We start from the raw sequence: 72,089 nt of genomic DNA, 5'->3' as shown, positions 1-72,089 counted from the left end.
TTTAACATATATATTGTGTTAAAAATGATAAATAAATAAACACTACACAAACAATTCAAAACGAAAAATAGGGGTCCAAGTGACATCGGAGAAGAGAAATAAATTTGCTGGAAAGTTGTCTTGTGTTATCAATTGTACACACACACACACACACACACACACACGCACACACACGCACACACACACACACACACACACACACACACACACACACACACACACACACACACACACACACAGTACAGAAGTGCAACAGATTAAGGACGAAGGCATTTATTATTTTTCAAATACTTTTCAATACTTTTTCAAATCGTGGCAAAATGCTCTCAGTAGTACAAATTGGCAGCCTTATTGTTGTTGATGTGAAGGAATACTTTTAAAATGATTCTCTAAACTTCACACCTTGTATTCTTAATGTGTTTCCGCCAACTGTTTGACTTACTTTGGTATTTTCAATCATAAGCCAGTCTGAGACATCTTTGTCACCGGAGGCCTGCTCGCTGCAGTGGCTCCATAATTACCATAAAAACAGTGATAGTCAAGTGTTTTCCAACTGCTGCATGTAATTTCAATCAGCAATAACAGATTATTGTTAATCCATCTGAAATTAATAAGTAAATAACTCCATCTTGACTAAATCCAGGCCTCATATCCTTATATTTATCATTTACTTCAGATCTTGCAGAGCTGTCTTCACTAGTTACAACCTCAGCAGCCTCAAACTCAATGATAATGATTTTTAATATATAGTGCATAGTTTGCTTTTATAACTCATAACTTTTCAATTTTATGAGTTTTCAGGGTCTGAGGGTGAAATATGATCTGTGATATTAAAGTCTCTAGAAACATTTAAAAATAAAAGGAACTACTTTATGACAGAGGATAGTTCTGGCCACAGAAGTGAAACTGTAAAAATATATATTATAATATATATAAACACAATTTACTACAACCAACTCATGAGAAGGGACTCAATGGTATACAACCAACAATAAAGGAAATTAGTTATTGCAGTTTGGCACTGATTTGATTTGTTTCTCAGCATATTCAGCAGAAGCACTGCTCTGAAAAATGCTAAAGATTATTTAAAACACTTCCAGAAAAAACTCTCAACACAGAGACACAATGCATGTACAGTGAGATTAGATGGGATTGCATTTCCTGATATCATCATCACCAATGTCCATCGCAAATTTACATCCATATAACTCTGACTAAACTAACTGAGAATTATCTCTTTTTTTGTTTTTTAACTAGTGATGGTTGTCTGCACATCCATGGCTACATGGCAAAGCGGAACTGTTAATAGCTAATATGACATACTTATGCTACCAAGTTGTCAAACTAAAAACAAATATCTACGAAAACTAGAATTGTTGCCTTGCGGTTGTATACCTCCACCAACTAGTCATGTTGCAGTTTACATCCATGTCTGTCCAAAATGGCATCACTTCATCATTTAATCCTTCTAAAACATTTGTATGAATTGTCATCATTAGCATATCAATTCTTGATTCATGGTCATGAATTATGTAATTGTGTGTTGGGAGGTCACAGCAACCTTTGGCCTCCAAAATCTAATCAGTTCATCCTTGAATCCAGGTGGTCTTTGTGCCAAATTCAAAGACATTTTCTCCAGGTGTTCTTGAGTTATTGCGTTCACGAGAATGGAAAAGTAAAACTAAGAATAATACCATGACTGACAACATCCAGGTGTGTAGATTGAGGGGGGGTTCCCATGTCAGACTTTGAAAATGTTGCTCTGCTGCCTTGGAACAAAGACAAAATACACAAAAATGCGAAACAAAATTGTTAATATAGAATTATTGGGAAGGAGAATGTATCTGTATTCGTACCTTTTGACAATATTTAGTTACATGGACATGTTGATTCCAGATCTGAAAACGTTAACGCACCAGTTTACTCAGTTCATGTGTACTAATAAAAATGAAATACATCAGCACGATGTGCATGTCTTCAGCCACTCGGTTGGTGAGCAGCAAATATGCCTCAACAAGAGAAGAAAGATGGCACTGCTTGATGACTGAGTGGGTGTATGAAGTGTTTAGCGAACATCCTGCTCCAACTAATTTGTGCTGCAGAAAGCCAAATGAAGCCAAATAATTCAGTCCTCGCCCAGAGTCACGGCATGGCAACAAACACAGCAACAGCTTGTGAAAAAAAGAGAGGTTTTAATGCCAGCGAGTCATATAGTCGGGAGACTATTGCGAGGCTCCTATTGCAACATGGGGGTCTGGCAGTTCACATTCATTGGTTTTAACATGACTCACTGCCTCCTTGCTAAGAGTGAGCACCAACAGGAGATTGACTCTAAAAATAAAGACCAGCCACCATCAGCATTTCCTCACATACTATACATCTTGCCCTGGCACTGACGCAGGCGCCAGGCACAAAGAACCAGTCAGAAAACTCCCTCAATCTGGAAAGAAAGGCAAAGCTTTGTATGAGCTGCATCCTGGATGATTTGGGTGTAACTTTGGCGATGCGAACGAGGATCTCTGGAGTGCATGTCAGGATTTAATATGTTAAGAGCAAAGGCTTACAGCAGCATCTACTGGCACATGAAAATATCAACACGATGGGAGACGATCTGAAAGGTCAAGACAGGGAAATAATCGAACATCTGAATCTCTGTGCTTTAGAGCAGGTCTACTCCACGGCGCTTGGATCTTTAGGAAAGAAGCCCAAAGTAAAACTGATAGCTTAAACTCACTACCTTCGGATCACTGACCTGCTGCCCTATGCCGAAAAGGGGGGTTTAACATGAAGAAACACTGTCTAACGGGGCAAAGACTTCTGCAGTCTTCACACAGCATTTCACTGACTATTGGATTGGTCTGCATAGCAATAAGTTTGAACTCTTAACACTGCAGTTTCCATAGGAACTAAGTACGGGGGCTATCAGCTCACAAGACAGATTGATGAGATGCAAGTGCAGCAGCAAGACTATTTTTGTCCAAAACACAGCCACAAGGCACTGAAATGATTTGGGCATTAATTAAGAAGGATTACAACCAAGCTTTATGAAACATATTGAAATAACTTGAGATTTTTCATCATTTAAGCTACAGCATAAAAATAAACATTGCCTTAGGCAAGGTACCTAATCTAAGATGGGAAGTCTTTGCCATCAGAAACTAGCAAAATGGAAAGAAGCCAAAGAACATGGCTGTTGTATTTGCTGTCCACAACAGCGAGTTCATCTACTTGACTTTTGTTTATGAAGATTCATTTAAGTCAAGTGATTCTAGAGTCAAAATCTATCCTTCGAACCATCACCCATGTTAGCCCAGACTGACATAATTCTCATGTAATATTCTCCAATTAGTTTGACTTGAATTAATTTAGTCTTTTTCGTTGTGTTCACTTGCATTTACGCAACAGCATCAAGACTCAGTGTTTTAATAAAACAAAAAATGATCTGCGTGAATGCACAAAAACAACGTATTGTGTAATAGTACATAATGTAATGCATTAACAACAATTCATTTACAATTTTCCAGGTGACAGATTTGATGCTGTAAAACTGATTAACCAACTAATATAACATAGAGTAGATAAGATAGTAGCAGTTAGCAACGACAACGCAAATTACGACACTTAACAAATAATGTAAAAAAGAAAAGCCATTAATTAAGAAAAGACCACAAAACATCCACCCTACTTCCAGGCGGATTGCATTAGAGGGTCTTACCCCTGAGCAGAGTGTGCTACTCTTCCCTAAATCAGCTAGCCTACTTCTTGCTTTAGACCTAAGGCACGTATTTGTGGGGCAGTATTAAAAGGTGACAACTAGAGGTAACCAAAGGCTAAATGGCTACAAATCAACTGGGTGAAACAAATCCACCCAGGGCAAAATAGACACATTCATTGTAGCTGGCATGTTAGCATCGTTATTGTGAGCGTGTCAGCATGCAGACAATAGCACCAAAACTACAGGTGTGAAACCAAGGTCCAGACCAAACAGCCGAACTTTGGTCCGACAAAACAAGGATGTTTTTTTTGGATGGTTCAGAGAAATTACAGCAAGTTCTGGCAGGCTATGATCATAACCAGAAGTAGTAAGGGGTGATGTACAGCGAGGTCATTATTGCGAAATGAGCCCCCTACAGGATGGACAGGACTTAAATCACTCTGAAGGGGTAAATTTAGTTATAATGACCCGCTCACTGGACATTATTTTGCTTATTGCATGACTACTTGCTAAAGAAATCAATTAATTGACATAAAATATTGATTTAAGAAAGATTTATTGATTTAAAAATAATTGTATTGCCTCTGGGAAAAAAAATATAATCGTCTGATCGCTTTGTATGGAGATCAGAACTGTGTCCCCAAGCAATGGTCTATTATCAACAACGGTCTGCTATAAAGAAAAAACAGACAAAGCCATGAAATAAAACAAATTGAGCCGCAATAGCACAGGGGGGGGGGAGGACCAATTCTTTAATTAACATTTTAGCAACTTTATAAAGAATCAGGTGGAAAAAAACTCAACAGAATATTAAATTATTATCAGACAGAATGAAAGAGAGGACACAAGCGGATGAAAGAGTCAGTTCACAAACCAATTAATGTCAAGTACCGGGAGACACAGCTCATGCATGTGATGACGACAGAACGGAGATATTTGATCTATATTTAAAAAGTATCTCTCACACGGATCAACAAAATTACCCAACATTGCCTGAAACAACTTAACATTAAACAGTGTCTGATATAGAACTGTGCTTTTTCACATAAATACCACCTCCTATTGTGCTCCCATCCTGAAGACATCCCATGCGATGGCATGCATCAGTAATGGAGTGAGCACCCTGAGCAGCACCAAATAAAAGCAGACAGAATTAATTTCAGCCTGCTGGAGTGACCTTTTCTGTTTGATAAATCATAAAGCCTAAGAGACTGCCATTTGCCTCGTAGATGGGAAAAACGCAGCTTTGAGAAATGATCTCGGATCTCAAGCAGCATCGACCCGGCCAGTGTGTGCTTTCAGCACACACCCACACATGCATGCACATTTTTTTAATTATTATTCCCCTTTTCCGCTCAAAACAGGACAGAGACGCCCGGCACTTTATTGTCTGAGGAGAAATCAAACTCCTATTTCATCATTCAGTGGTGAGGCATTTCCTCAGTGCTCAATTAAGCTTTAACAGGATGAGCCAAGCTCGCCTCTGGACTGTGAATAATGTCATTAGGTGCTCTATGACTGTATTTCAATGGAAAACCACATTTCATTGGCTTTGTGAGACAATTTATCAGGAGTAATACATTGGTGAAGAGTAATTATTATCACGGTGGCATACAAGGGTGGAGAGTAAAGTGTGATTTCATCACCATTTCATCACGATAAAGCCGTCATACTTCATTATACGGTACATGAACTCAGCACACCTGTTTGAAGCAGCTCTGATTCATACCAAACAACTCAGCTCAAATTAATTCATGACTTTCATTGTAATAACACATACATATGACATGTTTTCTTTTAAAAACAGACACATACAGCCACACTAATCCAAAGGGAAGAGCATTTAGTTACAGCTGAGTTGATCCATTGTTCTGTGTTGTTTTAGGAATATGATTAACTATTTCAGCAATGTGATGAAGTAAACATAGGCTCTATTGTTAAAATGTGATAATCACTATAAAAAGACAGAGTATACAGCACAGAAAGACTACAGCCCAGTGAGATGAAACTGAAAAAGACTACAAAGGATCAAAATCTAAAACAATTTACTTCTGAGGTCACTTGTACAAATAGATCCAACTTTTTAATTTATTATAAAGTATCTAAAACTATACTGAACTTATTGTATTTTCCATTAGGGTTCAGCAAAGTTCAAATTGGGTTATATTTTCTGATCCTCATCCTTATGCCCATATTAAATACAGTTTGTTGTTCGCTATGATAAAAAAACACAACTTAAATACAACCCTAACGGCAAAGGTTAAAGGTGAACGGGCTTGAAACAGTGAGTGTTAGGTTCCTCGTTAATAAAGCTTTAAAAACAATATCATCACAACTTGTAGAGCTCCAAAAGAAAGCTGGTGTTTATTCTGTTACAATATGTGATGTGTGCTGACTTGAAACACTCATGGGAACTATGCCAATTACACACACACGCTGAAAAACAGAACTTAGTCAATATACTGGATCAGCAATCATTTCATCACGAGACGCTGTGTACGATCCAAATCCTGGTAAACTTATATTTAATGGTTGATAATCCAAATTATCATTATTACGAAGACGTTTACAAGTCATTTCACTTTGATGGCCTCATATATTTATGTGAAATTGAATGCAGACAAAGAGACAACATCCAGTGCTGAGAACAGAAATTGAGGCAGAAGGGCAACGTGTAGAATAGATCATCACACATTCTACTTGTAGGAGATTTCTGGGGCTACTGTGTGCTGTGAGGAATGGAAAACAAACCCCGGTCAGCACAATAGAAAGACCATATGAATCATTGCGCACACACACACACACACACACACACAGAGAATGTATTTGTTGTTGAACTGACAGGGTTAAAGCGCATGTTGGTTGCACTAATGGCAACCGTTCTGAAACTGTAATTGGTAGAGCCGTCTCTGCCATATGTGCAAATTTGCAGGTTAATAAAATGTTATTATAGCCCCAAAACTGTGAAAATAACACCCAGGGGGAAACCGAGGAGAGGGCAAAAGCCAATGTAGACTTGCAAGCGTCCTTCAACCAGGAAACAAAAACAAAATTGAGTGTGTATATATTTGTCACAATGTTCCACTTATGCGGATTATGATCATATTTATACATTTAACTCCTTCAACCATGCAGACTATGACATGAATAATTATCTATCAGAGAACAATACATAGAAAATGTTTAATTCAAAGACGGATACAACAACTGCTTTGAGGACTTGCCAGAAAACAGTCGAGCAGTTTTCTTCCTTCTTAGCCTGAAGGCTAAGGGGAAGATCGAGAGTGATTTTGAATGAGTTCATCATCTTGTATATGGCAGAGGGGGAATTCAAATTGCCATAAATACTCCATTATGTCTCTAAAATGACTTGAAACCAGGTGAGTCATAGCAATTATCCAAATAAGTCCATCCCATTTCCTGAATCTGAAAAATAAGAGATAAAAGAAGAAACAAGCCCCGTCTGAGGTGTGAGCCAGAGACACAAACAACACACATCTGCTGCATAATGTCAACAACCTGCTCCATGAATTTTAAGAAGCCAGCCAAGATAAAAAACAAAGATGGAGTTGAGTGACCGAGCAGGGGAGGACACACCCGAGGTCACACTGCCAGAAACGACACGGCGATGATCAGAACATCAGAACGTGTCGGCTTTACTCGGAGCGCATCTAGCACATGTGCTGAAGATGAAGTGTGACCAGAGCAGAGCCGACGCCGCATTACTCTAACCAGACCTGATACGCAGGAGCTATCTGTTCACTTCATAAATACGATTCAGTGGAAACAGTACAGCAGCACTTATGTTCCCCAACACAGTTTGCAAAAGACGTTCCAACCAGGGGAAACAAACTCAGCAGCAGCCACAAGACGTATGTTGAACTCAGTGCAGGAGCCATTAGCTCCAATTAGAGTGGAGCGGCTGCAGAGGACTGCTGATGTAATGTTATTGAGCAGAGTGTCTTCTACCGGCTTAAGATCCATCCAGAGAAGTTGTGTGTACACCGTATTTATAACTATATATATGTATGAGAGTCCATTTAAAGAGATTAGATGCTTCCCCTTATATGATGCACTTTTTTCCTCAAGCATTGCAGTGATGGAGGATTTTGTAAACAATGGATTTTAATTTTTAAAAGAAGCCATGAATCAATTGTCACTGACTAATTGCCACATGTTAAATCATTCATTTGCTGTGACGTGCTGCTGTCAGAAGGGGAAATTGAGTGTTATTCAGCGCAAAAGCAGAAATGTAACACAGTCATTACAGCTGAAGATGATGGGAATGTCATTGGTTTATGATCAAATATTTGCTGAACTAAAGTATTGGACACGTTTTAGGCCAGAGGATTGTGCAGGATGAAAAATGAAGGGATCACCAAAGTTATCATGATTCATCCTGAGGAAAACGTGAATATCTGTGCTAAAGTTCATTAGAATTCACGGAATAGTTGTAGAGAGATTTCTCTTAAAACCACAAATATCAGCCTTAAAGTTGCACAAGAGGAAAAGTACAGGGATCATCAAAGTCAATGTGATCCATTTCCTGGAAACCAGAAGACCATCTGTACAACCCAAACAATAGTCAGTGAAATATTCCAAAAGTGGTGACAAGACCAAATGATCGACGTTGCGAACCTTAAATCCATTCTGCAAGCGCGGCCAAACACACAAGCTGACACACAAACAAGAGGATGGAGAGAGAAAACTGGCACTTCCCTCTACTCTTAGTTACAAATTGTAAACTAAGCAACTGGTCACCTCTCCTCTCCTCTCCTCTTCTCTTCTCCACCCAAGCGGCCATATTAAGGATGACTATGCCACACTGTGAGAGGTCCTCGGAGCAGCTCCGAGAGCAAGGCCTGCGGTGCCGGGCAGTAAATAACCAGCATAAATGTGTCGCGGGAGACAACCGGCAGACACCAACCCATTTAATGTTAATAGGAAAGCATCGGTTACCAGATTCTAAATAATAGCTTGCAGTCGCGATGGCCAAGGATAGGTACCTCAGGCGCAGGAATTTATGGAGTTAGTAAATTGCTTTTCTATCCCCATTCTTCCCCCATTTGTCCATTTTGCAATCTCTCAGCTCAGGGAGGGGATGATTGAGAGGTGCAAGGAGATGATGGGACTGTTGCAGCCTGCCTGACTGAGCACACCTACCCCACGGCCACAAAGCTCTGGATGATGATGCTCCAAGGTGTACAACAACTATCCACCCATCTGGGTCTCAGGAGGGACAGCCACCTGACAGGGCACGGATATAGTTTTATTCCCACAGCGCCTGGGGTGTTAGGTTGGGCCCAGTGGCTCTTTTGTCAGACTGTACTGTTCTCATCTGATATTGAAGGCATTTAGTCCAAAGTGATTACTATTCAAATTAGAATAGTATTCTCATTTTGCAATTTCCAATCTAGAAACAATTTCTAACATGTATTAATTTATTATTTTGAAAAATAAAGGATAAGCCTGGCAATATTTGTAAGTTTGTCAATGTCACAAAAATGAAAAGGAAAAGATAAACAAAAAAAAGTGTTAATCTGTCTCTTTTAACACCATCTCCCAACTCTTTATGCCACTCAGCTCCAAGCCCATTGGTATCTATGGACATCTTTAAAGTGCCACTCACCCGCTGAAAATCTTGTTTTGCCCCAGAGGTTTAACTGCTCTCCTCGCTGCAGTGATGTGCAAGTGTACTTCAGGACCCTGTGACATTGTTGTAAGGTTAAAGGTACTGAGTCACTCTTTAAAAACAAGTCACAAATATATACTTCCATCAGCTGGGCTATGTTTTCATGAATACACAAACACGAACAAATACATTTGTTGTGGACAATTTTCAACGGTGGCTTTCGATATTTACGGCACCACGACAGAGAATGTGGAATTAACACAAAATAAATGAGGTAAGAGGCTCAGGGGAATATGAAAATCAAGCTTTGGGTACACAAACAACACTTGGATCAATTAATTCATGGATTTGGTCTTTTCATGGGATTTGTTAACACTAATCAATTATTCTTTAACTGAGAAGACATGGATGTGACAATTGAGTTTGTAATGTGAAGTGATTGCCAGTAAGCTCAGTCTTCGTATAACTCAACCACAACATATGTATTATATGTTCTAAGCATGCATGGGTAGAAATCAAAACATCAAACAAGGAAAGTAAAAAAAGAAACAGGGAAACTTTGACTAAACTCAAGCGTTTTTAAGTTTGGTAGAAAATGTTTTTCAAATGAGCTCTGATATCTCCAGCTATGCGGCCTGCGTGCAGACATTATTGCGCTGCAATTATACTCATGTAAAGAAGAGCCACCATGCTTTAAATGTTGAGGAAAACAGAGTCATGAAAGCTTTTTCACTGCAAAAAAGCAGCCTCGCAAAACAAGGCAATATGGAAATGCAAAATCATTGAGGGTTATATCGCACCCCTTGAGAGCAAGGTGACAACAGTGAGGTCAAAGCTAGGGGTCATATGTAATTAAATCACTGCGACAGTTTGACTCCACCGGGTGTCACTGAGGTCAGGACTCGTAAACTCAGCGCTGCTTTCCTCTGTGGAGCAAGAAAATATGACACCAGACTAATTATTCATGATCACGGTGCTTTACAAGAAATCACAGCATCTGACCTACAGTCACCTTTTCATTGTAAATAAGGAAAAATCTTCTCGGTGAGAATATGTAATGTCACTACAGCAGTTGGTAGGTTGCTAATTCTTAACGCTCTGCTAGAGTTGCTGAAGACCCGGGGCAGACTTAACAGAGGATGACATTTTCAGATCACTCTCCTGAATTAAAAAAAAGGGGGGAAAAGAAAAACATGCCCGAGACAATCTTAAACACAGCTTGCTCCCCCACATAAAAGTATAAATAATGCAATACCAAAATACATGTTTAGGATTCATCAGAGGAGATGAAAACAAACCATGAAAGAAACAAGCTCCTCGCCTTAAACTATTGAGTATTTGAGATTAACCTTTCACACTCCCAAAACTATTAAAAAAAACTCCAGAGAAGGTCAAGGAAGTGTAGGAAAATACAAATGCCCTCACACAGTGATTCTACTCATGGTATTCGTAGCCCACCGGAAAATGTTATATTGTTTGTGTCTTTTGTGAAATGTTTTATTTGATTTTTTCCATTTGTGAGTTGCTTCCTGGAGCTATGTCCAAAACAGATGTATTGCACGTTATATTGTGTATGAAGCTAAAAGTCATGAATAAAAGGTTTCAAATAGCTAGCTGAATATAATTGATAGATAATTAGCTCAAATTAGATATAGTAGAAGTCATTAGATAAGGATAAACGGCTGAATATGATAGCTAAATGTAGCTGAGAATGGTTTAAATGCCCATCATCTGCTAAATGGACCAAACCAACCGGAACATTTCAGATTCAGATTCAACTTTATTGTCATTGCACATAGTACTATGACAACGAAATGGAGTTTGTATCTGTCCAGAGTGCAAAAGAGAAGCAGTCAAGGTGCAGCGCAATGTCGTGGATAATATAATGAAGACAGTATAAACATGTATACATTCTATCCATGTATACACACACATACACATATATACATATACACACACACACACACACACACACACACACACACACACACACACACACACACACACACACACACACACACACACACGATGGTGTCTGGTGTTAGTGTGGGACAGGGGTTGGTAGTGGTGATGGGATAAACCAACCGGAACATTTACAATCGATTGAACAAAAATCATAACAACCATCTTGTGGGTGGTGGTTTGGTTGCTTGACCACACCCCTCTTTCAAATTCTGCCCTATTTTGATCTCAACTACACACCTGTAACATTTCAGGACTGCATCTTGCACGGTTGTCACACTACCGCAGAGACAAAGTCTGTCCACAGAGATAACAAAATAAAAAACACACCTGGCAAAGTAGTCAAAACCTCCTCTGTGGTAGTTCCTGCTCGGTGTCTCCAAGACCACATTTTGACATGACACACTCACACAGACTCACAAGGTGATACCAGCGTCGCTGTCACGGCATCCAGTTTGAGCTACATTCAAATGAACACGTTTGAAACCGGGCTGGTGTCAATGAAGAGGTAATCTTATTTTTCCATCTGATGACTGCGGGGGTTCACCAGACAAAAGGAGTTGAGAACCGCTGCTTTCTCATTAACTTATACAATTGAATCTATATTCTTCAACACACAGCTGGAGGGAGAGTGTTGAAAATGTATAACATAGAACATGACCAGGAGGCATGTAGATGGAGAGAGGCAGTGACAATAGAGAACATCCTCGTAATCCTTTTAGCGTCGTTCACAATTATAGCTCACTACTGTGTGAAGCCTTAAGAAACACTCTGCCAAATCTAGTTACAGAGAGCAACACGTTGGCCTAATATGCAAGCTGCTACGGCCATCACAACGTATGCCACTCATTACTAACCATTATAAAAACCTAGTCTGCAGGGAATTCTCTCTTTTTACTTACATTTGCATATGTTTTGCAGCAGTCTTTGAGATCAAAAGACTTGCAATTCAATCATCATGTCAAATTGGATCGCCCAAAGAAAAGTCTGATGTGCTCCTGTTCCGAAGAAAATGAGCTTTCAGAGAACAAACTGGAGGATTTCTGTCCACGAAAATGACTGGAAGCTATTTTAAATGAATGCAGATTGATAACACTGAAATGTCCTGCATAATGACACACATGAAAGTCCTTTCCAGAGGAATTCTCTGAGTCAGGATGCCACTTTGTGCACCCTTTCAGGAAAGGAACCGTTATTAAGCCATTTCTTCTTACCGAAATAAACCCTTTAAAGCTTCCAGAGGCCTTCAATTCCATCTTGAAATGAGCCATGAACACCAAGAGTTACCGAGCTTTACGATCACAGATGAAAGAATACAAAACCAATCTGGTGAGGAAAAATACTTTTTGATGCTAAAACCGAGATGATTGCATTCTTTTTTTTTATTAAGGGAATTTCTGCCCGTGTGTTTGAATGCTTATTGAAAATGAATATAAAAGTAAATATTTGGACACAACAGCACTGATACATGTACAACTCAAAAGATGACCTGATTAGTCACAGGTCAACTGGCTACAACAACCTGAGTGACATCCACATATTTTAAGTTTGAAATGAAAAGAGAGCAGAATTGCTTTGAATATTGGTCTGTATAACTAAACTGTCAAGCATATGACGCAAACAAACTTTGATTTAGTTGTTAGCATTTGTCAATCACATCAGGATTGAGAGTAGGGTCAGGCCATGTGTATTTTTTGTATTTCAAATATAACCTACTGCTGCTGTCACATCCACAGGCAGGATTACTCCTCCCTACAAATATTTCCCGAAATTACCCACGCTGTGCTGCGTCCTCCCGAGGCCTTCAAAAAAACTGTCTTGAGGCTTAAGACGCAAACCGTGTAATTGTAACAATAATTACTCGCGACATGCAGAGTTCAAATCCGGCTCAACACCTCAGTCTGCCATCACACGTCAGTCTCCACCCACACAAACGGATGAGGCAGAAAAGACCTAAAAATGCTCATTTTTCTGCAGGAAGCGAGAGTTGCGAGGAAACTCACAGAAAAAGCTCCAGCAGGCTCGTTCTTTTTTTTCTTCCTCCTCTGTGCTCCAGAAAACAAGCGCACACTTAAAATCAGTGTCGGTAAATGTACTTCCTCTCATCCGCAATTAGTGCATGGAGAAACTGTGCGTCTTGTCCGGCCAGTCTGTGAGCTGCGTGTTGTTCAGAATAAGGAACAGAAAGAAATAAGAGGAGCTCTTACTTGCTGCCAAAACGTCCAGTTGCGCACCTTTTGTCCTGGAGGTCCACCACCCAGAACAGACACAGGCTTTTAGTTATCCTGAAGCGCATCCGGCAAAACATCATCCATCACACGGATGTCGCCTTGTTGGGAAAAATATAAAAAAATAAATCCAGCTGCCAAACTGCGAGCAGGACGAAGCGCAGTGCCCTAACTGCAGCACAACAGCCAATCTGTACCTCTCCATGCACAGGAGTGACCCAAAGGCGCTTAAAGCAGCCCGACACAGTCACAGCATGAGCCCGTTTGCCCGGAATGTGAGGCGAACCGGCTTCTACCACAACACTATTTTTTTTTCTTGGGAAAACACCACACACAAAAAACGCAGGCTTGAACAATCTTACCTTTCTGTCCCCGAGGCAAGGATTTGGCTTCAGGTAGGACTGGCGCGGCTCGGTCTGGAATGAGCTACTCCTCCGTGAATGAAGCTGAAGAAAGTGAGAGCGGAGCGGCGCGGATCCGGACCGGCGGCGGGGTCCGCGTCTCTGACGCCGACATCAGCGGTGAGCTGCAGTCTTGGAGGCTTGAAGGTGGCTCCGCTCCTCACACCAGCGCGGCGACACACGCAGACGGTCTCCTCCGCTGGGTTTAAGTCTCCAGACACACAATGGCAGCGCCTCACAAAGCCGGAGCAGGGATGAAATGAAATACTAACCAGAAAACTTCCGTGGCTCTGGTGCGTTATGAGCTGCAGGAGGGAGGCTCTGAAGTCACAGCTCGGAGGAGGAGAGGGGGGGACGTCCACAAAAAATAATCTGCCAGGGTGAGGTTGAGTCAAGGTTGAGAGAGCACATCTTCTCTACAACTCTTCATCTTCCGACAGGGGCTTGACAACTTGGAAAATACAAATTATAAATATTAATCCTAAAAAAAACAACTAAACTAATTGTATTTACTTGCCCTCATCCCAGGTTTGCATTTAGTGTAGGATTGAATCAACTATTGGATGACAAGAAATTAATAATGTTGATAATTGTTGACCTGCTTAAATGAAGCTGGTTTCATCTTTTAACAGGTTTCATACAATTAAAGTTGAAATAAATAACGGACTGATGACAATAACAGTGAGTTGCAGCCCTTACATGGTGACATTGGATTATGGAATTTGTGGGTATCTGGAGAGGTTACTGATCTTCCCCTTTGTGTTACAAATTACAATGATATGAAGAAGGGTGAATATTTAAGCACAAAACAAGTATTTGACATGTTCGGGTCAATATGTTTTGCCACTGGCAGCTGATCACTGTTTGTACCTTGCGTGCAATGAATCCATTGTTTTCAGAAGACGATGCGCCAGTGGCTTTTTAACATCCAGATGGGTCCCTCAATTAAAACAAAATGTGGCTTTCCAGATGGCACAGCGACTGACTGAAGAATACACAAGAATACTTATCCATATAGCACAGTCTCAAATAGTTGACATCATTTGAAAGAGGCAAAATTCACATGAGAACCCCAGACGAAGACAGTGGCAAACCGTGACATAATGCAGAATAACGTTACACACAGATTGACGTTACTACAGATTGATTTTATTTGCTTCAAAAGTAAAACACTTATTCATCAAGAGTCACTTTTTGCAGGTGGCAAGCTGTACAAGAATATAACACGTTTACAATGTAGGAGCGGTTTTAATGTCAGTGTGTGGATGTAAAAACAAAGTTTCTTGCGAATAATATATTAAAATACTGAAAGTAAATTATAAAAAGTTTCCTTACTATCTTGTCAACTTTTATGTGGATCAGAAGTTCTTTCTGTGCTGTAATTTTGTGAACATTTTCTAACGAACCAATGATCTGCTATTTTAAACCAACTCCTGACGATGCTTCTGACAAATGGCCGCCAGGGGTGTTATGGTCTATAATCATTGAATAAACAGTAATAAAAGCACAAAAGCACAAGTACAAATACATAATAAACACAGATACATCTATGTACACAAGAGGAAATATGTACAAGTCTATTAAAAAGAAGGGGGGGGGGGGGGATGCAAGTGGTGGTCTTCCTCTCCACTAAGTTGAGCATCTACCTCTGCTTTGTGGACAGGCTGTCTCCCTGCCCACCGCCTGCCGTCAGCGGCCGGCTGATGTTGCTCTGAACAAACTGTTTAAGGCCGTCATAACCTTGACTGAATAAATACTCCAGGTACCAGCTCCACGGCTTGGAATGCTGAAACACAGACAGAAACATGCCCAATGACATTCAAGACATCAGACGGTTTCTATGATCAAAGCAATCACTCTAGATCTCTGAAATATGAGTGACGCACATCAAACTGCATGTGAAGATCATTAATAAATGCAAAAATAAAATGTAGAGCCCTCATACCTTTAAGGAATTGAGGTCCATGTCCTTTCTCTCCGGCCAACACTGAAAGAGAGAACATTATTATTCGCCGTCAGTCCGCTCTGCTAAATCTCATAAGATCGCTGCTGGATGTTGCAACTGGACCGAACAAAAAAAAGGCATGTGTATTATTAAACATGATGAAAACCAAGTCTCATGCTGTACTCATTAATAATAAAATGTCCTTCTGTATTAATGTATCTTCTATGAAGGATACATTAATACCACATCTGTCTCCTTGTCTTGCCTGTAAGTCCATTAACCAAACTGTACAGACTGTCTGCATGCGGATCCATCATGCGCCTCTTACGGTTGAACATAAGCAACAGCTACACAGAAAACACTGTAGCACAGACTGTACATAAGAGGTGGACTAAGCCATCGTGACGTCACCCATTGGTTTGTGGAATGTTGTTTGGAAGCCTCGAGTTAAGCAATTTGGCCGTCGCCATTTTGTTTTTTCATCCGTCACCACCTTGACTTGCTTTTGTAAAATCAAGTGACACAGTAGGGTGAAGCTAAGAAGCCAAACACTGAATAAGACATTTATAGCCAACCCAAAAGGTTACAATTAACTTTAATGAACTGAAAGGGTTTAAGCTGTTAGACAAAAACACAGCGTGAAATATGGTGTGGTAGCGAATAGTCAATCACAAGGATGCCACGCCCTAAAGCATACCCTGATTTATAGTCTATTTTACTAAATGAACATTAGGCTATATTAAAGAATACTTGAAACTAACATTTGAGATCATAAACTCATGTTTACAATGTTGACTGAGGTAATAAATCAAGTGATACGTTTTTTTCTCATAGACTGATTTTTTGGTAACTAGAGGAGACGATGGTTGTTACAAAGCATGCAAGCGTCTACATTAGCTTCACTTTACAGACCTAAAGGAAACTGCCTGGTACATATAATTGTGTGGTGTGCAGCAGGTAGGATCCAACTCAAAGATCTTGAGAAAATACAAAACATCCCAAAGGCTCCACACTTACCCTCTGGTGAAAGTCAAAAGCGTAGCTCATGAAGGCCGGGTGGTGGATGAGATCAAAGCTCGTCCAGTATTGTGGCACGTTGCTCTTGAGCAGCAGCTCCTCTCCCAGCTGTACACCCATGTCTGGTTGAAACATGTTGGAGTTCCACAGGCAGTTGACCATGACGACTGCGTAATGGTTGAACTCACGGAACGTCTGACGGCTGATGTGAAAGGCCTGCTGTAAAACAGGATCAAGAGGGAGCGACAAAATGAGAGGAAAGAAGCAAAAGAAAGAGGAAAAAACAAATCACTCTCCATATGTGAACAATGTCACATCTGATGTCTGTTGTGCCGATTTGCATGCCATTTACCAAGTCCATTTCCTTAATAAAAAGTGCCTCTGACATTTCCAGGGGAGCATGGTGGCTACCTGTTATGTCCTTGTAAATTCACAGCTCGCAGTGGCAGATGTATTAAAATCAACAACTTTTAAAGTCCTCATCTGAGAGGGTATTAAAAGGTTAGCAATTGTAGATAAATGCATGTGAATTCCTTAAGAGCTAGACAGAGAGGTGGAATATCTATAAAAGCTACCACAGTGAATTAAAATAAAACACTTCGGAAGTGCGCACCAGCTACATGCCTGAAATGTAAATGCAATCATAAGAAATGCATTCAAAATCCATGGGTTGAGAAAAAAAGTTATATTTGCTCTTCTAATCAAATCACTTCTCATAGAAAACTATTTGTTTTCCATTGTATGTCAAGTACTTGGTGCATTGGAACAAAATATGCTCTTTACAGGATTACTGTAAAGCAAATAACAGCAATTCTGTATTTATTCTTACCTCTGTGAGTCTTTCCTGACTCTTGGCTGATGTCAAGTTCACCTTGTACCTGAACAAAGAAGAAACAAGAAAGAACAGTGAACCACTTATGGCAAAACAGAATGTTTTCTATGGCCTGTCAAAAGATTTAATGCAATTACATTCCAATTTTCTTTTGCCATGACATTTTTACGCTCAGATTTGGCAGAATTACTTCAGAACCCTGGGGTGTAGTCAATTAGCCGACACTAAGGATTTGTGTTATGAAAGCTTGCCCTAGAGTTATGAATGATGCTTGAATTCCAGATAAAACGGAGAAGAGTGCTTAAGTGCATTGCCTCTTAGACTCTCATTTTCATAATTCATGCATTCAAATATACATATAATTTATCTATTTGATTCCTGTTCTGTTCCTTCATCAAATATGCATTGACATATGACCTACTACATTAAGGGTGCTACTGTATGCATCGGGGCAGAAGCATGAGCTCAAGTCCCCACCTGTACATGATGTAGGCTAGTCGGTCCACGCTAACAGGGTCAGCGGCAAACAGGGCTGGATAAAACACTCCAGGTGGGGGCATCACCACAAGAGGGAGCCCATACTTCAGAAACGTGTCGCACACCTGGGGGAGGAGAGAAATATGAAATAAAACACCCACAGATAGTTAACAATGAAAAGGTAGACAATCAAAAATTCAGAACAAGCTTTTATCGGGACTCTGCTTCGTTAGAAGCTGGTACACACCGATGTTGAGGCCGTTCTTGGCGGCCAATCTTCGTATTTATTGTAACACGTTTCGATCAATTCATCTCATTGAATGCTTTTAAAAACTTCCTCTCTGAATTGAAGGCAAGCCAAACCTCCTTCCAGTGTTTATTTGGTTGGGAGGTAAGGATATTTTCTTTCTTGGATTTGATTTATTTATTGTATGGATTAATTCTCAAGAATGTCTAAACTACCTCTTTATACATTCCTTTTCATATTCATTGCCGTTTATTTCATGAATCTTACAACATCCTTCTGATCTGATCGTTTTTTTGTGAATTGTTCTATCCATATTTTAATCTAACGTATTTCAACTGTCTTGTATGTATTGTAACATTTATTTATTACATTCTACAGATATGTTCACAAGTTTCATTTAAAGAAATAAAAACAATCTACTTTAAATTATATTTTGTTCAGTTTCAAGTTTTCCACATCACACAGTTACATGTCGGACCATGAATGGCTTCCAAACTAGTTACAATGTCACAAATGCATGCCATCATGTTCACATAATAAACTCCTTGAACGATGAATGTAAAACCAGGCGTAAAGAGTCAAACTCAGCACATACATTATTCTGCACAGTGAAGTAGCAATAGGCAAAACCAATTTGTAAATGGAGAGGATCTGTAAATAGCACCAGTACAGCCCAGGCTCAGATTGCATCATGCCTAAAACAAGCCACAAGAGTAGATTTAATCATTAGTATTATTAGCTTATTTACTGTCTCGTAGAAGTCCAGGATGAAGCTGAGGAGGAGAGAGTGGCAACCTTCAAACTGAAGGCTCAGAGAGGCCAGCTGACCCACAAAGTCAACCAGTTCCATCACCGAATCCTTGAACCCCGACAGAGTCATGTTTCTGGGACAGAGGAAAGAGCAGTGAATCAGACACACAGAATGATGTTGAGTGAAAGTTGCAACACCAAGCAGCATATTTTTCTATTTGACTGGAGCAGTGCCTCAAAGTCTCTGATAGGACACAAGAAATGCGCCCAAATCAGCCACATGACATTTCATTATAATACAAAAAGGACAAACTGAATCAAGAGTGATGTTGAGAAAGTGTACTCAAATACACAATCAATGATCTAATCTCAGAGTTGTACTTGGGCTAAATACCAGAGGTGAGTTTGAAAGTGGCAGAGAATAAGAAAATGGATCCCTACACTTATTGGATCATTTGTTGTGGTATTAGACATGGGAGGACTCGATATTAATGAAGCCCAGGTATTTAAACATAACTGACACTTACTACACCCCTTAAATTTGGAAGCTGGAAAATCATTTGCCTGGAGATTAGATGTTTTTGTCTGCAAACGTATTTCAATTAAAGGATTTGATGAATAAATGGGCTCAAAACCAAACGGAAAACATGTCAATACACACTTCTGCCTATGTTGCTTTGGTTAGTGGGTGATAGATGGCTTGAATTCAAGCTAAAGATTTCTGTAAAGACCGGTCTATGGATTTGGTCATGATTTTATCAGAGTAAGTTTTGTTTTAAAATGTCAAATTTAGAAGATAACACAAATTAATAGCCTCGCATTTAGAACAAAAATGGGTCAATTAGCTGGGACACCAACAACAGGGAGGGATTTCTTTTCATTACACAAACCCACAGTAAATAACTAAGGTAACACCTGAACACTTTTATTACATCTGTGAGAACTGATTAGGTGCGAGTTCTTGGCTTGAAAGCAAAAGCTCAATGAGCTATAACCGGTATGCTCTCAAGTAAATTCCCAAAGTGTTTCAGGTTTTATGCTCAGGGCATAAACAAGTAGCAGAAAGTAGATGCGAGACTCACATGGAGGTGTGGCTGTTGAGGCTGATGTCCAAGTCGTCCTCCAGGGCATACACTGAGTGCCAGGTCAGCCACTTCAATAGCATATTGTTTAGACACTCCATCAGACCACACTGCAGACACACGAAGAATGATGAACACAACGCATTAGGGATGAGTACTGAAACACGGTATTAAATGAACATTGGGCGCCAGTGCTAAATTATTAAAGACCCCAGTATTGATAAGCTTAGATGTTACTGGTTCTGCTCTTGGTACTAGAGAAATTAACAACATAGATATCCTATTTAAAAGGAGAGTCCCTGCTTTTAGTGACAACGAACAAGGTAACAAAACTTGTTGCCACAAGTGCATTTACATGTCCATCATCGCAATATTAGTCTACCATTGTGATTAATTAAAAACATTGTTTTACAATTCGTTACCAAATTATAGCAGAAGGTTTTGTAATTCAAGTACCATAGCAAGATGTCATTTTACTTGTGCCTCAAGGAGGTAAACTCACCTTGAAAAACAGGGAGGATGTGAAAAAGAGCTGCATGAGGGGCTCAAACAGAAGACGTTGGATTTCTGAAGAGGGGGAGACAGAAGGTTCCAGCTTTACCAACTATATAGTTCAATTAAATTCCTTGGATATAACACAATAAGGTTGGCCTTGTTAATATGGGAACGTGTAGTCAAGTGGAGAGCACGGCTGGGTTGTATCTGTGTATTTGACAAAGATAGATATAAAGATAGAGCACTAAACCCAGTGACAGAAACAACCCATGAAAAACTCACGGGAGCTGGGGACAACAGGGATGTTGCTCAGCAGGCCGAGGATTTGTGGGCGGAGGAGGGAACCGTCCCAAACACTGAGAAATTTGTAGAGGAAAGCCTCTAAGCAGGAAAACCCCTCCTGGTGGATAAAAGTGACAAATTAAAAACCTTAATGAATACAGGGGATAGTGAACGGCAGGCGCAAGGTACAGTGGTGGCTATCAGGGTCTAAAATGTGAGGCTCACCTGGAGAAAGTGCTGTGTGGACAGCAACGTGTTCAAAAACTGCAAAGCTTCTTCTGAATTCTGGGAGGCTCCTCCATCCCCACAGAACAAGAATTCTTAAAAATAGCACAAAGGGGTATTTAGTGAGGGATAAAGTCAAGGTAATAAAAAAGAAAACAGCAGAGGAATCCAGATTCGCAGCATCTTCACACAGTGACTTCCTCTCCAGTCTCTTAAAACCCCTCTCTGAAAAAATCCTTTTGATATGCCAACTAGCTAATGTATTTGGGTTCAACTTAAGGTTGTCTTTACTTTTGATGACACTTCTTGACAGAAGATGTCACAACAGTTGTGGTAGTGCCAACCCCCGTCGCACCCCTTACCTTCGTGGAGCGCGTGGCCTAGCCAGAAGTTGAGGCGTAGGAGGGCAGACTCATCCTGTACACAGTCCAGGTACTGCAGTGCCAGACTGGAGCCCAGCAGTGAGCCCATCTGAGCGGGCAGCTGGTGGAGGTAAAATGAAGAAATAGGACACACATACAATAAAGCATGATTGAGAGGATGAAATAATCAAACAACTATAAATAAAAAAGTACAGAGAAGAGATGGAAAACAAAAATCATGTTTTGAACCTTCACATTTATTTCAAATGAACCTGTTTACCTGCTATAGAATAAGAATAAACTGATGCTCATGTCCTTGTTTTCATTGAGTGGGCCACCAATCCGCTACTGAGATAATTCTTCAGTATCCAGTAATCCCTATAATACCAGCACTGGGACATTTCTGTCATCACACTGGATAGTTGATACAGTCCCGTATTGTGTATTAACAGCTGCCTCCCAATATGGGGACTTTATCAATATAATAAATTAATTAATAAGAATAAAGGAGAAGAGAAACTGTGAATGGAAACAGATCAATCCAATAATGATGTAGCAACTGTATCATTAAACTGAAAAAGCACCATTCTGCTTTTGATAACAGGAGTGCAGAAAATGAGGGAAATAATCAATGAGCCTTTGTCAATGCCTTTGCTGAATAGTTTTATGAGTGAGATGGACTGCAATCATCTGTCTTGCCTAAGATACGGCAAAAGGAGATCTTTCTTGGCAATAAACACAGTTGATGCTATCGCTGTCCAATTGCCTCGCATTGGTTTTGCAGGCGGTGAAAGAGGAGAATTTATGTAGCATGACAAATAAAGGTCTGTGAGCCATTCAAAATGGCTTGTATTAGTTTATCAAGTCACTGAATCTGCAGGGCAAATAGATACTTATGGAGAGGCTTCTTTGACCATTTGCTATGAAACTTTGTTCAATACATTGCTCAGGTTCAGCTTATCTAAGTCTATTGCTTTAATTACTCATATAAGACAGATAAACCACCATTTCTGTGAAAAGATGGATATACAACTATAATGTACAGACAAAATTATAACAGTGACACAGCACCTCCCTGTGGCTGTGAGGATGCATCACATTGAAATTTGGCAGTGGTTACAAACCCTAACGACATGGAGAAACTGACATTTTATTCTAATGCATAAATGGTTGAACTACAGGGGTTATGGCTTGATTTATATTCAATCTGTTCCCAGTCCAGGTGTGTTCGGACTAACAGGTAAACTGTGGAAGCTGAGGTACATGGGAGCAGAGGGAGTGAAAGACTGAGAAGAAGAAAGACAGTAAAGGGGCAGAGGCGGCACCCCACAGATACAGAACTCAGATTTGTCAGAACAGGAATTACCTCAATACGGTGCATATTTTCCAAGATCTGAGCAAAGGAGTGGAGCTGCACCAGGGGGACCACCTTTCTGCTGGAGGACAGCTCAGTCTGAGCCTCTTTACCAACCACAGAACTCAACACTGGCAATTCCAGGTGGCAGTGTTTCTGAGAGAGAACGCAAAGTAAAACGAGAACATGATTAGAAAGCCTGAGCTAGCTTTTATTGTTTTCATTTCCTGAAATTAGTAAATGGCTAAAATCCAGTTAAAAAGGTTGATTAGAAAAAAATATAATTTATAAATCTGGTACTTGACGTTATTGTCTGACCATGTCACTGCAATCAGACTTCAATAAGCAGGAGTGATTACAAACGTGGTAAGCAGTGTATCCAACAACGTAAATACACGTCCATACCCTTTTCCTGGGGTTAGGGTTAATTGCGGAGGCCAGGCTGATGCTGGCGGCAATCTGTGAACCCTTCCTCTTCTGGACAGCAATCAGCGCTGATTTCCAGGGCATGTTGTGATTTCTAAACCCACTCTGTAAGAAAACACACAACCCCATTGGTGCTATAGAGGTGAAGGACATTGCATACTATAACAACAGCAGGATGAGCATCAACTGCACAGACCATGTACAAACCTTAATTCGTGAAGAGATGGAGAGCGTCACCAGTTCAGGACAAAACACTTTGTAAAGTGACAGTAGGCTCAAGAGGAACGGTTGTCTTCCCTGAGGAAACAATACCAACAATATGAGAGCTTTGGGATGGATGTTTCCTAATAACGCAGTGTACATCATAATAACAATGATATGAAAAGGGTAACTGTTTATGGGAATAATGCACAGAGTGTAGAATAAACCCATTCTGTGCTTATCATTGAATAGATTGTCCTACTGAATAAGGCAATATTGTAGTAGCTTTGATAAATGGCTCTATAGGGTGTCGTATCAGCAGAAGGTTTACCAGTCTAGACTGTAGCTCCAGTAGCTTCCGGACTCTGAAGACCCGCACTACAACAAGAAAAGAAATGAAGCAGTCATGAATGCTTACAGAATGGATATGAATACTGAAAAGAAGAAATGATAGTAAAGTAAAGTAAAATAGATAAATAGCATTACAATCACTTTTTGTTGTGAAATTGTTTGACTTACCACTTTCCTTTCTGGTCAAAAGGTACAGCAGATGGCAGATATAAGGACACTGAAATAAAGTGACAATGAAATTATATCTTTACGTCTCAGCAGTTGTTCAGGGGATCCCATATCACATTATAGTGCTGCAGTCATTTCATTGCAAGAGAGCGTAATTCTCTTTTGTAATTAATGTGTTATATGCCCAAAACCAGATACGCATATTATCTGTCCAGTCAGGGAGAAATGAACCTTCATTTATCACTCCAAGTCTGTGTGTCGAACAAGGCACCGCATCCATAAACAGTGAGGCATTTGTCATTTCAAATCTGTTTTTAAAATAGCACTGGCAAACAATATACACATGCCATTTAAATTATAAATAAGCAGAGTGAACCCTTCATTTGTGCTCACAGACATGTGTAAATTACTAATTCACACATTTGATGCCATCTTACAACAACAATGCAAAGATCATCAGCCCAAAGCCATACCAGATTTTCCTCTGTGACATAACTGAAGATGAAGCCATAGACGGCCCGAAGTTGGTCCTTTGCATCAATCATGTCAAATATGGTCAAAACCCACTTTATGAAGAGAATCTGAAAATTGTACACGCAAATAAACACGCAAATGGATCAACTATTGTGCAATCTCAAAGATGACATATACAGAATCAAAACTAAAATATTTTAAATTCAAACTATATTTTCAAAAACTGAGCAGCACTCATCAAAAAAAATGATTGACTTAATTATTATAATATAAAAAATAGCATGGAGAGCAATATTTTTATAATCATATAATTTTGTTAAATGGTAAATAACGCTAACATAGAAATTAGAATAATACAATTATTATTTGAGGGTGATCGTACGTCTATTCCGACATACAAATCAAATTTGCACTTACTCGTGTGCCGATGGGTATTTTTCCAATCCCCAGCCAAACCACCGCTCGAACGACAGCCTCCTGTGGCACCACCGTGGCAGGAATCAGACACTTCAGCACCCGGGCACAGAGAGTCGTCCCTACACAGAAACAAAATCAGTTAAAAGCAAACGTTAAAATTGACTTAAAAAAATATATATATATATTCATACACACGTTCTACTACACAGGTGTTCCAAAAGGTTTTGGAAGAATGAAAGACAAATTTGTGTTTAAATTGTGGGGGAAATATGTGCTCACAGGAGCTTTAAATTGACTGAGGTGTGAATAAGAGGGTGAAAAGTCCCTACACAGATACACACACACAGTTGTACACAAAGTGTACAACTTGCTTGTGTGATGGGAAAGATTCCAGCCTTTTATGACCCTCTACATCCATCTTGGATGGTATTATACCCTGTTCACCATGCTAAATGAGAGTCTTACCCATACGGAGGCTCATGGCAAACTCCAGCATATTAGAGATGGCCTCTGGGGAAAGTCCTTTACTGTAGGCCACCATCTCCACCCGCACCATGTTCCTCTCGGCCTCATCGTTCCCAGTCACTGGAGTACCTGCTTCAACTACAGGAGGGAGGGAAAATATCACATCATGTGCAAGTGTTTAAAATGTCAAAATACTCAGATAGTTCGACATACTAACGTGAGGGGAAACAATATCAACTCAGTCAAAACAGACTGGCCAAATGTTTTCAGTTGATGTGTTTAGTAATGTACTTACAGATGTCTACACTACTGAGCACTGTTGTCTGTTGTCACAGTATCAACACTTGTTTTAAAGTGTAGAGAAATTAAAGCCATCAAAACACGGTAACTGATCACAGAAATAGCTTGCAAGATAGCTGGAAATCCTATTCAGGTCATACAACAGCTGACGTCACAAGGGCTGCTCCTCCGATATGCAGCGTTTAATAATGGTGTTTCGGATTGTCTCATAGTTGAGAGCTCATAACTAGCGTTAAGTACGGTTAAGTTAGCAAAATTAGCTGCCACTAAAACTACGGTAACATCCGGTTGGGTTTAACGTTATCCTGGCCGTGTTTTGCGTCCTTTCACGTCCCATTAGGAACCGCTGAGTGACGCAACCATCGACCGTTGTGTGTGAGTCGCAACGTTACCGTCGGAGAAGTACTTCAGGGCCAGAACAAACGGGTCCTCCGCCTCGCTCTTCTTCCTCTCATTTTCCGCGACTCTAAGGCTTCTGTTATTACTCCGGCTGGACACAGACTGGTCGCTTGGAGACGACAGGTCTAAACTCGACGGCCCCGACAGGCTAAGCGTTGCTGCCATTTCTACATTGCTAAAAAAGTGTAAATACTGTGCTCCGCTCCGTCTTCAGCCATTCAAACAAAACTCAAATCCTCCGCGCGACCGTTTGGTCTGCGCGTGCGCAGTATAGTCTTTCCATATGGGGGCTTCACGGAAGTTGTAGTCCGTATCTGCCTTCAACCGCCAAAGAGTAGGACTACAATAGTGATGGCGCTGTTCATCTCTCTTTTTATAAATCCATGATCTCATCTAATCTAGGGACATCAATCAGAGGAGGCTGCATCGAACAACATCGAAAACTGGTCACTATTCCAGAAAATAAATAATAAAAATAATAATTGGGTCACTCTGAAATGTGGTTCAGAATTTCTAATGTAATTTTACAATTCTGTGAACATCAGAAATTAAATTCTAGTCACCTTCAACTAAAGAGTATTTCTATTTTCGACTAGTCATCTTTTTATTTTCTATATAATAATTATAATAATAATCGCTTTGGTCTATAAAACGTCAGAAGATTGTGTCCATCTCGATTGCCTATGTTACCCATTCATCTGTCTGACCAACAGTCCGAAACCCCAACCTATTTATTTTACTAGCATAGAACAGAAGACAAAGAAAAACACCAATTAGCATTCAGGAACACGAACCTTTAAAAAGGGCATTAACTGACTGACTGATTAGTCAATTGATTAATCAACTAATGGATTTCTCAAAAACATGCCAAATAAAACCAAAACTACATGAACTAGAAACACTTCCAAATGGTCAGAAAATGACAGACGTGAACAAGCGGTGCAGTCTCTGAAAAAAATGGAGTCATTGCTGCATTTTAAAAAATGAGTTTAAGTTCTTGGATTGTTAAGCAGGAGTTCACCAACCGCATCAACCTATAACACATGGAATAAAATAAATAAATCCCTTACAGATCACAGTGACAAGCAATGCTTATCTTGGCCGATAAAACTTTGTATGTAGTTTATGTGCTGATGTGATGGAATTAGCTCGACAGGGACTGCTTGAAATTATAAGATTAAAACACAGAAATTCCACAAGAGCACCGCTTGTTGCAAGAGAGTGAATGAAACATACTTAAGTCAGTTTCACCTCCAATTCTTTATTTTAAGTATATCCTTTACAGAAATATTGTGAATCTTAAAACTTACTGGCAGGCTTTTGATTGCGAGATATCGTCCCCTAAGCAAATGTAATAGTAATACCTTTTTATATCTTTAGAGAGAAGTAAAACCAAACTGATCAGCAGAATCTTCAAGAGACAGTGAACACATTTAAGACTTCAACTGTGAATTACAAAAGGTAAAATTCAATTTTTAAACAGGGAAAAATACTTTTTTTTTTATTTGGTTGTTCTGCTGTACAAGCCAGCAGCAGCCACCTGAGGCAGCAACTGCTGTACTTCCCAGCTAAACAACTCCACTGTGATAACTGAACTGAAAGGAGGGATGCAGCTAATTTATTTTGGGAGAAAGGATTTCATGCGCACTGCTACAAACATGTAGGTCTATTGAGATGAAAAATGAACGAGGATTCACATTTTAAAATAGCCTTCTGGAAACACTGCACAAAAATAAGATGTGGATATGGCATACTAGTTGATGTATAATTAGTAGAAAATTGTTTCAAAAGTGTTTATTTCCGTTCATTTTCTATACTCTTGACCAAATGGAACATGCTTGAACTATTGAAATTCATAAATCACCAGTCTCTCCTACGTACAGTATAAAAACAAATTAGAAAAAACAAGCTAGAAAGATTCTTTCATGAAATACAGCATCCTCAAATCAAAGTGTAAATTAAATTCATACCCAATTAAAAACAAAACACATTTAACAGTGTAGGACTAGAATACATAGGGAAAATGGATTTACAATTGAGACAATGAGTCAAGCTCATGAGAGTTTCCACAGGTATGATTGTCCACGTAGAGGATGCATGGATCGGGAGTTCTCAGTTTCACAGTAAGAGTGCAGAGGGGTAGGTGAGAGTAATCAGTCAGCTAGCTGGATGGGACAGGAGATGTGTGTGAGGTGTTATTACAGGAAGTGACTGATTCCTTCAAAATTAGATTTACGACAATCCATAGGGGCGCACCAGGGTTCTCTTTGTTATGGCTTGGACCAAAGTAGACGAGGCTCTTAAGACTGCTTGACCTTGTTCTTTTCCTGGTCATTAACGTGCTGTTCCTCTCTGCTGTCCTCCCTCTCCGGCCGGTCGTCACTCTGGCGAGCAATAAGCAGTCGGCAGGTGAGCAGAATACCAAAGACAAGAGCGTGGGCGTAGCGTTTCAGGGGGTCTCCCACAAGCTGGTGGAAGAACAGGACGGCGAGCATGACCAGCAGCAGCAGGAAGTTGGCCACATCCTTCGGCCGGCCCGGGACAAGAGTGAGCACCACACCGCAGCCCACCTCCAGGGAGCCGATGATCTTGCGAAGCAGGACTGAGCTGATACCAATCTTTTTCAGGCCTGGCAGAGCCTTGGCATAGCTCTTGTATGCCCTTTTCTGAAAGGACAAAGTACAAAGATCTATTTAAAATAGCTTTCACTTTTAACTAAGCTCATACTAACTTGCATTGGTGTCTCTTAAGCCATTTAAGGGCCATGTAATGTTGGGTCACCATTCAGTCACACAAGTCAAGTGTTCAACAGTCATTTGCTTTTATTTCATCACTGTAGTTGCACAATTACTCTTCCACCTATTCCTCCCTGGTTCAATAAAACCTATTAACGTATACCATTTGTATAAGTATAATATAATATGAGCATATTAGGTTTTTTTTTAAGCCTAGATGCATTCCAGCTATCATCTTCCATATTTCATCATGAGCACTGGCAGGTGCATCTCACAGAATTTGCTGGAACGCGCCGCCATTGCTCTTTAGCTGTTGCTCTTCATGTTAAACGAGAAGCTTAGCAGCGACAACCTATAAGCTACAAGGAGCATGCGAACATTTGGAAATGGGTTCATTATCCAGCACGTTTGCACCATTCAGCTAAATTACAGCATGTGTGACCACGACGCGTTCACATGCATCCCTGCTCCAGCGTTCACCAGCATACGTTAATTAATGGACACATTTCGGATTATTTGATGTGCAGATTCACTGATGTTCCCCGTGTTCATACCGACATATTGCCTGGTTTATCGTGAAACACCCAGGCTTAGCCCATGTGCTAACTGTGAGTGCATGCAATAACGTTTCAGCAGGTCTTAACGTGATGAAAATTAACACATGCTTCACAGAGAAGAAGAGGACGTCGATTTCGAAGGCGTTCATTTTGTCCTATATTTTACTATTTAGGTCAGCATCACATTATTCGAGCCTGAGAGCCTTTCGTGTCTGCAGCCAACCCAGAACAATGGCCTTCACCCCCTCAGACGGGATAACAGTGTTATCGCTCAGATGCACTCACCATTTCACTGTATGCATCTTTGCTTAGCCTCGGGGTGAGCTTGATGGTTCCCATGAACACGAAGAATAAACCCAACGCGAAAGAAAGGGCCACGATAGTAACTGTCCTTGGTGAGGCCATCTTTCGCCACCGTGCGTATGCAGCAGGCGCTTCCCACTGAAGTGAATGAGAGTCAGAAGGCTTCCCGGTGAAGATGCAGCAGGGGGCGGGGCTTCTGGTGGACGTTAAAGATGGCGACGCGTGTCCTCCTCCCCCCTCCTCCCCCCTCCTCCCTCTGCCTCAGCCTCAGCGCCGCATCCGGGAGCTGGGCCCGCATAGTGGGTCTGGGAGACTTTTGTATTTAAATTATCATGATATACTTGTATGTATATATTTATTTTACAAAAGGCTTCATATAGTTCAACATTAAATACATTATATTCTTATCAAATTCATACCAGTTACTGCATTGTGTGTTGTTCTTTCACACAACTAAGACTATAGGAGGTTTTTTTTTTAAATATGCCACGTCAAATAAACATCAAGGGGTTGGCAATCAATGTCTTAACCCAAGTGGTAGTTGTGCTTTTCAATAACAAAAAGAGTTTTTCGTGAACCGATGTGAGGTCCCAGGATAGATGATGTCGTATGTGTACAGATTGGAAAGCCCTGTGAGGCAAATTTGTAATTTGTGATTTTAGCCTATACAAAATTAATTGAATTGAATTGAATTCATGACAGTATAGTCAGTATAAGGGCCTGCTCTTGTTAATGTAAAAGGAGAGTTCAGCCAAGTCATTTTTGTCAACGTCCCTTAGCTGAGGAAATAATCCATATAAATATGAGTTTTGTACTTATTATATATATATATATATATATATATATATATATATATATATATATATATATTATAGCCTAATAAACCTTGAACAAACCAGCTTTTTCTACACCATACACATTACACATCATGTAGGTATATTTAAATATTATTAAAGGAATTTTATTGGAGGTAAAAATATCTTACATGATAAAAAATAAGGTCACACATTCACGAGTAGTGGAGACACTTTAAGCTTCTCCAGACGTATTTGCCACGATGCGTTTGCAAGAAAAACTCCTCATGATCACTCAACAAACCACAGAAGTTATGTTCATGTTTAGTTAGTTAAGTTTAGTTTAATTAACTGCATTTTGTCAAGGACAGTACAGTCAATATTGAGAGAAGCTGCTGCACTAACCCTCAAATCTGTTGTGCCATCTGGTAAACACAGATCAGTTTCTCCAGATACAGAAAGTTAATTGTAGAAGATGGTGAAGATGACTGGAAGTCTGCCATGGAGGACTGTTTTGGAATCAGTACATTTTATGAGCTGAGATCTGACAGAATAAATAGAAAATTACAAAAACAAGGGGGAAACAATATAACCCAGTGTAGGGTATATAAACAATATTGTTGTTTGCTTGTTGTCTGTTGTGTTTTTTTATCTAAATAATTTGTAGCATATACTTAATTTGCTATTAGAAAAGTATAACTACATGCTGTTTTAATCTAAACACAATAGATATGCCATGCGAGTGGCGACAAAATGTTTAGTGTTATTATCCACAATGTTTACTCTGCCCAGTGCCGTGTTAATTTCTGTAAAGTGTACAAAACCCGTACAAAAAAAGAATACAGGTAAAAAAAAAGTTCAAAAATTATGATTCCCGTACCATCACAACTTCATAAATTGATAAAAAAAAAAAAAACTCTTAACATTTTGGCCAGGTACACAAGTTCATCTTTTACTTCTGATAATGTCTATTTGTTATTCATATATTTATCTTCAATGTTTATATTTTCATTTGTATATTATTAATCCATCATTATGCAAACCTGCCCTTCACTACACATTGGAGTTTGCAGTTTCACTCCAAAGGTTCAGGGATACGGCCTGATGTCTGGTGTGAAAACGAGGTGGTGAAGACGTGACAGGAGTGAAGTGATGCAGTGTGGCCGTGTCCCACGGCCGGCACCACATCCTCACACACTCTGTTCACTGTCCCTGTTCCTGACGTTCCCTCAGAGCCAGCATTGCCTTTCGGTAAAGATCTGTCAGGGAACAGGGTCGTCTTTTAAACAAACCAAAGCTGTGATTTCATTTAATTTTGAGAATGTTATTGCATTTAAATGGAAAGGCAAGAAGTGGACGAGGCTCACCAAAGGTTGCAGACAGGTCCACAGGTTGAGAGTAAGCTTCAGACAGCTCCTCTGTGTTGATCTTGTTCTTCCTTTTTACTTTTACAACTTTCTTCTTTCTCCTCTTTTCCCCTTTTGCTAGATATAAGATACAATTCATATTAGATTTCCATTCTTAAACAGATAGAAATAAATAAATGTCGACCATAAATAACTGATTTCAACCATGAGGTGGCTTCTTGTCGTTGTCCAGTGATTCTGGCACGTCCGGAGTCTCTTCTTTCACTTTTTTTTTGCGTCTGGCTTTGCCTTTTTTCGGGGGGATCAGGGCACTGCTAGCTTTCTCTCTGTGACCAGAGTTTTCTTGCTCTCCTCCGTTTCCATCACCCTCCTCTTCCTCCTCCTGCTCATTTGCGTCTCCTTGGTCTTTTTCGCCTTCCTTTTCCTTAACCGGCTTCTTCTTCTTCCTCTTTGTGCTCAGCTTCTTTTTGAGTGTGGTTTCCTGTAAATAGTATACTTCTGAGTTGAATTCACCATGTATTAACTGTAACATTATTTTGTATATCACATTATCAAGCAAACAAAACAAAACATACAACGGTAACAGTGGACATTATATTGAAATGTATATATATATATATATATATATATATATATATATATATATATATATATATATATATATATATATATACATTTTGCAGAACATTAGAAACACCTCTCTATATTATGCAATCTAGTTAAACACCACAGCAAACTACATCCTCATTATTATTATAATTGATATACATTATTATAATTGTAAAGGCATAATTTATGGCTGAGCTGTTGATTGTATTAGATACATAGTATCCGCTGGGTGTAGTTTTAAGAAAGGGATTCAGATATTTTCCTGACCTTTTGCAGTATGTTTCGAATGGGTTGCAGCTTTCCTTCACTCTTTGTCTTTTTCTCCTTTTCTTTTGGTCGATGAACCTGACGAAGATCTGACTTGCTGGATTTCATTCTGAGGTGAGGAAACATTGAACATAAAAAGGTCAGATTAAGTAAATAGTATGCTTTGGGTTCATGTTAATCTGTATGTGCATGTGTAAAAGAAAGCTGTTAAGGCCTCTCCTACCGTTCCCCCTTGGTTTTTCTGCGACCTTTCTCGGTTTTCCAGGTCTTTTCCCCTTCTCTTGGTTCCAGAGGTCTCTTGCTGTCCTGGACTACGCGGGTGCACAGCTCGTGGTAATCCAGACAAACGGCACGCAGCAACCAGCGAAGGCCCCGTTGAGTCTTTCTGTCCGACCAGCGTCGCAGGTCCATTAAGGCAGAACAAGGCTCCTAGGAGAGAAAAGAGAACGGTTCGTCTATCATCTATCGTCTGCTTCAATTCCTCCATGAGATTTGGGTTTGTCGGGTTTGTCGGGTTTGCATTCTTGAATTTTAACACTTACAATATGGCACAGAGAGCGGCTCTGGTTGACCAGCTTCTCCAGTAACAGACTCTCAATCAACTCACTTCCAAGCAAAGCGTTCATTTTGTCCTGTTTGTTGGCCAACCTAAAAAGAGAAAATTTCAGCACAAGCCTCAGTCACTCACACTTTAGCTTCACAGTTATTCACTCATTACTTGTTTCAGAGTTTCCCTAATCAGCCCCCAGAGGGCACTGTTTACTTTTTTCTTTTTATTCGTATATATTCGTCATATTACATAATTACATGAAATTTGGTCTCAGCATTTAACCCATCCTAAGGAGCAACTGGGGGTTCAGTGTCTTGCTCAAGGATACTTGAGTTTGACTTGCGAACTATGGGGAGAACAAGGATCGAACCGGTTACCTTGTGGTTTCAGAACGACCACTCTCCCATGAGCTACAGTCGTCCCGCTTGATGTTAGTTAGGTCACACTTGTAATGTAAATATGAAGTATAATTACACTAATATGGGTTTTCCCGCCACTCTCGGTTGCTTCAGCAAGTCAGTGAGAACCTCCTTGACCTCCTTTATCCTCTGCCTGTCACTGGAGTCCACCACAAAGATAATCCCATGGGCCTCTCCATAGAGCTCCCGCCAGGCTCCTCTAGACTCCGCTGACCCCCCAACATCCAGCAAGGTGACCTGGTAGTTCTCCAATCTCAGCTCACTTCGGACGCAGCCCTGGGTGGGTCCAGCTTCCGAACCAAGGGGGACTGAAACTAACCGGAAGTAAAACACAGGTCGATCATTTGTTGTGTTGCCGCTTGAAGTACTTTTAGAGATAATTTGGTTTTAAAGTAACTGAATTACCTCTTAACATCCCTCTGATGGAGGATGTTTTTCCTGCTTTGTCAAGACCAACCACCAGAATATTTACTTTCCTGCAAAGAAGCATGCACAATATATAATTTAATTTAATGGAGCACCATAGAGCTTTAATTAACAACTGTCAATCAAATCAGTCACTATAAATCACGTCAGGTGGCATCAATGCACCTAGTATGAGATGCAAATTCGTATTGCACAAATATATTCTAAAGTACGGAAGCGCATTGCATTCACTGGATAAAAAAAAAAATAGACGCCTTTTCTCGTAATTACGACATCCTGATCTCGTAATTACGAGATCTTTTCTCGTAATTACGAGATCCTGATCTCGTAATTACGAGAAAAGAAAAAGAAAAAGGAAACGTCTGTAAATCCTCTCTCAATGGCAATTATGGCGCTATCGCAGTTAATCTGCTATTATTACCTTCTCGGTTTGAGACACTGGGAAATACTGATGTTTCTAAAAAATGAGGATGGTATTAAATTGAGTATGTCAACACTGCGCAGGCATCTCAAGGCGTTAGAATTGTTCAGGCGGAAAGCCCAGTCTGACGTGCTGGATGTCGCTCTGTTTCTGCACGAGCAGTTGAACCAACACGGGATGCTTCATGGATACAAATTCATGCATTTGAAATGCATCCAATCTGGTTTGGTAGTGACTGTAACGGACCTCTGAGAGTTTAAAGTATTGTAATAGTTTGTTCCTTTTTTTGTCCTTTGTCCGTTTTGTTAATGCAGTCGGTGCATTTCCGGTTGCGCTCTTATTTTGAAGGTACAAAAAACGGAAGTTGTTAGTAAGAAACGGGCAGAAAGGAAAAGTTGCCATAACAACGGAAAACAGTGATAACAAGGTTACGGATGTATTAGTTTAGCACCTGGCTGAAATGGGCACAAGGTTTGCACCTGTTCAAGTTCATTTTTTGAGAAAATATTGTTTTAGATGGTTACGTTTTTTGTCTGTGTCAGAGCTTAAGCTAACCAACTGCTATTTCCGTTTTTCTTCATAGTTCTTACGGTGACTTCAATAAACCTTTACGAACCATCACTTAAAGACTCCAGACTATAATTCTGCCGGGGATGCTACAGTGACTCAAAGAACTGTGCGGCACCTGTTAAAAATCCTAGATCCTCAAGGAGTAGCTAAGGCAACGGAACCGTCTAAGAAGACGCCTGTACACATAACTTACATGCATACAGACGCCTGTACACATACATGCCATACAGTGGCCAGTATGGCACCTTTCGAAATCAGGTCAGGATGTCGTAATTACGAGATCAGGATGTCGTAATTACGAGATCAGGATGTCATAATTACGAGAAAAGATCTCGTAATTACGAGAAAAGATCTCGTAATTATCAGGATGTCGTAATTACGAGAAAAGGGGTCTATTTTTTTTATCCAGTGAATGCAATGCGCTTCCGTACTTCCGTACTAAAGGAAGATTTGTTAAAAAAAATCTTTTTGGAAGATTGAAGTGTTGCCAAATGCATTACAATCATGGGCATTCACATTTTCTGAGACTAATTACACATTTCACTAATTTTTAAAGAAATATGTTTCTTGCTACCTGATCGGCTCCTGTATTTTGGAGAACCAGGTGCAGCAGTTGCTCATCAGGTTGAACATGTTTACTTGAGGTGAGCAAGGTGAGCACAGCGGCCACCATCTTCTCTGGAACTGGTACCTGCAAACAGATGGTAAACCTAAGTATGACACGCACAAAAATAGGGCCGGCCGGTTGAGTCATGGGGGTCACAGCCAGGTCTAACACAAAGATGCTTTGTGTCTGCTGTAGGAGACTTTTACAGATGGTCAGACGTCTGGGTGATGCTTTGATTGCCTAATGTCTCTTTCTATACACTCTCTAATTTTCTGTATAAGCAATCTTAGCTCACTTTCATCTCAAAGCTTATTTTCTTTAGGTTTTTGGATCAAAATAATCAATGATAATGAGAGATTTCTGCCATGTGTAAGGAGCTATGAGGGGTTCTCTAAAGTCGTGTTGTACACACGCAGCAGGTGTGTCTGAGGTAGTGGGGTCATGTGCTAAAAAAAGACACAGTAGTTGGTCCAGTGCATCTGTTGAGGCTCTGTAATCTGATGAAGCCACTTTAGAACGGCCTGCTTTTACAGTATTGTTGACAAGCTGAACCATTTGTTGTGGCTGTAAAAGAGGTCATCACCACATACACTCAGTAAGGACGTCCATGTTTGAGAAGAGTATTGTTCACAGGTATCTCATATCATTCAGAGCAAGTTTAGTATAATATAAATACAACATCCGTTCATGGTACGAACGTGCAAGTTGTGGACTCTGAATGTAAAAGATTTTTGTGTTTTCTCTGTGGAGATTTAAAAAGAAAATGTAATGTATATTCAAAAATGTGTGTGCATAATAGAAAACATAATTTTAATAAGGCATTTTGTTTATTTTGACAAATACTTAAGTAATTCTAGTTACTGATTGAATGGTTGGTTCTGGTCCATATACATATATTTATGTAAATATATGTTGATTTTAGTGATATCAGAAAGCATATGCATAATATGAGAAACAGGAGTATTAAGCAGAAATAATACACAGTAGAGTGCAATAAAAATCCCAATAAGCAGAAATAATAGCCATGAAGTACCTTTTGATGTTAAAAATAAGCCAGGACAGGCGACCTACAGTCGATTACTTTGTGTTATTCATTGAAATAAATTATATATTTTTGTTCAAATATCTAATAACTTCTAAAAACACTGTACATAACCGTGCACCGGGATCATTGTCCCAAAAACATAGTAATACAAACTCAGTGGACACTAAACTACTAATACCTGATATTACTGACTGAGGTGCACAATTTAACACGGTTTAAAAGATTAATAAGATAGAAGAAATGTAAAGAATACTTACAGAAGTAAGTCTATGTCCATGCATTTGTTTGGGTGTTTGCCTCTATTAACATCTTGTTACCTCCTGCTAACAAACTAATCAGGCTCACAGTAAGCCTTTAGTCACCCCATGTGGGAGGCACAACCTGGGAAACGTTGTATTGGTATTCCCACCAATCCCAGAGTCCTCTGAACCAATCGCTAATCCCATTGGATGGCGTGGTTACTCTAGTTAGACCAAACCAAGGTGCATGTACCCGTCCAGGAGAACCAATGTGTCTTGCGGTGTGATCTGTGACGTGCTGTGACCTCCTGGCAGTGGTAGCATGCAGAGCATTTGGACAGATTTAGCACAACTTTAGTCACTGGGAGATAATGATATCATAACTATGGTGACGGCCAGGTGGTGTCACGCTCCAGTGTACATCAGACAAGTTTACAGGTATATTTGGAACTGAAACTATTTTTTTTATGTGTATAAGGTTTGTAACTAACTAATAAACTATTGTGTTTATTTCAATATGTATTGGTGGGTATGTATTGCACTATTATGTTCCTATGTATTATGTCATGGATTTTCCATTTTATTCTATTTTTATTCACATTTTCAGTTGTTTTCCTGTTGATCAATTAGAAATGTTGCTGTCAAATAAACTTTCAGTGTGGATAATTAAGAGAGAAATAAGCAAGATAATAGTTCAGGTGAAAATGCATTTGATAAGGAATGTTGAGTTTATTTATAATAGACACATTTCATACACAAATAATTTAAAATTGAACTCAAATAAATATAATTATTTGACTGTAAATATAGGGTTTCAGCTGCAACAGTGGTTCACTAACATTTACAGAGGATCAAGACATTACATAATGTTTAATGCAATTAATAAACCAGTCCAACACATCCTGTTATGCAGCGTGAGCCACTAGATGGCCTCAGAATCACAGGATCTATTTCCATTGCCAGAGACTGCTGTGCACTATGTGCACTGTAAATTATAATGGCTCTGTTTTCAAGTCTTTGACATGCTCAGATAAATGGCTGAGGCTACATTTCAGTCTACTCGAAGTTGAACACACATATTTTTGATTTGCAGGCTTGAGACAATGCAATCCACAGCACTGATTTATTTTCATTTCTTAATATTTATATAGGAAAATAAAAATAAAAATGAACTGCAGACTACTAAGCAGAGCTTCTGAAGATAATTCAATTATAGATGTTTGTGACTTGGAGCAATGGTTTGTGTGCAGGCCTTATCTTATTATGTCATTAAACCAACATAAGGCTCTGCCGTCCTCTGCTGAGTAGACTCATCTCAGAATATGACCACAGCCCTGCGTCAGCTGACAGACACACACACACACACACACACACACACACACACACACACACACACACACACACACACACACACACACACACGCACAGCAAAAACAGCAGCAGCTGAGGACCACACCCCCCACATTGCAAACATGTTTCAAAGACCCCCGACTGTTAATATTGCCATCTGGGTTACAGCTGAACTACTTCACAGCTTCTGTTAAAACACATTAACATTAAAGGAATAGTTCAATATTTTGGGAAATATGCTTATTTGCTTTCTTGCCTTGAAGTATAAGATGAGAAGATCAAAACTAATGTCATGTCTGTATGGTAAAGTTAAACCCAGGACACATTTAGGTCAGCGTAGCTTAGCTTAGCATACAGACCTTTCGGCACCACAAGTTTAGTTATCAACACTTTATATCTGTTTTGTTTAATCCATAAAAAAAACAAAGTGTGTAAAAGTCACATTATGGTTTCATAAATGTTTACGTGCCAAGCAACCCCTGTCAAAAAATGAGGATAAAACCAACAGGATCCAACCTCTCATCTGGTAAACTTTAGAGTTGCTGGTAGGTTTTGGTACCTTTGGACTGAGTCATGCGAGCTGTTCGCCCCTAAGCTAACTATCGCCTGTCTGTAGCTTCATAGTTAACATACTGTACGTCCCCATAGTGGCATTGTTTCATCTAACTCTCACTAGCAAAGACATATTTCCCAAAATGGAGAATTATCACTTTAAAGATAGTTCAAGACAAAGATTCTTCAGAAAGAATTTGACACATAACAGTGTAATTATTTCTATGAGTGCACCATTCCTGTCCCGTTTGTCTGGTTACACTGTGCACATATTATTATTATTATACGTAATGAGGTTTCCGTCTATCACTGCCCCATGTCTCCACAGAGCACACAGCCTCTGCAGTCTGAAGTCACTGACCCACACCACTGCTTCACCAAACACATGCATAAGTAATGACATGCCTTAGGTTGTGTCGACCACTGACTTATGAGACCGATCAGACTGAGAGGTTGGCATGTTTGAGCTGAGCTGTGTTGTAACTGTACCACAGTTTAGTTAAAAACAGAAAAATGTACATTAGTTAATTGGAAGTTAAAATTATTTTTCAGTCAAAATAAAACGGTTTATCAAAAGTGACAGGTCATGTTGACATCAACCACAACAGAGAATAGTTTTGCAATGGAAATATTGTGTATTTCACTACAGATTGTGTGCTTCTCATGCACTTCCCAAACGAGAATCCTTGTTTGCATAAGTAGTTGAGCAAACATCAAACTGGTTCTGTGCTGGGTCACACAAAGTTATCATTGTCTAATGAGCCTTTAGCCTTAACAAATCGTAAAATGATGAGAAATGCCAGGGTGAAAAGTGGATAAGAAGATGGAGTGAAATTGTAATATTTGATTCACTGTGTGTGTGTGTGTGTGTGTGTGTGTGTGTGTGTGTGTGTGTGTGTGTGTGTGTGTGTGTGTGTGTGTGTGTGTGTGTGTGTGTGTGTGTGTGTTCTGCCACCTGCGTGTGTGGCAGCTTCACTCACAGGCCTGCAAGTCACAAGGCCAAGTCTTCCCTGCTGGTGGGAACTAAAAATGGAAGCTCAGAGAAATTGATCTCTCTTTGCTCGCCCTACTCAGTGCTTCCACTTGGAATTGACAAATACAGGATGTAATACAACTACATCGCATTTCTCACAGTAGCAGTTAGTTTGGCAAAAGTAGTCCAGAGAGAATGAAATATAATAATAAATTGTAGTGTTCCTCTCAATTCACAATAAATCCTTATTTTCCTTACTGATTATTGTAGTTATTTAAATACGGACTGACATTTTACAACCTGTATTACCTCCTCTACTAGTGATAAGATAAGATAAAATAATCCTTTATTAGTCCCTCAGTGGGGAAATTGCAGATTAAATATACGGACGGAATAAGAGCATATATATAAAAGTACTTAAACGTATTTATATTGCATCAGCTGAGTACAATTAAAGTGTCCAAGGTGAAATAGAAGTAGTAGTAGTAGTAGTAGTAGTAGTAGTAGTAGTAGTAGTACACTAGTTCTCAAAGGCACAGTGACCTGTGCAAGATATCAAATGGCGGGCTGCTCAAAATAGCCCGACCATGCACCAGATACATTTATAAACATTTCCTCAGTTTCTAATTATACTGTTTTCATATAATTTTCTTGCAGTCCTCATCATCCATGCAGTTCAGTGTTGTCCATTTCCATGTATTTCTTTTCTATTTCTTTTTATATTCATATATCCATCCACATTTTGGGGGGCTCCCCCCCAGTACAGTAAATGCACCTTTCTGCACAATTTATTAATTACTTGTAATTTGTACTTTCCACTACCTTTCTGAAAAAGAAGAAGAAAAAAAAATATATATATATATTTTATTTTATTTTTTTATCTGATGATATATATATATATATTTGATCTGATCTTGGCAACAAAACAATCTTTCTTGTTTAGTAAAGTTCCATCTTATCTTATCTCTAATCTCTTACTTTGAAGGCAGCCGCCCTTTCATTTCCGGTATCGCCCTGTGTGTTTCTGGTCGGCTTAACGCAGCTGTTGCATCGCCAGCGAATCAGGGAGGCTGGACCCACGAGCTGCCAGCAAAAGCACCCTGACCTCAAACTACCTGCACAGCGACTCGAAGCCCGTGTGTTTCTATCTTAAAATAACTCATTTTAAAACTACTTGGAGGACCTCCGAGTTTGGACGACGACCGCCGGGCGAAAGTCTTTATTTTAAAAGCGCTGCATGACAACGCTGAACATTCCCGATCCTAAAGTCTGACGGTGCAACAACAACAGTGATATCACTGCAGACAGCGAGTTGGTATTCTCGGGATTAAACCGGGTGGTGACGCCCGACGATATACGAGACAACAACACAAAAGCTTTTCTTTGTGTGTGCGTGTGTATGGATTGGTGGCACAGCCGATTGTTGCGTTAAAACGCGATGTGAAACCAGCGATGATCAACTTGGTGGAAAGTTGGGAGAGACGGCGGATCAAGGGAAGCGTTCATAAAGTGGTGTTTTTTGTGGAGCGCGCTAAGGCAAGTTGAGTCCAACGTGCGTCGGCGACGTCCAAACCGCCTCTACGCGCGCCGATCAGGTCCAACAACAGTATGTGCGAGGTGACCATGGAGGAGCAGGAGCGGGAGATCTCCGACATCGATCCGCAGGAGGAGTGCTCCGCAGGGGCGGCGAACGGCGTCATGCTGGTGGTCAATCAGAGCCGGATCCAGCCTCCCTTCAGCGTCCTGCTGGCCACGGTGCTCTACTGCGCGGAGTTCATCAGCGCCGCGGTGCTCTGCAGCATGTACCGCAAGACCGACGATGTCATCTGGCTGGGCTTCACCATCGCCTTCATGCTGCTGCCCGCCCTGCTCATCCAGTTGACGCTGACTTTCATCCACCGGGACCTGGGTCGGGACCGGCCTCTGGTCCTGTTCCTGCACCTGCTGCTGCTCGGCCCTCTCATTAGGTGGGTCAGGGTCCGGTGGTGGGGTCGTGTGTGATGTTGCAGGAAAATTCACTATGAATCATACAACTTTTCAATAGTCCTGGACGTTTTCTCAGAACATAGTGATTTCAGATACTTGAAGGCGTTAAACCAACGTGTTTTTTTTTTTAAAGGGTCATATAAACAAGTCATGTCTTCCCAAACTTGCATTTTTGTGGTGCAAAGATTGGATACTGAATTGAATAGGCGAGAACTATTTTGATAATTGATTCATAAGTGATTAAATGTGAGGATGTTATTTCTACTTGAAGAAGATACATTATTGTAAACTGAATATATTTGACTCTTAGAAGAAAACATCACGGGCCCTTGGAAATTATAACAAGAATGTTCCCTATTTTCTGACATTAATTCAAAACGATTAATTGAGATAACTGACAGATTAATCCAAAAAGAAAATAATCTTTACTTGTGGCCCCACACCCTACTGGACATGCAACGTCCACTTTCCATTTGCAGTGCAGTAAAGTTAATGGCTAAAATACAAATTGACAGTCTGTGTTGAGTGCTCAGAAGCACTGACTGTCAGTCCCCATCCATCAGCATCCATCTGTTCAGTTCATCTACTACATTACTCAAGCACATTCATTTGTAATGATAGACTGCTGATCCATGATTTTTTGTTTGCACCGAATGGGAATCGGACATGTCGCTCATTAACGGCATCGAACCAGGTGGAAGGCCTGTCCAGTATGATGGATGGGAGAGACGACTGCACATAACCTCCCACGTTGTCAAAAGTGTTGAATAGAGACGCCAAATATCTGAGCCTTTTCCTTTCCGAGCTTCTTTTAATCTTCAAAGGTCTCCCTGGTGGTTTGGTCCCAGTTGAACCCGCTGCAGTCTCGACTCTTAAACCAATCTGTCAGATGACTCTGTCAGAGCTGGCATCCGCCTTGGTGACGCATCCTTCATGTTTATGGGTTGTACGCCACTCAATGTTATGACTTTATGTCGGGATGAAGGCCTTCGGTGCTGCGGACCAGGTTGGCTCTCCAGGAGAGAGGCGTTGTAGACGAATTTCAACTTAAACTCAAATTTCAGATATTGTTTGTTTTGGGAAATTCGAAGAGGAAGTGCCCCGTCTCTTCTTGAGGAAGGTGTTCTGTTTACACAGTGCACTTTGATGTCGGTTGATCTCAGCTCAGGGACCTGTTTGATGAATCGCGACTCACGCAGGAAGATGTAGGCAGAGACTTAAGTTATCTGATATTCAAATATGCAAGGCGTTCTCTTTTTCTTTTCACTCTGAACTTTGATACGTCAAGTGAGCCCTGAATGTATAAGAGTTAGGTGAAGGGTGTGTTCATTTTACAGTGCTATAATTTCAATTTAGCCTCCGGTTCTCTGCAGGTTTACGTGCCTCAGGAAGAGTGCTTTGCAAGAGAAAGTGTTGTATAACCGGTCCGATACATTTTTAAACGGTTTTCAGATACGAGAGAACAGATGGAGAATGAATATAGATCAAAGAGAGTAGAAGCACCCGTTGCAATGTCATTTCAGAAGACAGGAAGTGATCTCATCTTCGATGCTGAGCTAACAGGTTTGATTTCAGTGCAGCCATTGTTTAATGTAGCCGGTCGAAACCGAAACAAGTCTGTATCTTTTCAGAATACAGCACACGGCTCACATACTTTCTGTGTTACACGTTGTGATAACAGCCATTTGAGTCAAAAGTGCTTCACAAATCAGGACAATGTAGCACAGAGTGTTCAGCAGGAGAACAGACTTTCTGAACCACCTGCAGCTCCAGAGTCTATTTCCATCTTGAGTGGGAGTGTTCTTTCAGAAAAATATGTCGGACACATTTAGGCTGTGAGGAACTTGCAGAGCAACAAGAGCGGGTGACAACTACTTGAATCTAAAATTTGTTGATGACCGTCTGAACTTCATGGATGATTTGTGATTTATCGTTCAGGGAGACTTTTATTTTGGAAGCTGAAGAGGTCTGATGTTTGACTCACTGATATGGGGGGAAAAACATTTGGGGCTGTGGAGAAATGATCTCACTAGACCTTTTGGATCCTCATCTCGCCGTGAGGCTACATTAGCTGAGTTGCATTGTGGGAAATGTAGCTGTAGTCAGTGTACACTGTGTACTACACGGAAGTGTACTAACGGAAGCACCTACATTGAGATTATCAATATAGCAAGTAGGTACACGGTGTACCTAATTGGGTGAATTTCGACATGGCAGTGTTCTTCTTCATCTTCTTCTTGGCAAAGTGTAAGTGAACGTAGCATTAGTGGCAACATTTGACCAAAACATCCTGTCAGCTACACTAGTTGATGATGCTGCACAGGCCTTTGCTCCAGCTGAGAATGCTCTGCTCGTATTCGTAATTGTTGAACCGCCAGTGACTATGAAATCCTGCGTCTCTAATGTGAGTTTTATGCACGTTTTTGGTTTATTTTTGCAGTTATCCTCCCTTGCACTAAGCTGTGGCATCTCTGATGTTTTTATTGCGACAGTGAAGCCGGAAAATAAACATTGGTGTTTGCTATTACAGATACATTTGTTCTGTTTCGTTCTTTATTTTTCTGTTTTATTTCGAGCGCTTTGCGTCCCACGCTGTGCCGCTGTTAATAAATAACCTCGGCTCCCTCGTGCCTCAGAGGGGAGGTTTCCTGTGTGACTCAGGAATGGTATAATATGCTGATCTTGTGGCTGCGCAGTCAAACACACCGTGTTTGCTCTCAAAAGCGGAATTTCAAGTCACATTTTTTACACATCACTGCATGATGAACCTTTTTTAAGGACCTTGTTTTGGTTGCATTGGAGTCTACTAGTAGACAATGAGACGTATCCACAGAGTCAATGTGGCAGCTTTAAGAGGGGGTCGGGTTATTTGCAACTCGTCTTGACTGGCCTCCTTAAATACATGAAGCCGGGACAGAAACTACACACTGTGATTACTCTGTCAGTGTGGGCCAGTCTCAGCATGCAGAGCCTCGAGCTTTGTGTCTGTTTGCGTTTCACAAAGTCTCCCCAGTCAGACGAGGCCGTGTTAGTGTGAGCGCGATGAGCCTGATGAGGTCATCCCCAGTGACCAAACAAGAGGGTCTTGCTAAAGAGCTGCTCAAAGAATTTCCTGAATGCTGTGCCGCCCTTCAGCCAGAGAAAACATCTGTGTTTCAATTGTCACAGGAGTCTCTTGGCTTCTTTCGAAAGCCAGTTCCTCTTTGTTTGTGTGGCGTTTGTCCCATCAGACTGCTGTTCTCGCACGCCGAGGGCACAGATTGCAAGTTTAGACTGAGCATAGCGTGTGCGTTTTCTTTTTCGAAATCCATAAGTCGTTTCCTCAGAAGTGCGGTCCGCATATTGATTCTCTTGGCTAATGCAGTAGTCGGCCCTGCCGTTTCTTTTTCCCCTCCCCAAAGTGGAAATTCAGTCTGAATCCTGAGTGCACGCTGGCTGAAATTCAGCACTCTCACTCTGCGTCCCCAGCGCCATTGTGCTGCCAGGTTTCCAAGGAAAGGGTGTCGGTAAATGTCGCTGTTTCTCTATCATCGGGCTTGAGCAGTGAAGCTGAAAAGCCCTCAACTGTCTGTGGCCATCAGTCTGGGAGTCAATGTGTTTAGAGAGAATATACGAGCGTGCATCTAAATAACATTTCCCCTGAATGTTTGGGTCAAACACAGTTCAGGGACGAGTGTGGAAGCTTGGCACTAGGCCACGTTTACACTGCAGGTAGAGATTACAGTTTCCCTTCTAGCAGCAGCTGAGGCAACATGTCCGACTGCTGACTCTGGAGTGTCTGGGCAGCACATGGTTGAAACATGGAGCAATGGATTCCTGAGGGATTCAACTCTTGGGACCAAAGTTGGAGATTTTGGAACAAAATATGACATTCCAGCACAGGGGTGTGAGATGTAGTGCTGCAGTGGGAATCCTCAGAGGGCGAGGTTTGTGTGTTGAATGCAGATGTGCTGCACTGAGATTTGGGTCAGTTTATAAGTGCTTTTAAGGGATTATAAGGCTGACATTTTGTTGTTGGCAGGTGGAAACCTTGTACTTCCAGTTTAGGTAGTCAGCTTGTTGCAGCTTGAACAGTTCTGCAATTCTTTTACAAATGTGTGTCCTTTGGGCCTCCAAAGACCAACCTGGAAGCATTTTAATACGTTTTAAACCAAGAAACTATTAGTTTTTTCTTTTCTTTTTTTTTGGACAAATATTTTTTTATTGTCTTTTCCACAAACAAAAGCAAGAAAGAACAAGGCACATCTAAAAAAAAAATTAAATAAAAAAAGTACATATAGACATTTCAAATAAAGATATCAGTGGCATGTTGTTGTTTTTTTGTTAGGCGTTACTGACTGTTCCTCAACAGAAAACTACAATAATAAAAATAACAGTAGAGGGTGACAGATATGTACATGCACAGATAGATACATATGATGCCCCACAATGCTCCCACATTCCTTAAATGTGACCAGTGAGAGAAGAAAGGACCAAAAGAAAAAGGGGAAACAATAGACTACAGGGTTGCAACAAAGTCTTCCCCCTCCAGAAACTCCATAAATGAGCCCCAAATGTTTGCAAAGGTGTTATATTTCCCTTTAGCTACATAAGTAAGTTGCTCAAGGGCAAGGCATCGCAGCAGTCCCTCTATCCAATTTCGTTTGCTCGACCTGTGGACAGATTTCCAAGCCCTTGCAATATTATGTTTAGCTTCAAGAAGGCAAAATATGACCATCTTCTTTTTGCTATTGTTAAGTGAACAGTTTGCTGGTAAACACCCAAAACACAAAGTTTTGGACATAATGGAAGTTGTTCGTTGATACAGATAGAAACAATTGTAGTAATCTCTTTCCAGACATCTTAAATGAGGGTGAATTCCCAGAGGCAATGAGATAAGCTACCTTTATGTATACCACATTTAACACATGTATCCGGTGTACTGGGGTAAATGTGATGTAGTAACTCTAGAGTAATGTATGTTCTCATCACCCATTTATACTGGAGAAGCTTGAACCTTGAGTTTATTGTTTTAACCTGACACTGTGGACATATGTCCTGCCACTCTTCTACAGGATTTCTTCATTTAGGTCTGAGTACACTTTACATTTGCCATAAATCCAAATCTTTCCTCAAAGTTCTACACAGAAACCTCTCACAGTGAAAAGTAAGGTCCCCTCTTCATGAGTAGTGGTTGATTTCAGCCAGCTGGTCTGAACACAGGGAGCATTTACCTTGCAAACGTGAAGAGGACCACACCCTGAGATTTTCTGTTGATCTGGGAAACTGTTGACGTTTCTTTCTACTGACTGCCCTCTGGTGGATTCTCTGTTCTGTGTTTGTGTTTGTTTAGCTGTGATTTACAAATATAGCACTGTTTATTATGATGGATGCCTATGTGAGATCACATTTCTGAGATCATTGTTGTGTGTGTATAATAATGTATTATTAAAACAAGCTCTGCAACAACATATTGCTGGTATATAACCACTGTTAATTTTGCTTTATTCTACTTGTATGTTGTTTCATGGCTTTTAATGCCCTTTCATATCCACACTATGATGAGTGTATATTGACGTTAAACCCCAAGACACCGTGTCTCATTGTGGAAACTTAAACATTGCACTGCACTGCCCTCTGTTGGTGTGAAAGTGTTACTCCACTCTTAGTCAATCTTTGATTTCATCCTCAGGTGTTTTGAGGCTCTGGTGATCTATTTCAAGGCGGGTAAAAAGGAGGAGCCTTATTTCACCATCTCCAGGAAGATCAATCTGAAGAAGGGCCGGGGGACGCCCATGGAGTGGAAAATCAGCCGATCGGAGCGCAACCTGGCCACCCACAGAAACGCCTTCAAACGCACCGCGGTCATCCAGGCTTTTCTGGGGTCCGCGCCTCAACTGACGCTCCAGCTGTACGCCACCATCCAGGAGAAATACTTCCTCCCTGCAAGAGGTAAGAATGATGGCGGGGTTAGGGTCCGTGCTACTGCTCCACTATAGGAGTATCTTAAAAAAGCACTACTTGATACAGTTGCACTGGGAATTTTATTCCTGGCAAGGTTGAAGTACCTGTTGATTTGAGTTTGGCAGCTCTATAAAACGATGACTCGTCACCTTGAATTAACACTGTACACATCAAGTTAAATGTCACTACCAGAACTGGAAATTGAGGAATAACATACATATCACACACTGGAAAAACCTAATGGTCGAATACATTTCAATAGGAAATCTAACCCCCTCCATAATTTACAATACAACAGAACACCACTCCATCTGGTCATCCTTCACTATGTTTTTACAAACTTGACTCATTCTATTAATATCCATATCTTTGTCTTTTTTTGCCTGTAACCCACGTACATGCATACACGCTTACGCACATACATATAAATCTGCTCTTATTTATACTTAATTATTATTATTATTTTTTTGATGAAATAATACACACACACACACACACACACCGTACTTGAATATATGATGTTTTGCTGGCCTGCGTCTCACTGTTTTGTCATCCTCGTGTTGTTATGTCTATGTATTGTCTTTTTATTTTTACAATAAATAAAAAAAAAAAGAGGTGGCGTGATGCTATTGATCAAAAGGTAACGTATGTCTTGTGTTTGTTCTCCACAGTGGTTCTGATGATCATCACGCTGATCTCCATGACGTACGGGGCTGTGGTGTGCAGCGCTCTGGCCATCCAGATCCGATACGACAACTACAAAGTGCGGTTGCGCTTCTTTGCCTACCTGTGCATGATCGTGTGGAGAGGCCTGGAGATTGCCACCCGGATCACCGCTCTGGTCCTCTTCAGCACAGCGTTGACCCACTGGGTGATCCTCGTCGGCATCGTCAACTTGCTCTTCTTCTTCTTCCTCCCCTGGGTTGAGTTCTGGGCCCGGAAAGGCTCGCTGACCCAGGACGTGGAGAAAAACTTCTCCAAGCTGGGCACCACGGTGGTGCTGTCCATGTTCACGTTGCTCTACGCCTGCATCAACACCTTCTGCTGGTCGGCGGTGCAGTTGGACCTCTCCCATCGAGAGCTCATTGAGAGGAAGCAGCGGTGGGACCGTCTGGCCATGTACTACACGGCACGCTTTGTGGAGAACTTCGTCCTCGTCACGCTATGGTACTTCTTCAAGTCGGACTTCTACGAGTATGTGTGCGCGCCGCTGCTTGCCGTCCAGCTGCTGATCTGCTACAGCCTGGGCTTGCTCTTCATGCTGCTCTTCTACCAGTTCTGCCACCCCTGCAGGAGCCTCTTCAAGTACAACGTGCATGACTGCCTGCACTGCGCCTGCTTCCGTCCAGGAAGAAGGGGTGCGGCTGATGGACGGCAGAAGCTGACGCCCTCGTACTCTACCGCTGCCACCATGGTGCTGATGCCGGATGAGCCGCTGGAGCTGCTGGACCCCCAAAACTCACAACCTCTGGACCTCACCAGTCCGCTGAACGAGAGGGAGACGGCCATTAATGAAGACATAATGGAAGCAGCCTGAGAAAGGCTTTGTGGGGAATTAAATGAACGAGTTCTCTAATGTCGAAATGCATCTCGGCTGCAGGCTGCACCACAGAACGATACCTCGAGTACTTTAACACAAAAACCAGAATGATTGTGTTTCTTTTAAGTCAGCAAGGTGATGAACTATTTCCTAGTGCACATAACTTTATTCCTTTATGGTTGTGGGAGGGATTCATGTGAAGTCCTGATGGCTTTACTGCGGGCGACTACTTACACTTGTACACCAAAGAATGTTGCATGTCAAGATGTGCAGCAATGCACAAAGGCCGCCTTGAGAGAACAGCAGTGGGTCATGTACGGAACAGAGCCAGGTGTGCGGGAAACTTGCCAAGACTGACCGGGGCACCCCCAGTTTACTTCATTTTGGGGAACTCCCACCATGAGCGCTGCCTTTGCACACGTTTGCGTCTGCACTTAACAGACTTTCTTTTCTTTGTTTTTAAAAGCAGGAGGACAAAAGAAGCAAAAAGAATGTATCTTCCTCATACCCAACTACAAAACGTGCTGTGATGAATGCCTTGTATTGTTCACTGCTCAGTCTGGTGCTTTACAAAAACAGGTTTTAGTTTTACAGAAAGTATTTTTTAAATGTCAACCGTTGGTGAAAATACTCTGTGGAAAACAGTATGGAATATCACGTGTATTTTTAACCTCCCAGTTGATGATACTTTAACCAGACTGGCATTGAATTAGCTCCTACTTTATCAAAGTGCTTTCACAGTTTGCTAACATTTTATGTTTTGTCATCGTTTGTTCGCTCAGTGCCTTGACTACTATTGTTTTACTTATAAATAAAATAATCTGATGTTGACACAATCATGATTGTATTCATGACTTGATTTATGACTGCTCACTCCTCGTTACTCGCCAATAAACCTTTATATGAAACCAATTGCCGTCTCCACCCAGCAGAGGCTAAAACTTCCCGAATGTTGTAACCAGTGCTTCCTCATTCCTGGTTTATTTTGGGCTGAGGTTGCAGGTAGGAATGTGGTGATTCAGCGCCGGAGGGGAAACCTCTCCTCCAAACAGCCTCAACGACACACTTCATGCCGGCTTGGTTTTCTTGTGTACTGAGTCGTTTCTCACCTGCAGAGGAGGGAGGAGTCCAGACGGGAGCGTGGAGGATAAAAGTGCAGGTGAGGTGGAGATGCAGGACAGCTGCTGCTGAGTTCTGAGAAAGAGCTCAACATGGGGAACTGGATTATCAACAATGGACTCACATCATTCATACTGGTCAGTTCTGCTTTATAGCCGTTAGGAATTACATTTGGTATGTTGCAAAGATGCCAAATGTGGCCTTCATTGCGAATAACATTTAAAAAATATTTGTAATGAATAGTTCTGTGATGTAAACATGATCTTGGCTGTGTTTGCAGGTGGTCTGGATGGGCATCAACATCTTCCTTTTCATCTTCTATTACCTGTACTATGATTTGCGGGATGAGTTTTTCTACACGCGTCATCTTTTAGGGGTGAGTCAGGAGAATATACGTCAGCTAAGATGCTTCTTCAACCATATAAGTACAATTTTGATACTCTTCAGTCTTCATACTTACAGTCTGCATACATCACAGAGACAAATATCATACTTTTTTCTTCTCTACATGTGTTTGACATCTGAATCTACTTTGCAAAAATATAATACAGATAAAAAGACATTAATAAATGATGCTGTATTGTTATAGGACTAGTTTAAACTACCCAGCAGTATATAAAGTCGTTAAAGTAAGCTCCAACTTATAATAATGAACATAATACATATCGAGTACTTTTTCTTTCGGTACCTTAAGTATATGTTGATGCAAATACTGCCAGCACTTTTACTAAAGTAGGATTTTGAATGCATGGCTTTTACTTGCAACAGAGTATTTTTACCTGTACTTTTTTACATTTTACTCGTCAGTATTGTTTCTTTTACACTTAATAATTGTTACTCTATTGTTCATATAAATAACTGTGGCTCAGTGGCCTTCAGTCAGAGGATCGGTGTATGCTTCGTTATGAGCAGGTGGCACCTTGCATGGTAGCCATCAGGGTGTGAATGATGACATGTAGTGTTTAAGAGTACATTTATCATCGATATTTTTTTCGTTTTTATTTTTGCTATTCTTCTCTTTAAGGAAACTTTAATGGCACAATAATTTCCTTCAATAAAGTTCTATCTTATCGCATGTTATCTTATTTTGTAGTATTGCTTCCTTTACTTAAGTGAAGGATCTGAAAACGTCCTCCCCCACTGATAATCACACCTTAACATGTATTTTATTCCAGGATGCCTTGGCCTGGGCCAGAGCTCCTGCAGCTGTCCTCAACTTCAATTGCATGCTGATCCTCCTGCCGGTGTGCAGGAACCTGCTGTCACTCCTCCGAGGCTCCTTTGTGGTGAGGCAATGATGCTTAAATTCCCCAGAAGGGCAAGGTGCCCAAAGGTGCACAGTCATTATCTTTCGATGACAGCGTATTGTCCTCCAAACTAGTTTGACTGCATAATACAAAAACATGTTCATCTTTTCATTTCAGTATTGGTATTTTTGATATAGGTTAATTTTCATAATTAATTCAATGTATAAAGTTTGCTGTAAAATTAGAGTCCTCTGATGGGCTGTATTTCAGTATTAAAGGTGAGATGCAAATAAAGACAATGTATGTTGTCCATAACACCACCTTGACTCCTCCCCCCTGAACAGACACCAGTCAGGTAGGTTTCAGGTTTCTGAAGTTCTTTTACTTTCCACTTCCTTTTCTTTCTTTGTCTTTTCAGTGTTGCGGCAGAACGATGAGGAAACAACTGGACAAAAATCTGAGTTTCCACAAGCTGGTGGCGTACATGATAGGTCTGATGACAGGTGAATTTATGCAGATTTTCTTTTTGTCTTTTTTTTTCTTCTGAAAAAATATTTGTTTAAAGATTAGATTACTAATTCATTCATTTATAGCAAAACAAATATTTTTATTTTTTCAATCTTATCTCTACATTTAAGTTTGGATCAAAGATAATGTCTGTACGTATTTGAACAGTGTCATAGATGCAGATTTGGGTGGATTGTTAAATCTTTTCTTTAGAATTAAAAAAATGAATCTTATAAAAGTAATCAGATTCAGATATTGTTTTATTTGTATGTGGGCTTTCTGACTAGAAAAAATACAGGATACTTTTTTTTTATCACAATGTGCAAACCTGTGTGACTCATAGCTTATCCGTGTTTATCAGATAGTTTACATGCGGCTGACAGAGAACAGGGAAATACAAAAAAAACAGTTTACAGTCCTTCCTGGTGGTGAAGTGAAAATGAGATGACAGAAGCTAGAGCTGATTTTAAGGTTGATATTTTTTACTTCTAAGGCCTTGCATGGTCTTGCACCTTCTTACCTCTGAGCTAATTACACTACATGCACCGGTACGCTGTCTTCGCTCTCTCGATGCTGCTCTCCTGGTCTTTCCTTCAGGGAAAAATAAATCAGTTGGTTTCAGATCATTTGCCTAACGTGCCCCTTAAAGAAGCACATTCAGTTGAATTATTTAAATCAAGACTGAAATCCACTTTTTTACAGCCTAAACTACACTGTTTTTATTGTGGTGTAGGCTTCGTTCTAATTGTTCTGTGTATTGGGTCCATGTTACATGATGATTCTGCACTTTAAATGCAATGATTGATTGATTGATTGATTGATCAAGCAGCAGCGATAATGTGTCTCCTCTCTGTGTTCTGACAGCCGTGCACATGATCGCTCATCTGTTGAACGTGGAGTGGTACAACAACAACAGACGAGGAGTTTATGGTGATGCTCTCAGCATTGCTCTGTCTGACCTGGAGGACTCAGACAACACCACCTACCTGAACCCCATCCGCAACATCGACACTGTAAGTTAATATGAATGAAATTAAACGCATGCAGAGATATAAAATCCCTGCATATCGTATGCTCACTAATTGAGTAAATTTGCCAAAACTTCGCCACCATCTTCCCTCTTGTTCTTGTAAACAAAAGCTTGTGTGTCCACGTTGTCCCTCTCCTCCTCTTCTCGTGTCTCAGGCTGCGCAGCAGACCCCAACATACTTTGTCTTCACCTCCATCGCTGGCATCACGGGGGTCATCATCACTCTGGCCCTCATCCTCATCATCACCTCCTCCATGGAGGTCATCAGACGCAGCTACTTTGAAGTCTTCTGGTACACCCACCATCTCTTCGTCATCTTCTTCATTGGTCTCGTGATTCACGGAGTCGGGTAAGTCTCAGCTTTCTTTTCTTTTGAAGATACTGTCGTTGTCATTGCAAACCGGTTTCACTCGTCTTTTAAATCTGCAGATTCATCGTGAGGAAGCAAACTACAACAAATCCGCCGCACAACTTCCTCTTGTGTCAAAATCGAACTAGCGATTGGGGACGGATTCCTGAGTGCCCCATCCCTCAGTTTTCAGGAGGGCCAGCACAGGTTTGACTTTTTCAATTTCAAATTTCCCAGAAGCGGCATTCTAGTCTGTACCAGCCTTTGCAACGGCTACTAATATCTTGTCTTCATTTCTACAACTACGAGTACAAATACAAGTATCATTTGTGAATTGTGAAATAATTCTATGTCTGTTTGTTTTTAGACCTGGTATTGGGTGATTGGTCCAATGATCCTGTACCTCTGTGAACGTGTGCTGCGTTTCATTCGGTACATGCAGGCAGTCACATACAGGAAGGTACGTTTGATTCAGGATTCAGCTTTGCCTTCTAAGTTGTCCGGCAAATGATGTGACGGCTTCTTCACCGGTTTTCTTTTTTAACTTCCAGATTGTGATGCATCCGGCCAAGGTGCTGGAGCTGCAGCTGGTGAAGAACGGTTTCAAAATGGAGGTGGGCCAGTACGTCTTCCTCAACTGCCCGGCCATCTCCCCGCTGGAGTGGCACCCGTTCACCATGACCTCCGCCCCCGAGGAGGATTTCTTTGCCGTCCACATCCGCTCGGCCGGGGACTGGACTGACAAACTTACTGACATCATGCAGCAGCTACCGGAGGGCGCACAGGGACCCAAGTGAGTGCTCATTTAAAAAAAGCCGGTTCTCTGTCAAACTTTCTGTAGCTCCCACAGATCACCTAAATCATAACCAGGGACGGGCCTCACAAACAACAAACCAGCTATAAATGCTTTGGTATGTGGCGTTGTTCCTTTGCTGCATACTTGTCCCTAATAAAAATAAACATTAAATGAAAACCTTTTATTCTCAGCAGCGGTTTTTCAAGGTCAATAATGATTAAGGCAACTCGGAGAGCTTCGAAGCAAATGCCAGATAAACCCAAAACGCCATAATGACTACAGGATGAGCAACATAGGGGGTCGTATTGGGACAGTAAAATGCATGAAAGTTATCACAACTTAGTATTAGTTTTTGTGCCGATGATTTAAACACGTTTTTAATGCTTTGGCAGTCACCTGGAGATGATTTGCAACTGATAACAGGTTATTTATTGCTGTTCCTCAGAATGGGTGTGGACGGCCCCTTTGGCACCGCCAGCGAGGACGTTTTCGACTATGAGATCAGCATGCTGGTAGGTGCAGGCATCGGAGTCACTCCCTTCGCCTCCATCCTCAAGTCCATCTGGTACAAGTTTAAAATCTCCAACCCTAAACTGCGCACCAGAAAGGTAACAACCCAACCCAGATCTCCTGTCCTAATCTAGTCCTGTAAACACTGTAATTATGTATTTAAATAACGAACATTTTGTTCACTTGTTGGAAAAACAAGTTATCAGCAGCTCGTTTGTGAAAGGATCCTTGTTCAGCACGTCTGCATCTACTTCCTGGTTTTCAGATCTACTTCTATTGGATCTGCCGGGAAACGCACGCCTTCGAATGGTTCGCCGACCTCCTGCAGGTGCTGGAGAGAGAGATGGAGGAGAGAGGAATGACGGATTTCCTCACCTACAAACTCTATCTGACCGGGTGGAATCAAGGCGATGTGAGTGTGTGATTCACAGGCAAAGTCCAGACAAACAGAGTGAGCGTTCAGCTTATCTCATTCAGCTGTTTCTCACCCCACATTTCATCACAGGCCACTCATGCCTGGATTCACTCTGACAAGGAAACCGACGTGGTCACTGGGCTCAAACAGAAGACTCACTACGGCAGACCCGCCTGGGACAAGGAGTTCGAACAAGTCCGCAAAGAAAACCCCACGTGAGATAAAATCCTCTTTTTAGAAAATCAATTAAAATATATTGTAGAACTTATTAAAATACAGGAGATTGACTGAAGAAGTATTCAGATCCTACATCCTATTATCACGTGTGATAAGTCCTGTATTCACAATCCTTCAGGAGGAAAGTAGCAAGAAAAGTAGCAAGAAAGTATCACCACCAAAATGTACTTTATCAAAAGTAAAAGTACTGGTTCTGCAGAAAAAATGTTTTATTAAGTATTATATAAATATATTGTTAACACTGATGCATCAATGTGTGGGCAGTGTTTTACTGTTGCAGCTGGTTTTAAATACGTTATATACATAGTGATGGAAAGTACTTTTACATAAGTACAATGTTAACTTAACTTGTGTATTTCCATTCGCTACTTTATTCTTCTGCTCCACCACATTTTAAATACAGTTGTTTGTACTCCACTACATGTATATGACACCTCAAGTTAATAGTTATTACAGGTTATTATAGCACTTGAGTAGAGATTAGTAGAGAATACACTCGGGGCAAAAATACTTCTATTATAGTTATAGTATAGCTTTAAAAATGTAATTCTCCACCACTAAAGTAGAAGAGAACGGAGACCTTCTGATGCTGCTGCAAATATGGATACTGATTGTAATATTGATGAATTATTATCATTTTATTCCGTTTTATTTTCCATCTTATTTTCCCGTTTTTTATGTTCAACTCGTCTATTTAACTTTATTGTAAAGCACTTTGTGTTGCATATCTTGTACACAAGTCATGTTTATCATCATTACTTGCATGGATTTTACTCTGATATGTTTCACCCAAATGCACTTTTCACATTTAACTTTAACCTCATTTAACCTCCAATTTCATCATGTTTTCAGGTCCGTGGTGGGAACGTTCTTGTGTGGCCCTGCGGTTCTAGCAAAAGTCTTGTCAAAGAAATGTGCCAAATACTCAGATGTGGATCCCCGGAAGACCAAATTCTACTTCAACAAGGAGAATTTCTGAGTGGAAAATACAATCAAGAAAACAGCATTTAGGCATTTTGAAGGTCAACAGTTTGTATTACTGTGAGAAAATAAATGACAAAGTGGCCCAGACACGAAGCTGGGTGTGGACAAACAAAGAGACAGGGTATGTTGTTTATCTGCACTACTCAGGGACTGACTCCACTGTGAGTCATTGTTTAGTCACACTGATATCTTTCATTACGTTACCAATTTTATGATGCATTTCTAGTGAAGCCTAAAAGTAAAATATCTTACTTTTACAAGACATTGGGAGCTCAAATGTTTAGTCTCTATAGTACACGTTTGTTTTTGCAAAAGGATTCATATTGTAATTTACTACTGTAGTTGCTCTGCAACCAAAAATCATTTCCATTATCCAATCTTCCTAACATTTTCTATGCGAATGTCAGAGAAAGGAAAAATTTGCCCATCAGTTTTCCAGATCCCAAGTTAATGTCTTTAGCTAATGATTTCTCTTAACAAAAACCACAAAAGATTTTGTTTACCATCACGTACAAACGACAAAGAAAAGAGAGAATTCCCCTGCAATCAAATACACTGTAAATATCATGTGTTCTTGACCTTTGTCACTTTTTTGAAACTCTACTGGTTAAGGAAACGGGTTTCTGGGAAACGGGTGTATTATATGTAAAATGACGCTTGTATTTACTTATAAGGCGACCAGAAGGAAGACTTCCTGTCACGTAGCCTGTGAGTTAATCATCCTCTAAGGCTTGGAAGGATTTATTGTTAACTACTTTTATGACATTTTGCATTTTTTTTTATACCCTTTCTTGCATACAATTCCAAAATTTGAAATAAATGAATACAACAATGTAATTTTTGGTTTTATTGACAAAACATCCAGACATTTTCCAGAGCCGATAACATGAAAACAGTTGGCTCTGGAGGAATGATGACAGATGAAACCTCATGACGATCAATCTGGGTCTTTATCTGTTCAGCATTCATCATCCATTCAGATGTCTCATTTTTAAAAACCTGGCTCTTTCATACAGAAAACAGACAAGAGTAAAAAAAAAAAAAAAAAAAAAAAAACTATACATTATTCCAAACTAAAGAAGAGACGTCTTCAGACCGATTGGAGCTGAAGGTGACAGTCAGCGAGGTGGAGCAGATCGAGAGCCCTGAAATGATACGCGGGGGGGGGAAACAGACAGAAGGAAATCAGAATAATGTGTTAGAAATTACAGCATTTCTCCACGACAATACAAGAATGCTTCAAAACCAGTGAATTTCCTGGAGGAATGTAAATGAAGAAACTTTATCTTGGCCTACTTGAAATCTTTTTGAAGACGTTTTTCCAGTCGGACCATCAAGGTGCCCCTCCTGCAGTCTTCTGAATCTGCTCTTTGAGGATGAGGATGCTCTGCCGCTGGTCCACGGGCAACATGGCGATCTGTTCTGGGGTCAGCTGGAGGACCTGCATAATCAGGGCAGCCTAGAGGGACAAACAAAAATATCAAATATGGAAAAGGACTGCCAGCCAACTGAAAAGCTGTTGCAAGCTGTTTTCTGTTTTTACATTGGTACATAGAGGGTGCTAGGAAACTAAGGATGGAGGCACTTAGGACTAGGGTTGGGTACCGAGAACCGGTGCCATTATGGCACCGGTTCCAACACGTCCGGTACCTACCGGACCAAAAAGCAACGCAAATTTCGGTGCTTCCTTCCGGTGCCTGAGCCGATTTAAATACTTTTTTTTTTTTTACACTACTCTGTAAAGTTGCACGGTATATAGATACTAAAAAGGTAGCGCGGTACCCGCACGCTAAAAACGATTATTAAAATAGCGCAGATCAGAGCACACTCGCTGCTCTGCTCTCTGTCTGCCTGCACGCAGAGCGGGGCTCGAGGGGGCGGGGCTTCCAGCGCTCACACACACAGTGCGCGCACACAGAGATCGCTGGAGACACGAGCACGAGCTTTTGAACGTCCGTCCTCGGCTTTCTGGAACAAATCTCTCCAGTTGATATGAATGATGACGTGTAGTCCAGTAAAGCAGCAGTTTGTAGAATCCAACAGAGTCTGAGTTCTGTTGCACACGGTCCCATCAGGCCACCTGATGCTTGTGTCTGTTCTTTTTTTAAATATATATTTTTATAGTTTGAAGTTAAAAGGTTTGAAGCTGTGGTTTGAAGCGTGTTTTGTATGTATTTATTTATTTATATCTATAGTATACTTTAAACAGTTAATAATATTGTTAAATTTGAAGAAAAAAAATTGCCTTGGCATTAAAAAAGTATCGGTTCAGGCACCGGTATCGTTTTAAAAGTATCGGTTTAGCACCGGTATCGGAAAAAACCCAAACGATACCCATCCCTACTTAGGACCCAGGGAAACTCCGTCGCAGAAGAGACAGACCGGAAGGGTCTGCGTCTTCCTGCATTGTTTATGAGTCACAAACTGTTGTGATGTTTTACTTTGTTAAAGAGCATTAGTTGTGGGTTATTAATTGTTGTTATAAAGTTAGAAACCATGACTCAGTCTCAATACATGCAATAGAAGTAGCTCCGCCAGCGCCCGCAGCGGCGAGCTGTAAAAAAGAAATGTTGCTGGCTGCCGAAGAACGACAACAGTTGTCACGGCTATGCACCGGTATGACGGTATATAAAAAATTCATACCATACGGAAATTTGAAACCGGTTGAACCGTTACACCGCACAGCCTTAGTTGGAATATAACTAGAGATGCCAATAACAACTTGCAATAAGTGAGGATGCTAAAAGAGATTAGCATGTTGCTCAGATGCACTTCAACAACCAGCTGACAGACAGAGGGGGCACCCACCTTCTCCTGGTCCTGAGTGGAGACTTGGCTCTGCCCCGGACTGAATCCTCCTCCTGATGGAGGAGCGCCAGAGATACCAGGACCCTGCAGGACAAACGTACGGTTTATCAGGGGATCGGGGGGGGGGATATCTCTGACTGATCTTTCTTCCCTAAAGTCATATTCAGATGACTTTTACAATGCTGTTTTAATGTAATGTTAAGTGAATGTTTTTGTATTCAGTATTTGTAGTCTAATAATTGACGAATCAAAAGAGAAGATTCAAATTCCTTGTGACATTAAATGTATAGATTTTGTAATCTACAAAAACACAGTAAAAAGAAGTCTTGAAAGTAATTACAGTAATAATAGCTGACGTACATCCTCACTAAATCAAATAAACTGATTTTTTATTTATAGTTGTGCGCCTTGTGGCGATTCATTTAAAATATAAAAACATAACCTAACAGCTGGCACAGACCAAGACATCAGATGCAGCGGTTACCGGTCTTGCAGGTGGAGGCGCGTTTGGACCCATGTTATGAGGAACGGGAACTTGCATTCCCGTCGCCATGGGAACCCTCTGGCCGGCCACTGGACCACGTGCGTCCATCGCCCTCGGGTCCCGACCTGCAGAAAGGAAGAACAACACTCTTACTGTTCATACTTTGTTGAGCGTTGACCACTGTCGAAGGGTTATTACAGAGCAAAAAAAGTTTTTAAATAAATCCTGTTGTTTGAAAAAGACGTTTTCACAACATAAATAGATATTAGAGATGAATTATGACCCGTTTACAAAACCTCTAACACCTTATAATATGTAAATAAACCAGAACTACTAAAAACTAAATTAGTTTGAATGCATAAAAATACAGTCTTTCATTTGCTTTCCATTTGAATTGTGAGTTTCTATGAAGAAAAAAACAAACACTATAGACGACTATAACTAAAACATTTAGAATTGTTGGTGGTTTACACAGACTTCAGAGTGATTGAAATCATTTTTTGGACAGTTGCAAAAAACAAAGTCGGGAGCCTTTTAGACCAGCTACAATAATCAAAGAACAAAGGGCTCTGTATCGGTCAATATGGATCATCAATGATCAATTATTAAAAACAATGTGATCAGGGACCTAGAAGTAATAATTGCTCCCTTTTTTTCTTTTGTGCCGATCCGGTCTGAACCGTGAGTTTTATGATAGTTGCGCCACCACCAATGAATCATTGAGTGTAACATATGTTACAAAGATTAAAGACGGTGAAAAGAAAGTTCATCATTACATGAAATATAAAACCCATAAAAGTAAAACTGTTTGTAACTGGCTTCTAGAAACAGGTAGAAAAAATAGAGTAAGGAGGTATTAAATATAAGGAAATAGAAGTTTAGACACAGTAGTAAGAAAAACTTGTTTTTCATAACAAATAAACCATCGTTATCCTGTAAAAACATCTCAGTGGGACAAAATACTTTTGTTTGGTTCAGTGACTGAAACTGAACAACAAAACGTTGACTGCACCCCACACATGAATGTCATCTATCAACTGAAGCATAATGAGAGCAGCTACCTCTGGTCTCCATTGGGGGTCCGCGTGGCTCCATCATAGGGGGCCCTCTGGGGTCACCCATCATGTTGCGTGGTTCACCCATGGGTGGGCCTCTCATGTCCATTGGAGGGCCTCTCATATCCGGAGGGGGTCCACTTGGCATTTGGGCCATGTGCACAGGTGGGGCTTGGTGGGGCGGTGGAGCCGCCATGTAACCGCGACTAAGAACAGACACAAAAAAAAAAGAGCAATTCAATTACAGTTACAGTCGTTTTGGGCCTCAACATTGTGTTCTAATAAACATCTACAGTTGGCAGTAACAGGAGAACTCAATGTTTTTGTTTATCAAAAATGTATCTAAGGAAGGCAGATTTTTTATTTTTGCAAGGCAACGATGGAACAAGGAGTTAGTTCATCTGAGGAAGAGTCGTAGATGAGCGACCGCGCACAGAGAGGTAGCCAACAGTATGCTGCCCTGCTGTTGTGTGGGATACTAATCACGCCGTGTGCAGCATGAAATAAGGTTGCAGTTGCAATTATTATTGACTAACTACTTTATCAATACAACAAGAGTTTGACTGGCTGTGCCGGAAAACACAGAGTCCTCCTCTGTTGTATTGTTGCGTTTGCTTCCTCCAAAGGTCTGGGATCTGTAGCGTTATAGCTTGAATTACTACGCCTCTGACATCCACACTGCCAGGTACAATATTAAGTGATGTGTGTGAATATCTCACCTGGGCTCCTCTGCTGTGACCGACAGTAGAGTTCCTCCTCTGGGATCATTAGGACCGTCTCCCAGCAGGCCTCTGGGGGGGATACCGCCGGGTCCTGAGAGGAGACAATCATACATTCAACCACATAAACACTACACCCAAACAAGCTTTTGTTCCATTCAATGACCAGGAAATGTTTCATGACTAACCCGTTAAGAAAAATAAAGACAGTCCAGTTAAAGGGCACACGCACAGACACGCACTGAGTGTTTGCTCAGGTTCGATAGCGCAGGAAACAAGCAGAGCTGCTTGGGGGTTGATGAACACAAAAAGGTACACAGTGACCACATCACACAGGGAAATATCAGGAGTGAATATCAGGAACACAAACGTAGCAAAAAAACAATCCCCATCGATATTTAAGAGGGAGATTACAGGTTCAAAACACAGGAAAACCTGAAGAATACATGAACAACTTCTATTCCCACAGTGTTCCTACTTGTGTCTTGTGACTCTGGCGTTATTTGGCCATGAGATCGTCATGGCAGGGAGCATGCAGAGAGAAGTACAGTGGGCAGGTCAGTGTTTGGTTAAAAAGCAGGAACACCTTGTGCTGTCGGAGTAAACAAAATGTTGCGATCGAGTTCAGTGAGGCATGTGTAGCTCTCAGTGGCTGGACCGCACACTCAATTAAAATCTGCCGTTTGGAGAGCTGTGAAACAATAAGTCTGAATGATAGATGAAGGGCCCGCCCCCAGGGCTGGGCCGTAACTCAATGTCCTTTTACGGAATCCTTTTGTGACGAAATCGTATATCAAGACGGAGTGATACACACTTACTTCGTCTCAAATGATCATAACAAAGCACATAATCATAAATGTCTCAGAAAAATCGTGAAATCACTTGTTATTTGTGAAAACTTTTTTATAAAATAGCTATAACCTTTAATAAAAAATAAATTAAAATTAGAAAAAAATTAAATTTGAACTTTGTGATTCTGTTTAGGCCAGCAGAGACGTCGGTGACAATTTGTCGATATTTACTCGGTGTGAAACTTGGGCATGTTTGGATGAACACAGAGCTGATCTCCGCAGAAACAATAGATAATAATCTCTCCTTGAATGCAGACAAGACCAAGGAGATGATTATCAACCAAAGGAGAAAGAGGGTACAGCACACACACCACTTCACATAGGTGGGACAGAGATGGAAAGGGTGAAAACCTTTCAATTCCTCGGAACGCAGATCAGCGAGGACCTCACCTGGTCTCATAACGCACTGCAGAACATCAAAAAAAGGCACAGCAACGACTGTATTTCCTGAGAAGGCTGAGGAAATTTGGCATGCCACCCAAGATTCTCAGCAACTTCTACAGATGTACGGTCGAGAGCGTCTTTACCAGCTCAATCACAGTGTGGTATGAAAACTGCACTGCCCAGGACAGGAAGGCACTCCAGCGTGTAATAAAACTGCACAGTTCATCTCAGGAGCAGCCTTCCCCAGGACATTTACTCCAGAGTAACCAGGAGAGCACACCACATCATCAGGGACACAACACTCCAGCACAGACTCTTCTCACTCCTGCCATCAGGCAGACGCTACAGGAGTCCAGAACCACGAGACTGACGAACAGTTTCTACCCGCAGGCCAGCACGCACGCGCACACACACACACACACACACACACACAGGATATTGTAGCAATGCATAGTGCACTTTATACATATTTTTGTGTAATACTGTCACTATATTTTGTGCCTTATTTTTATTTTGCCTTCAATTTATTGTACGGTTGTTAGGAGGACCCAGCAAAATAAACTTTTCATTGTACAGAATAACTGCCTGTTATTTCTGCATATGACAATAAAAATATCTTGAATCTCTTCAACAGCTCTCAGTCTCTCCGTTTTTATAGCAGCCATTCTTTAAAAGAACCCATCTTGCACATATGTTGTGGAAAATAGAAGCAATGTTGAAATATGTGGCTTTTCAGAGGTCTTCTCTTTACAAAGTTAACCATGCGCACGACATCAGTCAACACAGGAGCTAGGTCTGCTGGTAAAGTCTTGGCGACAAGCTCCTTGCGGTGCAAAAAAACAGTGCGTAACAAGATCATCTGGGCGTCTCGCTTTCACTCTGCTCACGAAGCCTTTGATGCGCCTGACCATGGCTGATGCTCCATCAGTGCAGACACTCAAAAATGACCCGTTTCTCAATTTGTGTGCGTAGGCGAACAAAACAGTCCCGGTTCTCTTGCTGTTCAGTGAGGGGTGTTTGGTCTCGAGATGACATTTTAGCTTGCTTGGGACCATGGCGCTGTTTGTTAGCTTTTCCCCACACACACCAAGCATAACCGATTAAGTGAAATTGGACATTTTTCCACGGTACACCTGACGATCTCTCACGGCACTGCTGTGCACAGTGGTTGAAAATCTTTGAGCTACAGGACCGGTTTACCAAGCTGTTAATGTGCATCAAGATCAGAATCACTCGTGCATATTCAGTGCAGGTCACAGAAACCAGTGACATATTTGTAATACATGGCATATCTAGGATCCAGATCATGTTGGGCAATATATCAACATAAAATTAATATTGTGGTATGAGACTAGATATCGTCTTAGATTTTGGATTACGTTACATTGCAACATGGTATAAAAGTGTCATCTTTTCCTGGTTATAAATGCTGAATTACAGTAAAGTGATATCACTTTCTGAATTTACCAGAAACTCCAGCAGTTCTATTTGTATACGTTCCCTAGTCATTATATCCCCATTGCGGGTTATTATTTTTGTAAAGTGTAAATACTTTGTGAAAGTACCAACGGTCAACCATAGTCAATTAAGGTTTTTGGCTTTGAGGTATCCTCAGCATCATTCAAGTTCTCTTTGAGGACATGTGCTACATTTCTACTGCGATGATTCCACATAAACTATAATAATAACACTATCTACAATACTTACTTACTGAAATATCAATTTAAACATTATAAATAGTAACTAACATGCAAATAACATGTTCATCCTTGCAAATGTTGTAATCCTAGCAAACCTGCATCTGTTCACATGCACCCCCAATGAAACACATTGTGCTTTGGTTATGATAATGCTCATAGATCATTATCTTTACATAAACAGGCTCCTAGCTACTTGAACGACTGAATAAAGGGTTCATATTTGATAATAGTGGACATGCAGTCTAAAAGACCTATACAAAGCAGACACTAAACCCCCAAAGTGGTGTGTATTTGGACATATCTGGCCTCTCCATAACCGTCCTACGAGAGAACTGAAGCAGTACAGTGATACCTTGAGGCCGCTCGATAGCAGCTTGCCCAGACGATCCTGTGGGAGAATGCTGAAGGTTTCCTGAGCCAGCATTAAAGTGAAGACAGGAGACACAAGACTCAAGAGAGGAGAGCAGCACTTTAGCAGCATTTTGAAGCGTGCTCATGACAATAACATGAATACACATGAACACACATACACAGAGAAGGAGGCGAGGAGGGAACTTTAACATTAAATATTTTTCATGAAGGCATAACACAAAGACCGAGACAAAAACATCAAACATTTAGGGAGAATGAAAAGAGACGGTCAAGAGTCAAGCGGATTATAATCTCTTAAAGCCTCTCGACTACTAACCAGGCTCTGGTGACACCTAGTGATCCCAGTAAGCCATGACATAAAATAAAAGCGAACACGGCAGTTATGGTTAGGGTTGGGTACCGAGAACGTTCCAACACGTCCGGTACCTACCGGACCGAAAAACAACGCAGATTTTGGTGCCTGAGCCGATTTAAATACTTTTTTTTTTTACACTACTCTGTAAAGTTGCACGGTATATAGATATATATTAAAGTGATATATATTAAAGTATATAGATATATAGATACTAAAAAGGTAGCGCGGTACCCGATTATTAAAATAGCGCGGATCAGAGCACACTCGCTGCTCTGCTCTCTGTCTGCACGCAGAGCAGGGCTCGAGGGGGCGGGGCTTCCAGCGCGCACACACACACACACACACACACACACACACACACACACACACACACACACACACACACACACACACACACACACACACACACACACACACACACACACACACACACACACACGCTTTTGAACGTCCGTCCTCGGCTTTCTGGAACAAATCTCTCCCAGTTGATATTAATGATGACGTGTAGTCCAGTAAAGGAGCAGTTTGTAGAATCCAGTATATATAGTTTGAAGTTAAAAGATTTGAAGCTGTAGTTTGAAGTCAAGTGTTTTGTATGTACTTATTTATTTATATCTATAGTATACTTTAAACAGTTCATAATATTGTTCAATTTGAAGAAAAAAAATGGCCTTGGCAATAAAAAAGTATCGGTTCAGGCACCGGTACCGTTTTAAAAGTATCGGTTTAGCACCGGTATCGGGAAAAAAACAAACGATACCCATCCTTAGTTATGGTTGACATCAAAATAAGTGCAATTTTACATAAATAACTACTTAAAAATCAACTTTGAAGTGAAGAACAGCTAACCCGTTCTACATTGTACTGATGAAAATGCATGACAGTAGCTTTGTTTGCACCTGCTAAAAGAGTGATGAGGGGGAAGGTTGCCTGCACTTCTGCATGATAGTTTAATGACACTTTTGAATGGAATTAATAATAAATAAATAAACTACTATAAAATTCCAAAGCCATTTAGCAGCTTAAATAAAATACTGCGCTGTGACGGTTCACTGGAAAAACTGCAAAGCAAATATAGGATTGACCCCGTTTTGGGTAAACTCAAACACCTTTTCATCATTATGTTCATTTTTTTGTTTACCATTAAAAATACAAAAACACCTGGTAGCTGGAGTGTGGCCCATAAGCATGTACATTAGCACTCACTATATTATTCAATATTCTTAATATTACATTTACAGATTAGCTAATGTTAAACTACCATCTGAAAAGTTCTGAAATCATCTTACACTGACCAAAATACACAGCTTTGCTTTTCTGTGATCATCATTTTTTTTTTTAAATAAAACTGTTGAACTATTTTTTAAAGATAACATTAAACCTGTTCAACCTCATTCTGCTTGAGGATTGAGTACAATGAAACAGTCACACCTCACATGAACCATCTATGACCGTAGTAATATGCTGTGTATAAGCATGACGCCCCCCACAACCAGTTCAGTTGGAGATGTAACTGTGCATGCAGTTTGATGATGATTACCTGGAGGCCCAGCTGGTCCTGCTCCTGGTCCTGGTCCTTGGCCCGGTCCTGGTCCCGGTCCTGGAACAGGCATTGGTCCAGAGACACCACCCATGTTGGGGGGCTGCATCATTTGAGGCGCTCCATTGACATGCATTCCAGGCTGGAATAGAAAGAAGAAAAAAGGCATTTCTTAACAAATGATACTTACATGTTTAATGAATTGTGAGACTCAGCTGATCATCTCGGTTTCATCGTTAGTAAATTAGTAAAATGTGACATTAACAGACAAACTGCAGCGCTGCTCTCCAGCGCTGTTCTCATCAATATTTATTTATGACCAGCAGCAAAGCATCACGTCCTTTTTCAGGGTGGAGCGCGTGACTGTTTTGTCGAAACAGAATTGATGCAACGATGACTTTAAAGAGCGAAGGACCGTTGTGGTTACCCCAGGCTGCGGCTGAGACATCGGCACACTGAGCGGAGCAGAAGGTGGGTTGAGCGGCGGCGCTCCTCCGACCTGCCCGCTGGGAATCAGAGGCGGGACGGGCGTTTGACGGTGGAGCATTTTCTGGATATGGAGTATAAGGAAGAGCATCTCAGAAAAATGTGCAACGGATTTTAAAGTGCAGAGTAGCTTTCGGCTCCTCTGACTAATGACAAGGCCACAGTCAGACGAACCTCGCTTCAAATAAACATAAGATCATGCAAGATTCCACAAATCTCTTCATTCTCAATCTGGTCTGCTCTCACCAAGGCTATCTCAGGGTCCACAATCCGCATGACCACTTGGGCCTGCAGCAGAGCGTATGCCAGCTGAGGGTTCTGCAGCAGCATGTTCCTCGCCTCTTGGGGACTGTTCTGCACACACAGCTGGAGAGAGAAATCACATGTTCACCAAACAGAATCCTGAAATATGAAATCACAATTGGGCAGAGTGCAAAAAAATTATAATACATGTCCTCCTTTTAACATAATAAGAGCTCCTTGTTAAAAATATCCTTTTACTTCCTGACAGGTGAGACATACCCCTGTAGTTTCTGCTGCCCACTTATGATTCAGATACATGCCCATAACCAACCAAAGTGGCTGCATCAACACAAAACATTAAAACAAAGATGTCCAACCATATCGGTACTATCAGGATTGGAGCCCAAGCACTGGCGCTCAGCATATGGAGCTGTCCCACTCACACGCGCTTTGGTACGACAAAACACTATTTCAGTCGAAAGGAAAAAATGTCTGCAGTGTGGCGTTTCTTTGAGCCTAATGAAGAAGACTAACAGATGTGCAAACATAAAGCATCTCTAGCAGAGACAGACTGTTCAGCACAGCCTCGGTTAATGAAAGGGAAGGAAGAGCATCTACATACAGTAGTTACCCTGGAGGGGGTTTTAATTGAGAGAAACATTTGTCACCATCTTTTTGGGGGACTAAAGAGAGTATATAAGCATTAAACATACAATTTGAAAACATTACTTTTGGGGGAAAACTATAATACTTCCAATTATGTCAGATTCATCAATCTTTCCGTTACTGTCGACAGAACGTCCTCATTTTATTCTCAAACACGCTAACTGGCACAGAATCAGAGCATAAACTCACCAGAATAATGCATAAATGCTGTTGACGCACCCGTCCCAGAGATAAATACTATAATACCAGAGAAGAGGCATCACGACTGCCCATTAAGCCTTTCATGAAAATGGGGTTTTGTACTACTTATTTATCAGCCTTTCAAAGACTCTCCATATCTTAAAATATGGAGATACTGTACTCTCTTGTTTAGAAACAGTACTATTTGAAAAATAAGAACATTTGGGAGAGTATAGTTGCCTTTTAAAATGCATGACTGATTTTAAATGCTTATGGGAAGTAGAAAAATGTACTTGTCAAATATAGTCATAATGAAAAAGTAGATAATCAATGACATCTGTATAGATTTTGGTGAGAGGGAATTACTGGCTTACAACAGACTCATAACCAATACATAAAATAGGCATCAATTAATTAATTCAACAAAATAAAGATTTGGTTAAACAACCCAAATGTGATGCTCACGAGTTGAGCTAATTCTGCTTATAAGGACCAGGGCTGTTGATATGTTAATTGAAAGCGAGGGAGAAAGTTGGTTTATTTATTAGCCTCATTTTAAAGAGTGAAGGGCCAGCATTCTGCTGGGACTGATGAAGTTTAGTGGTACTCAGGATGGTTTAAGTTGACGCTAAATGCATCAACTTAAAAGGGGCTAAAGGGAACGGATATGCAAATTTGATCTGTAAAAACACTAGTCACAGGTAAGAAAAGAAGGCCATAAACCAGCCTACCTTCATCTGTTTCATCAGTTCAAACATCTGCTCAGGAGGAAGACTGGCCACTGCTCTGCTGATGGACTCTGGGGCTTCCTGTGGCTGGATGGTATCTCCATAAGGAGACTCAATAATGGGGGCTCCCGTTCCCAAACCTGTGCAAGACAGAAATAGCAGATAAATGTAGCATTGCACATAGATACATATCTCAATCAATTATAAACACACCAAGAGGTAAGAGGCACTTACTTTTGAGCTCTTCCTTGTTCTTCTCACTGGCTGCGTTGTCAACACGGAGGGCCCGGCCGCTGAACTCTCTCCCGTTCAGGTTCCGCATGGCACTGAGGGCCGTCTCCTGGTCTTGGTATTCACAGAAACCATATCCCTTTGGCTTTCCTGTTTCCCTGTCATATACCAACCTGAGCACCAGAGACACATGTCATCATGTCTGAGAGTCCACATGGTTAAGAGTTTACAGTGAAAATCACAAAACACATAAGCTTGTATTATCGGAATGTTTGTACTGTGTTAACACTGTTAACACTCTTGTATCTGGGGTTTGGGGCACACAATAAAGATGAGCGCTTACCTGAAGCTGACAACAAGTCCCACTTCAGAAAAGATGTCTTTCAGCTGCTCCTCTGTAGCTTCGTATGGGATGTTCCCCACTAAAATAACAATAAGATGTGAGAAACGTTAATTAACAATACAAAATATACACTTTTTTTGTTTGTTCTAACCGTCCTACGGGTCGCTCGCGTAATGTTAGTTCCCTCGCTGCCGAGCTAACGTCTGGTGTTGCCGAGCTAACGGCAACACCGCTATCAATGATAGCGCGCTCTCTTTCGGTAACCGGTGGTTTATCACGTTGTTTCGCACCAAACAGACACAACCCGCCGGTAACCGCGTAACGGAAACAAACTTACCAAACACGGACCGCAATGAACGATCAACGGCCGGGTCTCTGTTCGCAGCGACGGCAGCGGCAGCTGCAGCCGCAGCAGCAGCGGCTAAACTCGCCATTTTGGGGACACAAATGAACGCGACACCCGGAAATAAGACTGAAACGATACCCGTTTGTGAGAAGAAGAAGAAGAAAAAAAGAGGCCACACTCAAACACCAACAGTGCGACCTTTCCTAACCTTTTGACAGTCGACACCATCCACTAGCTATTTGTTTCTTCTTCTTCTTAATAGTCCTGCAGCAATGACCAATTATTGAAAGCGGGACATTTACTGAAGAGCAGAAAGGGTCAAAGAAGTTATCATATATTGGAAGGATCATCCATCATAGATGGCGCTGTTGTCCGCGGTTAGGTCAAGTGGGCTAGCGTTAACCTAACTCCTTGTTTGGGCCGCCTTCCAGCTCTGTGACAAACATATGACATGCTATCAACTGATAATGCATCAGTTTAAAGTAAGCTCCCAGATATCCAGTTTTCTAAAACCGAAGATTTGGTGAGTGATTCTTATGGAGTTTACTGGCCTTTATATTGTTTATGGATGAATGTTAATCTTAACTCAAAATGCAGCCTTTGGGAACTGGTTGGGAATGTCAGTTAATGCTTAGCACGTGCACGTTAAAGCATGGCGAAGTACACAGGTGTGGATCAGCAGTGAGACCTGCGACGTTGTCTGAGATGATTTGTGTCAACCTAAATGTATAAATGAACTATTATTGTCCCCACTAAATTAATGTTTGGCTGAATTGATTTATGCAGTGAACCAGTAAAATGTAAATCAACGTTTGCTGTTACACATGCTGCATGCACACAGCACAGTATTATTACCCATCCTTTTATAAATAGTAGTGGGCAACTACTAAAATAAATGTTTTAAAATAAGGTATGGTTGCTGATTAATCACACTCCAGCTTCCATGCTTCATTATAATTCATTTCTTAATTGATACATTTTTAATACGGGCTGTCCAATATAAAACAAAAGGTAAATTATTATTTAAAGAAGCTGTTACATCTTAAATTTCACTCCTGTTTCACATACCTACAGTTTCAGTTTCATCCACACTTAATTTACAGACACAATGTTTAATTTGAAGCCATTTGATCAATATTTTCACTATAAAATAATTAGCTGAGGTGACAGGCTTTCTTCTGAGCCCATTTAATTTTGGTTTGTGCTATTTTCATTTTCGTATCATTTTTTTTTAAGGGAGTTGTCTTTTTAAATCAAAGTGTGACAGAAAATGTGATAATTAAAGCAGGAAAGCGTTGGATTAGCCTGTAATTTAAAGTAGTTTCAGGAACAGTAGCATCATTTTAAACATATAACATCGAACAAAAAGTTCAGAAATGTGTTGTTTGGTAGATTATGTTTCTATTGTATCAATGCTCCTTGGCAATACATTGTACAACGTTGGAAAGCCCGTTTATTTCCCTTTCAAACGGTGCACCATTTGTAAGGAAAATGCATTTGTGGGATGAGCAGCACAGCTGAGTATGTGGGTATCGGCCATGAAAAATGTGCCAAATCTTCTCTGCCAATTCCAAACAGCTGATTCTGCTGTTGCTATTGACTCTTATTTGATGGATTGGATGATTGAAGTCTGTCAGTAACAAGGAAGAAACTAGACATATTGGCAATTTTCAATGTATTAATTTCATAAACAGTCAGGATCCTCAGTAGCGTGTGGAAGAATCATCCACAGCCACAACAGTCTGGCACCTCCTACTCATGCTGGTCACCAGCCTGGTGAACACTGCTGACGGTCTCCACTCCTCAAGCAGAATTTGTCGAAAGTCAGCCAACGTGGTTGTGTTGTTTACTCTAGCGTGAGTGAACTGACCTACAAGCTGTTCAACAAGTGTTCACTTGGGTTGAGGTCAGGACTGCAAGAGGTCATTCCATTCTCTCTACTCC

The 72,089-nt window shown here is 40.8% G+C and overlaps 6 protein-coding genes across 6 annotated transcripts; 2 read left to right on the top strand and 4 right to left on the bottom strand.

Moving 5' to 3' along the window:
* Positions 1–13,928: 13,928 nt before the first annotated feature.
* Positions 13,929–26,372, bottom strand: cenpi (centromere protein I; the record flags this gene model as incomplete). Its single annotated transcript, XM_079228618.1, has 21 exons — positions 13,929–14,310; positions 15,585–15,724; positions 15,884–15,925; positions 16,901–17,119; positions 17,730–17,778; positions 18,210–18,334; positions 19,205–19,340; positions 20,289–20,398; positions 20,791–20,855; positions 21,066–21,183; positions 21,291–21,385; positions 21,653–21,773; positions 23,019–23,162; positions 23,412–23,537; positions 23,640–23,729; positions 23,965–24,011; positions 24,153–24,201; positions 24,626–24,733; positions 25,044–25,162; positions 25,509–25,646; positions 26,201–26,372. 21 exons carry the CDS (start codon positions 26,370–26,372, stop codon positions 13,929–13,931), a joined length of 2,595 nt encoding a protein of 864 aa, XP_079084744.1.
* A 2,135-nt stretch (positions 26,373–28,507) lies between these two features.
* On the bottom strand, positions 28,508–29,904 carry tmem35 (transmembrane protein 35; the record flags this gene model as incomplete). The annotated part of the gene is made up of 2 exons (XM_079229187.1): positions 28,508–28,873; positions 29,785–29,904. 2 exons carry the CDS (start codon positions 29,902–29,904, stop codon positions 28,508–28,510), a joined length of 486 nt encoding a protein of 161 aa, XP_079085313.1.
* Positions 29,905–31,799: 1,895 nt separating this feature from the next.
* Positions 31,800–37,154, bottom strand: arl13a (ADP-ribosylation factor-like 13A; the record flags this gene model as incomplete). The annotated part of the gene is made up of 10 exons (XM_079229184.1): positions 31,800–31,855; positions 31,964–32,080; positions 32,168–32,444; positions 32,840–32,948; positions 33,063–33,268; positions 33,382–33,487; positions 33,864–34,116; positions 34,214–34,284; positions 35,800–35,916; positions 37,135–37,154. 10 exons carry the CDS (start codon positions 37,152–37,154, stop codon positions 31,800–31,802), a joined length of 1,332 nt encoding a protein of 443 aa, XP_079085310.1.
* A 4,265-nt stretch (positions 37,155–41,419) lies between these two features.
* On the top strand, positions 41,420–50,296 carry xkrx (XK related X-linked). Its single transcript, XM_079228588.1, has 3 exons — positions 41,420–41,958; positions 47,649–47,908; positions 48,592–50,296. Exons 1-3 carry the CDS (start codon positions 41,600–41,602, stop codon positions 49,455–49,457), a joined length of 1,485 nt encoding a protein of 494 aa, XP_079084714.1. The 5' UTR covers positions 41,420–41,599; the 3' UTR covers positions 49,458–50,296.
* A 365-nt stretch (positions 50,297–50,661) lies between these two features.
* On the top strand, positions 50,662–57,491 carry nox1 (NADPH oxidase 1). The gene is made up of 13 exons (XM_079229125.1): positions 50,662–50,716; positions 50,860–50,955; positions 51,755–51,865; positions 52,245–52,329; positions 53,198–53,346; positions 53,519–53,712; positions 53,793–53,919; positions 54,080–54,172; positions 54,264–54,505; positions 54,954–55,116; positions 55,284–55,430; positions 55,524–55,648; positions 56,523–57,491. Exons 1-13 carry the CDS (start codon positions 50,672–50,674, stop codon positions 56,647–56,649), a joined length of 1,704 nt encoding a protein of 567 aa, XP_079085251.1. The 5' UTR covers positions 50,662–50,671; the 3' UTR covers positions 56,650–57,491.
* A 133-nt stretch (positions 57,492–57,624) lies between these two features.
* cstf2 (cleavage stimulation factor, 3' pre-RNA, subunit 2) lies at positions 57,625–70,233 on the bottom strand (the record flags this gene model as incomplete). The annotated part of the gene is made up of 13 exons (XM_079229126.1): positions 57,625–57,799; positions 57,951–58,113; positions 59,463–59,546; positions 59,947–60,071; positions 61,008–61,207; positions 61,721–61,814; positions 66,923–67,064; positions 67,350–67,472; positions 67,655–67,774; positions 69,229–69,365; positions 69,460–69,629; positions 69,800–69,878; positions 70,137–70,233. 12 exons carry the CDS (start codon positions 70,231–70,233, stop codon positions 57,988–57,990), a joined length of 1,497 nt encoding a protein of 498 aa, XP_079085252.1. The 3' UTR covers positions 57,625–57,799; positions 57,951–57,987.
* Positions 70,234–72,089: the final 1,856 nt, after the last annotated feature.

This window comes from Taurulus bubalis (genome assembly GCF_910589615.1).
Source record: "Taurulus bubalis genome assembly, chromosome: 13".
NCBI classification, from domain to species: domain Eukaryota; kingdom Metazoa; phylum Chordata; class Actinopteri; order Perciformes; family Cottidae; genus Taurulus; species Taurulus bubalis.
This window is presented reverse-complemented; position numbering and strand designations above follow the sequence as displayed.

Bases quoted from the DNA above. Each gene is read 5' to 3' on its own strand.
- xkrx (XM_079228588.1), top strand. From the start codon at position 41,600: ATGTGCGAGGTGACCATGGAGGAGCAGGAGCGGGAGATCTCCGACATC. The intron at 41,959-47,648 runs GTGGGTCAGGGT...TTTCATCCTCAG, and splicing joins CTGCTCGGCCCTCTCATTAG to GTGTTTTGAGGCTCTGGTGA. The intron at 47,909-48,591 runs GTAAGAATGATG...TGTTCTCCACAG, and splicing joins ATACTTCCTCCCTGCAAGAG to TGGTTCTGATGATCATCACG.
- nox1 (XM_079229125.1), top strand. From the start codon at position 50,672: ATGGGGAACTGGATTATCAACAATGGACTCACATCATTCATACTG. The intron at 52,330-53,197 runs GTGAATTTATGC...GTGTTCTGACAG, and splicing joins CATGATAGGTCTGATGACAG to CCGTGCACATGATCGCTCAT. The intron at 55,117-55,283 runs GTAACAACCCAA...CCTGGTTTTCAG, and splicing joins CTAAACTGCGCACCAGAAAG to ATCTACTTCTATTGGATCTG.